Below are 72,089 nucleotides of genomic sequence, written 5' to 3'. Positions count from 1 at the left end.
TTGCTCTTGGAGAGATCTTTCCAACAAATCTAATATTATAGAATTCAGACGGTTAGATCTCATAATATTGACCAAATAGTGGCCAAAGGTCAATTAGATTCTAGTTTGATAGCCCACCAATGGCTAGATAGATGCTAGGTTTAGTTTTTCGTGTGAAGGGAGAGAAGCTGTTGTAGAAGAGAGAGGTTAGAAGTTGGAAGAGGTCGATCAAAGACTTGGGCGGTAAAAGAATTGAGGTGGGAGAGGGCGCCAATGGCTAGAGACAGGTAGAGAAGGAGATAAAGGCCAAAGCTAATTCCAATATCATCATTATTATTATTCTTCAATTAGGGTTTTCTCCATATATTTATAGAGGCTCGCCTTAGTGACTCATCAACTAAATTAAACAACTCTAACAAATCCTAATAAATCAATAACTAAGTTAAAACCCTAACAACCCAATTAAACTAGTCTTTCTTATCTTTTCAAATTAACCATTCGTTTCGTTATAGATAGATTCCGAATCTGGAGAACTCATGAATATCAAAGTTGTATATCTGAAGGTTAGAGACCTCATCCAACTAGTTTGACATTATTTAGATATGTGTAGAATATTCTACAAATATTTTCTCAAAACTGCGCAAAGCTGAATTTAGCTAATTAAATAAAATCCTAACCTGCTAAGACTCTACCTAAATCAAATAAGTGATCGTAGGGTTAGGAAGGTGAACGTTATAGTAATACAACTTGAAGGGGTGAAAGTATAAGTGAGCCCGACTTTGCACTTGATGGAGGAGTTGCCTCAACCCTCTTAAATAGGGGTGCACATTTGGAGGAGGATTCGACCACCAATAGCTCCACCCGAGATTATAATGGAGGCAACATCACGAGGGTAATATGAGAGAAGTGTGGAAAGGATTCCGCCACCAACAGCTCCACCTGAGATTATAATGGAGGTGACGTCACGAGGCTAATGTGAGCATGGAGGATGATTAGGCCACTGGCAGCTCCACTTGAGATTCGGACCAACTTGGAGTGTCTTCTGAGTTATCACCTTGAGAATAAAGTGAGGGAAGCGTGGTGGCCTATTCTGACCCAGCCAAGCTAGGAATTAAAGTCTCTGGTATAGACGTTCAAACGCCCAATCAAGCATTTGAATGCCCTAGCTAGAGATTAGAAATGGGGTTTAGGCGTTTGAATGCCCAACTAGTTTGTTTGAACACCCGACGAGTCTATTCGAACGCTCGACGATGAGGTTCTTTTATTTGCTTATAAGATGACTTTTGCCATTTATACTAGATGTTATTGTATTTGCTTCTAGTCCTTTGTTTATATATTAATTGTTGCTTAGGTGGATTAGTCAATTCGAGCCTGTTTGATTTAGCTAACCGAGTCACATTAGTATGTTGATGATATTCTTCTGTTTGTGCAAGCTGAGGAATGAGAAGTAAAAGTGTTAAACATTTTACTATATTGCTTCTATATTTGTAAGCAGAGAAATGAGAAGTAAAAGTGTTTAAACATTTTACTGTATTGCTTTAATGCAGTTTTGGGGTTAAAAGTAAACTTTGAGGAAAGCTCGTTGATTTACTTAGGTAGTAACAAGGAAAAAGGGAAGGTGCTGTTAAGCTGCTAAATAGTAAAGATGAAGAATTACCCATTAAGTATTTGGGGTTGTCTCTGCATTACAGTAAACTACAAAAGCAAGATTGGATGCTGGTAATTGAAAAAGTTAAGAAAACACTTGCGAGTTGGATAAGGAAGTAACTCTCCCTATTAGGGAGAATTATTGTCATTAATTCTGTTTTGTGTGTTGTGCCTTATATGATTTGTTATTTTTCAATATGCTAGTATGGGTAAGGAAAATGATTAATAAACTGTGAATAAATTTATTTTGGCATGGCACGTCGGAAGAGAAAAAAAAGGTTATGCTTTGGTCAATTGGGATAAAGTTTGCATGAGGAAGGAGTACCGAATTCTTAATCTAAAAAAATGAGGTATTCCTAGCAAAATGGTGGTGGCGGTTGATTAATTCTAACAGATTTGGTCCTCGATTATGATGTAGAAATATTATAAGAAAGTTAAAGTGGTCTCTATTCAAAACTAGTGTACACTGGAAAGTGAACAATGGCAAGAGGTTTAAATTCTAGACTGATATTTGGATTTGTTATTATTCATTAATAAAATATTTTTCTAGGCTTTTTGATATTGCTTGGGATGAGAAGGTGGCAATCCAACATGTGTGGGATGGATAAAGCCGATGTTTGAAGTATTGAAGAGGTTTAACTGAGCAATTAATGATAGATGTAAGAAATATGATTAATTTGATTAGTAACGATCAAGTGTTGATAAATAAGGAGGTGGATAAAGCAGTCTAGCATTTAGAGGAAATTTGTATCTTTACTATGAAGTCACTTTATAGATGTTTGAACTATGGAGGGATTATTTCAAAGGTGCTACATAAGATATAGCAAATAAAAATCTATTTAAAAGTTGGGGCTTTTTTATGGTTAACCAATAATAATTGGCTTTTGACTAGAGACAATTTGAGGAGTAAAGAATGGTTGGGTGTTGCGAGTTATGTTTTCTATTCTGAAGATGAATAAATCACATGTTTCAAAGGTGTGGATATGTATGAAAATAAATAGGCAAAATGAAAGAGATAGTGAAATAACATTAACAAAGAGCATGGAAAGCTAAAGTGGTAGTTGATTTAGTTGGTTGTCTTATTCTGATCTATTTGATTGGAAAGGAACAATAGGATATTCAAATTCTAAATCTCGTGATGGAGGAGACATTAACAAAGAGCTTATAGAAGAAGAAATTGGAGGACAAGTTTACCACCAAGGGTATTGGCTTTTACTTTACAAAGTAATAGCTATTTTTCTCTACTCGGCAAGAATCTAAGGGTTCAATGTTGTGAAGAGAGCTCGCCCGCTAGCGCAAGGGGATGTGGCGAATGATAGTCACTCTTGGATTGAAGTGACAAGGAGTTGGGTCTGGCTTTTGCAATTGCTGTTTCAAATACTTGGCTTGTAATATCTATATGATGTTGGTTGGATGTTTTGGAAATGGGTTAGTGGTTATTGGTTGATTTGTTTAATTCCAGTATGTGAAGCTTTTGTTTCTATGGTAGAGTTATGAGATTGTAATGGTAGTTGGTGTTTGTTTGGTGTTGTTCTAGTGATGTTGGTAGAATAAAAATTTTCTTTATACAATAATAAGTCATCATTTTATGCTAATTCTAAATTTGTTTTATCCAAAGACTCCAAAAGTAAAAAGTTTCATATTCAAAATGTGTCGAGTAGAAACCATATCAAAATTCCCTCTTCAAAAGATTAGTTATTTTGCGGTATCTAAAATGCCTTAGTTAATTTTAATTGGGATTTGATTCTTCTAAAAGAGGAGATTAGTAATTCTAAAGAGTACGATGACAGATATTCAGAATTCATTAAGATGAGCTTAAGGCCTCATTTGCTTTGGGAATGAAGCTCAATCTAGAATAGTTGTTCATATTTCTTACTTCTAAAGGGTTAAATTTATTCATGGATTTGTATAGGTTTTATAATTGCGAGATTTATGACTAAATAAAGTTAGTCAAGATGTATTTTGGCACTAAATAAATAAAGTTATGAGTTTTGGCACAATGCCCTATGAAATTTGGACGTTATATGGAACTGGTTGGAGTAAAATTTGGGGAAGCCAAGGTCATTTGAAGTCTTTCGAACAACATTCAAAGTTTATTCCAACAACTTCAAACAAAATTCATTCGAAAATACTTAAAATCCATGAGAAGAAGTGAACATTGAATGTTCAATGTTATTTCGAACATCCAAAGTTTGTTACTCCCAAGAATCCAAGAAAATTTAAGAGAAGAAGTGAAGTTTATTGTTTAAAATCATTCGAACACACTATGAACAAAATCCTCTTGAAAGCTCCAAATTAAATTGAAGATTGCACTAGAAGAACATGCGTTTGAACATGTTAGGAAAATGCCCTTTTTCCCTCTGATTTAGGGTTTGAGTAGTTTACCTTCTGGGAAGCTATAAATAAAAAATCTTGAGAGAAATATGATATCACTAAGAGAGACCAAAAATTTATTTGCAGATCCTTCAAAAGAGGAGCTGGGGAGAGTGGATTTGTGAGGGTTTAATACTTTATCTTATTATGGTTGCACTATATTAAAGATTTTATTAAACATTGTCTCAAAATTTATAGAGGCAATTCTACAATTTTAAGGGTCACAAAAGTTAGGTATCAATTATGCAAAGTGATCTATTGATTATACTGTATTTCTGTGACATTATAATTTTGTGACTCTTGAAATTAAATATAAATTTTTAGCACCTATAACTCCACAACATAATGACATTATGGAAGAAAAATACAGAGTTAGTGCAAAAAATGGCAAAAGTGATAGAGTGATATTATACGTGAAATATGTACCTCAAGGGCTTTGGGCTGAAGGGGTAAACACTACACTACAGCTCACGTGATCAATGGAATCAATTTTAGATACTAAACAGATTGTATATGTACTGTGGAAAGAAAGAAACCTAATGTCAAATATTTTTGGATGTTCAGTAATAAATGCATGTTTGGCGTGATAGAAAATATATGACTAAATTTGATTCTATGCGTAGTGATGGGATTTTTTAGGATATTCTAAGAATAGTAGAGTATATAGAGTTTATGGAATCTGCAAATACTGTGGTTGATAATAATATTTTTGAAAATTCTAAAGTCTCTTGTGTCTTTATTCATACAAGCATCTGATGAAGACAAGGAGAAAGAGAATACTAAAATTACAATGAGTTGAAACGATGACATCGTGTGCAAGAGGAGAAGAGTGACGATGAAACTTTTGAACATTCAGTTTGAGTAAAATTGAATCACCCATTGTCTCAAATGATCGAAAACATGACTGAGGTAACTTTTATGTGTTACACTTATACTTCTGAGCTAAAAAAAGTTAAAAGAAGAACTTATATATAATTCTCGGGTGAATGCAATGAATGAAGAATTAAAACAATTCACTGGGAATTGTGTATGATATTAGTTCATAGAGACTAGAACGTAAACATAATTGATACAAAATTAATTTACAATAATAAGAGTGATAAAATGGCACTATCATTAGGAATAAAACTATCATAATAGCGCAGAGATATACTCATATTGAAGGTATAGACTTTGATAAAACATTTGCCCATATTGCTAGACTAGAATCAATTCATATATTTCTTGCTATTGTTGGTTACTTGAAATTCAAAAAAATTTAAATGGATGTGAAAAATATTTTCTACATAGTGTTTTGAGCTTTAGATGTTTATGTTAAACAACCAAAAAAAATTGATCATCCTCAACTTCCTTCTCATGTGTATAAATTAAAAAAAGAAAAAACTATTTATAGGCAAAAATAAGCTTCACAAGCTTGGTATTAAAAGTTGACTATTTTTTAAATAAATTCGAGGTTCACTTAGAGAAAGTAGACAAGACATTATTTATTAAACAAAAAAGTAGAAGATTTGTTGTGACATAAATCTATATTAATGACATTGTCTCCGATGCAACTAGCATGTATTTAGGTAAGGAGTTTATTAGAATCATACATAAACATTTTGAGACCGACGTGACGAGTGAATTGGAGCTCTTTTTTAAATTCAAATTAATCAATTGAATAGATGGATATTTTTCACTCAATTCAAATATACTAGAAATCTAGTGGCCAAATTTGGTTTAGGAATTATAAAACATATTAGAACTTCTATGAACACAAATACAAAACTAGGAAAGGATGATTTGAGCAAAAATGTTGATCAAACACTTTACCTTACCCCTAGATACCCTAACATTAAAAGACAATAATGCCTTCAAACATAAAAGCCTGTCACCAAACTAGACAAAAAAATCTTATCGCCCAACCAGAGTGTTAGTAGGTGCGCTGTCTTCTACGAGTACACATGTTCAAAGGTGGTGTCTACACCAAAATACGTATCAACAAAATGTAATATACCTTAATTAATAATTAAGTAATTTAATCATCCTTAATTAAGGATATGATTGGAATCAGATGTTTGATTATATATTATTCAACTTGTAAATAAATACGGGTATTTATATTTTGGCATACACCCTTAAAATATAATAGAAAAAGATTAGGAATTACTGGCCGTACACTATGCCACAAAGTATACTAGTAAAAGGAAAAGGGACTACTTGCCGCACAGTATGGCGGCATTTCCACCAATTTCCATCATCCAATGGTGAGTCCAATTTATCCAAACTGAATGGCAACATCATTTTTGAAAAATACACGATTAAAAGTCCATCAACCAGAAGAATGGCAACATCATTTATTCACAATACTGTCATGTTTCAGTTGGAAATGTCGAGAATGATGCCAATTATTCCAAGCCCTTCAACCAGAAGATGAATCCTACTAATTTCTTGTATCCTTCAAAAGCTTTTGATAATCGTTCATCTACATATATATTTATATACAAAAACATGACATTTCTGTCGCGGGGCATATAATCTTTTTGAACTATGCTGAATATCTATCCTGCACAAACTAAACAATTAAGACCACCATTTAATAATCTGACATGCCAGAATTTAGTTTGCATATCAATAACATTTAGACTGCTCTAGAGCATCACAATATATCTAACTGTCCAGTGGTTCTTGAGCACCAGAACAGTGTTTAGCTTTTCCCCAGTCCATCAAACACTTGATTCTTCCTAAACTGACACTTACTCTATAGAATTTCCTAATAAAAGGAAAAATATATAAAGATAATAATGGTTAATAGATAGCAGGCTTAGCAGCATATCTCAATGTCTAATGTTTCCTGAGCAAAGAGAACCAAAAATTGGGAGTACTTCCAGTTTTAAAGGTAAAAATACGATTGTATGCACAAAAGCCATAATCTTTAAGCCAAATCTTCTTGTGGCAACATAGAGAATTAGAGAATACATTGATGTCTCGTCACTCCTTATCTCAGAATAAATCCTGAGAAGCAAGTAATAATAACGGTCTACCTTAAGAAGATAATTTAAGACACAAGACTAACGAACAAAACCAACAAAAACAGAAAAGAGGGACGTACATACTGGAGGCCGAGCAACCAAAGGCCAACTCAAGTTTAGATTGTTACTTAAGCAAGCTCAATATTTATGATTGAACTTCGATCATTTACTAAGAAAAAGCTCAAACCAAGTTGGAAAAGAGTCAAGCTAGAGCATCTCACGAGACAACTAGATTACTGGACACCCATGAAGCAAGCAAGGCATAAGAAACAGAGGACCTATTTGAAACATATATGGATACTCAATAGTACATACTACATTGCACAAAAAACAGGATCAGGAAGTTGCCGATAAATTGTATACCAAAATAATACTACACTGAAACATAAGAAAAGTTATATTATATATATATATATATATAGGGAGAGAGAGGGAGAGAGAGAGAGAATTAACATATAGATTATTGACAATAAATGTCTATATCGAGTAGATAAAAATCACCTTATGCATGGTCAATAAGTAATAATGACATAGAATATAAAAGCTGAGTGATTTTAATAATGGCATAGAGGTTACAGAGACATATTCTGGTCAACTTATGTATCTTAACCTGTAAGTCCATGGTGATATAAGAATCAGTATAGCAAGAAATGCGGGAAAATAAGATAAGAATTTTAGTCCTGCTGACATGATAAGAAAAGAACCACTGTTACTGCTTGAAGCTGTTCTGAAAAATACATTGATTTGATCATCGAAAGTTGTATATGATACAACAATAGCAATGCAGCTGAGCCAATAAAATACATACCCTTAAGGTTATAGTTATGGAACTACCAAAAGATAATATAGTAAATTTAAGCTACATAACTTAGATAAAGTGAAACAATAACACAGCTTAATTGTTTTATTATAATTCTGGATTACATTATGGCAAAATATGATTCACATAGTCAATACAACAAATTCTCGAAAGGAGGAATGTCTATACATATGTTCGACCCGTATCTGTCCACACATTAGCTCATACTGTGTAGTCATCAGAAGTCTATGTTAGTATAGGAGCACAACACAAACTACGGCAACATCCAAAATTAGGATGAACCATTTTAAATGCTCCATTAATTACAGAAAGCATCTAAACCATGAAATGTAAAGCAAAAAAAAAGATTACATCATTTATGTAACTTTATGCTTATTAATGAAATCTAACTGGGTCATGCCCATTTAGCTCCAGCAAATTAAAGAAAATCTGGATACTAGCAATCTTTATCTTTCAAAAATCAACAAGAAATTTTCAAAACGATGTGATATACATATCAAGAAACAAAAAGATTTAAAGGAACTTGCAGCATTTCCGAATCAGATTATGCTCTTAAGGATGTTAAAATACATCAAAGTAGAAGAACCTAAGAGTACAATGCAAGGTAGACAAATCAATCCAAACCATACTTGTCCTCTAAAGTTAACAAAGAAAGAAAGAAAGAAATCATACCGTTGACAGTGATAAACAATACATCCATAACAGTTTCTACAGAGACAGAAATCTGACTTCCCCGAGATCAAGAAGAACCCCAAACCCATCATGTACAAAGGGGCAAGATCGACCAACAAAATTGGTGAATTAGCTCCATGAATAGGAGAAGAGAGCTCAAGGGAGCTCAAGGGAAGAGATCGCCTCTCCAGCTTACGGAGCCGCCCTTCGCCTCGGTGGCGATGCGATTAAACCTACGAGCTTTAGTCGGGCCCGGTTCAGGCCGAAATTTAGGCCATATTCTTGGGCTGGACCTTCTCAATCTTGGGCCGCATAGGGCTCGAGCTCGGGCTCGGTCGGAGCTCAATGTGTGAAAGATGGCTTCACATTCTATGTCAGATAATTAGACTGCACATTTATTGGGTGGGCTCAATTTCGAGTCGGGCTCTACTCTATGTCTCAATTTCACTCTTGCCTCGGCTAAGCCCATCCTCTACTGTTATAGCTCAGCTCAGACCCAATAAAAAATTAGGTTGGGTTCCAAATAACACTCTCATTGGGACCCACAACGAGTACATAATCTAACTTTTTTTATCTTTCTTCCATTTTTGAATCTGATTAAAATCTCCCACTTTAGGTAGGGATGCCAATCGGGTTGGGTTAGCTAGGTTTGGGTAGGGTCAAAATAATACTAACACAAACACGATCTATTTAATAAGCAGGTTAATTTTTCTAAACACGAACATAATCTATTTATTAAGCGAGTAACACTACACGATCTGTTTAACCCATTTAATAAACGGATTATATTTTTTATACAACAAGTTTAACCTGACACGACATGTTTAACTCGTTTAATTAACATGTTATATATTTTATTCAGCCCATTTAACTTGACGACCTGTTTAACCAATCTATACAACCCATTTAACTCGTTTACATCCATTTAACCCGCTTAAACGACAACACCCATTTATAAAGACCAAAAATATCATACATTTATACAAATCCACTAGATTTACAATATTAGGAGAATATTTAGTAAAATTAAATTCAAATTGGCTCAGCTTCTAGTGGAGGAGGCATCATCGAAGTTGGCGAAGCGGCAACGGCGGAGGCAAGGCTTTAGGAGTTGGTTCCCATGGCAATGAGCTCCAAATCTACGAGGAAGGTGAGGCGAGAGAGGCAGTCAAAGCGGTCGGAGAAAAAAAAAGTCAGTTGGAGGAGAGTAAATATAGCAAAGAGATGAGGGGAGGGCAAGCGGAGACTAGGACAGAGGCACCTGATGAACCACCGGAGAGGATAGTGAGAGGTAGCAGATGTGATGGCAGGCGAAGACGGGGACAGAGGCACAATGGCAAGCAACAAACGGTCACGGTAGGTGAAGACGGGGACGGAGGAATAGTGGCAAGCGACAAACGATCACGGTAGGCGAAGACAGGGAGTGAGGATGGCAGCACCACAATAAGCAAAGGCTGTAGCACCGCGGCAAGCAAAGACGAGGAGCGAAGATGGGGAATGGAGATGGTAGGCAAAGAAGCTAGAGGCGGCAGGCGAAGATGAGGGAGGAGATAGGCGAAGACAGGGAGCAGAGACGCCAGCAAATGGTCACCACTGGAGAGAAAGAGAGAGACGGGCTAAAATTTTTTCTTCTTTTAAAATGTTGAGGCGGCTGGAGAAATGGAGAGTGAAGAGATTGAGATTTGAGAGAGAGGGTTAGGTTAGGGTTTTTAAGTTATATATATACGGGTTGGCAACTTGACCCGTCTTTACACGACTCGACCCGACTTGACCCGACCCAATCTAACCCGTATACTTAAATAGGTCAAAACATTCAGTTGTATAAATCCGAACATAACTCTTTTATTAAATGGGTTAGGTGGGTTGATCTGTTGACGACCCCAACTCAATTATATCAAACCCAAACCTGATTAAGAGTCGAGTTATCGTGTCGAGTTATTAGATCAAGTCAAAATTTGCCACCCCTAATGTCATGAACTCTTAAAAATCCTTTCCACTAGGTGGGAAGTCTCGAAGTGCGAATGGAGTGGAAGATGTCCACCTTTGGGATGGCCTTGACGGTGCTTCCTACCACCGTAGCTCACTAATAGTGGGACTGAGGGTCCCTTCCAGGGCTGCCGAGGGCTGGTGGACCTGCTAGCAACATGCCATGGCAGCTACTGCACCAGTTTGAGCTCGAACTTGAGTTTGGCCTTCCACTATCGCTCATCATTGATCCTCCACCATGTGGACCAGTTGGATGGCAACTACCATTTGCCGAGTCACAATTGAGGCTATAGCGGCCTAAGGCATTGCCTTTAGGTCAAAATTAAATTTTAGCCCTAAGGTTAGGGCTAGGGCACTTACATGGAGATGGTGAAGTATATGATTTTTAAGTTGCCTAGATTTTCACAAACTGGTTCGACCACCTCATGTGGCCCGAGCACGACATGCGAGGGACCCATGGGCCTATGACACGTGACCAGCCTCAACCACGAGGTCACTTGGCTCACAATGACAAGCCACATTTTGAGATACAAGCTCGGATTGTTAAGCTTGATTTCTCAAAATTCTCTAGAGGAGATCCGCTGGACTGGACCGATCTAGTGGAGCAGTTTTTCACATTCCATGGCACGCTCAACCACCAGAAGGTCCAACTAGTTTCATTCTATTTGGAGGGCATGTCGATTAGGTGGTACTAGTCTGTTAAGCAGACTTAACCATTCAAGTCTAAGTAGGACTTCGTGGATGCAATTCGTGCTCGATTTGATCCAACGTAGTATAAGGACTTTCAGCCATATTGACTAAGTTAACGCAGTCAACAATAATTAAAGTTTATCGATAGAAGTTTGAGCAGATATGCAATCGAGTCACTAACTGGTCTAACTCAGCCTTGAATAATATCTTCGTTAGTGGGCTTAGGCTTAACATTCACACTGAGGTCAAGGCTTTAAGACACTACTTTGAATGAGGTTTTCTCCCTTAGTTACTTTATTGGAGTCCAAGTTGGATTAGTTGAACCAAATCAGCAAGGATGAGAGAAGGCCCAAGCTCACAATTCACTAGAGATGATCTCACATCGCTTTGTACCTAATGACTTAGAGGAGCACAAAAAGAAAGACTTATGTTTTTACTACGATGATCAATTTACCCCCGGTCATAAATGCAAGCATCAGCCAACCCACATCATGTTCCTAGGCAGACTCGAAAAGGATAAACCTAAGTCCACTTATTAGCATGATAAGCTGTACGAGTACAAGGATGTGAGAGACTAGTTATTTTGAGGACAATGTATTGAAAGCGTAATAGGTTGTTATGATCTGACCACATGGGTTAAGACAGTTAAGTTAGTTAGTTAGCTTTATCTTATTATTTTAAATTTTAAATAAATCGAGTAATCTGCATGTAGGTCCGATTTGCTTAGACTATACTCATATAAATAAGTGATCATATATTGAAAATAATTGTGAAGAGAATTGAGTTTATTTATTTTTATTTATTTCATCTTTATCTTTTTATATAGTTGTTAGATCGTTTTTATCTTTCTATAAGTAGATCATAGCCGAAGAATCTCCAAAGCTTCCAAATCCTAGGCAACTTCCTCCACCACGAGCCACTCTACTTTACAGTCGTCCACCATTATCCTTTGTCGTCTGCCACCCTCCGACAATCTGTATTTGGAGGTTTTCATGCATTTGTTACTCATATAAATAAGAGTGACCATATGTTGATAATAATCATGAAGAGAATTGAGTTTATTTATTTTTATTTATTTCATCTTTATATTTTCATATAGCTGTTAGATCATCTTTATCTTTCTATGAGTAGATCATAACCGAAGAACCTTCAAAGCTTTCAAATGTAAGTCAACTTCCTCCACCACGAGCCACCCTACTTTACAGCCGTCCACCATCATCCTTCGCCATTCGCCACCCTCTGGCAATCCGTATTTGGAGAATTTCATATATTTGCTGATCGCCGCATCAAATATTTACCGTTTTACTCCGTTTCGATCTTCCTCCACTGTTTTATTTATATCTTTTCATCCTGACGTTAGATTCATATAAAATTAAAGTCATTAGAACCCTAACTCATAAGACTACTATCACATAAATTTTTATAATTTTTTTACATTTAGATCGGCTAGATCTAATTCATAACATAGACAGCATATGAAAAAAAAAGAGTAAAAAAATCATCTGGACTGTTGAAAAGGTACCCCAAAAATGGAAATTCATGCTAATGCTACATCGTATTAGTGTAAAGTTGATTCTTGCCAATCAGACGAATTGCTCCCTCTTTACCAGAGCTGAGCTGATTCTACATCTTTCAGTGTTTTACAGTTTGCTGACGTAGTTGCCGCTATTGGATCTTCCACAGACAAGTTCCATCTTCCTACCATTTCATAATCTTCTTCAGAATCTAGTTGAGATAAGAAAGGAAATGCATCTACTTTCTAAAATTACATAAATATGGTCTCTGAATTCTCATTGTCGTAAATGGAAACTCACAGTATAATGCAAGGTTCAAAGGTTGATCTTTCAATTGCTCAGCGTGCGATGTTGTATGGTTTTACAGATATAATGCGAGAAAAACTTATTGTCATCTTTCTAGAAAGTACTCTTGTTTAAGTACCTTAATCAGAATAAAGCACCTATGTTTCTTTTGTCTAAGTATGCCGCACCACTAAAACTTGGTCATGCGACAGAGGTTAGAAATAACTTAACTAGAAGTAACGAAATTGGCAGCACAATACTACTTGCCAGATAGCAGAAGAGTACATGATAATAGTGCAAATTGTAAGCTGTGATTTCTTTTCCTATAAGGTACTATTGTATTTTCTTATCAGCATAACTAGGATGTCTTTGTGCATGAAACGCATAAGATATACCACATAACTTTGCTATGACTTTATTGATCTGATAATGGATACACAGGCCGGAACATACATGAGAGCATCATGGACTACTTCCGTGAGTAACCTGCACACCGTAGTCCCTCTCATCCTCCTCTTCCAAGTGCCTATTCTTCCCTGTCTCACCATAAGCCCAACTACAAACAAGAAAGCAGATCAAATTAACAGAACTCAAAAGTGCAAGAAGGCCATAGTAGTAGTCATAATGGCCCTTATTCAGGTTGTTTGACAGCCAACTAGTTCTTCCATCTCTTCCACTTAATTCATTAACAAGCTTAATCATTAAAGTTCCGAATAAGTTTGCAACGCCTGCTCCAAGGTAGAAAAGAGACACTCCAAAGCTTGCCATGCACTTAGGAAGTTCAGAATAGAAGAATTCAACCTGTCCAATTACCACAAACGCCTCCGCTAAGCCGATCAGACAACCATGCGGAAGCAGCCACATTGCAGACATGTTAACAACACCTCCCATATGATCTTGCAGTCCTTGCTTAATCGCGGTTCTTCGTCGGGCTGCCTCCACTTTCATCGCATAGATTGTCGCGATAATTGATAGAAACAAACCAATGCCCATACGCTGTTTAAGGCTCAGACCGTCGGGTCTCCTAGTTATTTTTCTCAGCACTGGCACGAAGAACCGATCATAGCCTCCTGACCATACTGTCAGAGTGATGAGGGAAGACACACCAAAGGATCCTGCAGGGACTTCAAACTTCGAACCTATTTTCCGGTTCATTGTAGCCGCCTGAAGCACCCCGAAACTCTGGCCCAGTACCAGGGCAAACATGATCATGGTAGACCAAATGGGCATCACTCTGATTGCTGACTTGAATTCCTCAACTTGCTTGACAGTGCACAGCTTCCATGGATTTGAACTAGATCCATCAGGGTTTAACTCCCTCTCAGGATTCTTAACAATGCATGCTTTGTTAAAGAAGCTGCATAAGTCTCAAGAGAGCAGGTAAACGTAGGCAAAAATAAATAAACTCTTTAAATGAAGATAACTTAAAAGTTTAGTGAATACCAAGGATATTTTCAGTACCTGAACTTATCAGAAGGGACTATGAACACAGAGCCCTCCTTGTGATGATACCGCCACACATCGGTCATTGGTGGCAAGTCTAGATGGCGGTTCTTCACAGCTGCGACGATCACTTGGACAAAGTCAGTGATCATGCTCTTGTGTGGCTTCACCTTGATGTAGAGACTAGATCCAAGCAAGAACGACGCCGCAGATAATGCCATGAGAACAACAGGAACTGCGAAGCCTACTTTCCATCCTACCGTATCTTCTATGTAGACAACGATGGTCACTGCTATCATAACTGAGATTCCAATTGATGCATAATACCAGTTGAAGAAGTTCTGCAGTACCCTCTTCTTATCAGTGTCATTCCTCTGAGAGAACTGGTCTGCACCGAAGGCTATAGAACACGCCCTAATACCGCTAGCACCCGCTGACATGAAAATGAACCCACAGCATAAAAAAGCTATCTGCAATAGTGATGGAGGCTGGCAACCGTAATATCCAAGGACGCATGCTGGGGGCTTTGCACTGGGCAGCACAGTAGTTAGCCATAGAAGCGTAATACCCTACCAGAAGAAGATCAAATATATATGGTTGATGATTGATAAATGATAAATTTATCATGTTACACCATCAAGCACTAGAGTGAGTAATAGCATGCTAGTGAGAAGCAAAAACAAGAATTAGATGTTTACGGTCAAGCATGCTACTGATGCCACTGCAATTACACGGAATCGACCGAAGAAGGCATCTGATAGGACAGCACCAATAATTGGTGCGAAATTTGAAATTGCTCCCCAGATGAACAAAGTACTTGCACTGGTTGCAGCGCTCATGTGATATTCTCTAGTCAGGTAGATCATCATATTGGCTTGAAGCCCGCTGCTCGCCACCCGCTCGAAGATTTCATTTCCTAAATAGTGAAATTAGAACATAACGACGCATCGACTTTACCAAATAGATAGAAAGAATTTGTACACAAAAATTTAGATACATGAACGCCATCAAAGTGCTGCTCCTCAAAACTGCATGCATGTTTAGATTCATACAAGAAGCCACAAGAAAGATGAACATTACCCATGATAAAAGGAATTGTCTTGATACCACCCTTCTTCCCTAAGCTCCTAGAGGATTCCATCTTCTCCAACCAGTAATGCAAATGAGAGATCTTTAGACCAAAGAGGTGTCAATAAGAAGAGGCTACAACCAACATCAAATGTTGCACCATAGCTAGTCATTAATAGTAAGAATAATTAGCTGTCATATCTTGTATCCATTCTGATGTCATTAAGCACTAGGGTGCGTATTTCTTGTGTTACCACCAAGTGTCCAATGTCTGTTATCTTTCGTGTCATCCCAGTTGCTTGCTGGTTTAAGACTTTTCTTTGTCATTTCTATATAAATTTAGCAACAACTTTATTGCTCACAACTTTAATTATGTGCAGTAAAGTAAATTCTCAGTAAATTTCTATAATCCTATCCACGCCAAAGGTAAAGAATTATGAAGTACTGGGTGTTTGCTTGCATTATTGGATGTGTCGTCCAAATATAACATGTTAAACGTTGGATGGTTAGTATCGGAGTCAGAGAAGAGAAGCAACTTCTTGGCGTGAGCCTTGCCCGGTTGAAGAAGACAAACAGTGGCGACTTGGCGAACTTTTTCCTCTTTTGAAACGTATAATACTGTACTGGCAGTAGTGAGAATTTGTTCTGGACCGGTGAAACGCATGAGAGTAGTAACTGTTCCTATTTTTACGGCTAAGGGTAGTTGGAAAAGGTTATTTTAGAATAAGAAGGCTGGTAGTAATCCATTCTTTGAGATCTTTTTGTAAATTAACAGCAAACACTGTTCTGTAAGTTATTCATCTTATTATTAGTATACTGTAGTGAAGATATTGATCACTTTTCTTCTTCAACTGATTAGTGGTGAAACCATAATTTACATGACTTGTTGGTATTATCAACTGTATTTGAGGATATATACTTGAAACATTAAGCCAATTAGTTTCATGATTCTTGCCTTAATCATAACAACTAACTCTCTTGTTAAGGAAATGGATGACCTAAATGTCAAAGATAGTGATGTGGACGCTTGTGAATAATTCAGAAATAGGTGGAAGATTATTCCGCAAGCATCATCTATAATTTTCTTTCCTTTTCCGTAAAAGAATGACTCCAAATAAATGCATACTATTTTACAAACTAACTGCTGTGGACAAGCGATGGGTCGGTCATGAGGAAAAGATCGACTTTGATGTTGAGGTATCCTAGTCATTTTTTATCATGGGTATTTTATATAATCTACTGTCCTTTTGGGTTTTGCCAATATAAGGATTTATTATCATTTTATTATGACTTAATAAATATTTTGAGACTTTGAGATCATCTACTTTCTTTTTTGTTAGTAGATTTCATGGGTTTATTCTTTTGTTCTTCCTTGTCTATCATCGTTTTGCATTAATTTTGATATCAAAGCCAAAGATTCTAGTATATGGACGATCCACCTCCTAGGTTCTACGTCACTCCGCACTTCTTTATGGCTAAACCACTTGTGCCATGGATATTAGACTATCACAAACTTTGACGCACGTCAAGTACGACTAGTTCCAAGTCGCATGAGGAGATCACCATTGTCGAGGAACGAGAAGAACCTATCACCACCATAGAATTGAAAAATAGCCACGAAGATCACCAAAAGTGAAGTATTCATGCATCACCCAATAATCCATCGATAGAATCAATCTTTTTCTCCACCATAGGTACAAAAAAAATAGAGAATAGAGAATGTTTATTAAGAAAAAAATATATTAAATTTTGAATTCCTTATTCATTTTTCCATTATCTCATAAATTTAGAATTTCGAAATTCAAATTTAGGAGATTTGTTTTTAATGGTATCACAATAAAAGTGGCTTTTGTTCCTTTATGGTTCTACGAGGTAGCAATGACAACAATAAAGAAAAAGAGGCGGCAATGATGATAGTTGAGAGGAGGATGTTGACAGTAACAATATCTGATTCTAAAAGTCATAAGAAATTCAATCTAAAATAAGTAAATTAAATAAACTTACAGATTACAGAATGTAAAATTTTTGTATAGTCAAGTCTAACGTTGGACACTATCTCTTTAAGATTAATTTGCCCTCCACCAATTGCTTTTAGAATAATGGACATCGATCTCCCAAGATACAACAACTGTCTTACACTCGTAAAAAAGTAGTGAATGCTTTGTCTAACTTGAACTATGTTATACTATCTCTCAAATGCAAAATAAAAACTCAAACAAGACTTGAAAGGAATTAACCAAATTATGTGTCAAACAAATACAGACAAATAGCCTATTTATAGCAGTAAACAAGCATGGTGAAGGGATGCAAATAGATTCGAAACTAATTGATTAATCTGAAGAGGTTCAACCAACCGAACCAACTCGAACCATACCAGATTCAAACCTGTATCAAGCAAGAATTAAATTTACACTTGACCCGTGTGCAAACCAAACTGAGCAGAGTTGAGCACGTGTGTGTGAGTTAAGTTACATAGTATTTTTTACCCACAAAATAATGTTATGAATCAGATTTAGATCGATCTGGATGTAAGAAAATTATGAAAATTTATATGGAGGTACCCTCAGAAGTTAGGGTTCTAATGGATCTAGTTTCACGAGAATTTGACGCCTGGATGAAAAGATATTCATCGGAGAGTGATGGATAGCTGTAAGGTAGGGTGGTTGCTGGTGGAGGAAGATGACTAGAGTTTGAAAGATTAGAATGCTTCTATAGCTATGATCTACTCCTAAAAAGATAAAAACAGTCTAATGACTACTATAAAAGATAAAGACAAGATAATGAAATAACTTAATTTAATCTCCATTCCACGACTTCTCTAATCAACACATGTTCACTCCTATTTATAGGAGTAAAAATCCCTAGCTAATAGGATCTGCATGCAGATTATCCGAGATCTTCTTATTTATGTCATGCTCGTAAGCCCACATGTCTGCATATAGATATGACTCAATCTGATAGCGCGGGCCCACTAGTTCATTAGATCACAAAAATTTAGCGTGCCTCAAGATACATGCACTTCATCTCTCTTACTCAATACCCAAAACCTATACCCTAGGGCTAAAATTAGATTTCAACCTAGGGGCGCCGTTGTAAGCTGCATGAGCACCAATAGTGGCTGGGCAAGGTTGTGGCGGCTAATCGACCTCCAGGTAGTCTTTGCGATAGAAGAGCGACGGTGAGTGGTGATGGAAGCTAAATTTTGAGCTTAGGCTTGGGTGGCTATAGCGGCGGTCATGGCGCCTCGCCGGTGGGTCCCCCAACCCCGGCAACTATGGTTGGTGGCCATAGTCCCACTACTGTGGACCCCCGGCAATGGCGAGGCTTGCGGAAGCCACCCCGATGTGGCTTCACTTGGGCAATATCACCGCGAGTGTGACCGTCGAGTTCGATTATGCGGTGGTCGCCAATGGTTGTGGTGGTCACCATGGTCTTGCAGTCATCCAATGAGAGCCGACCATGGTCACGGGTAGTCAATGGAACACTAGACCCACAACCACCTATCGCAATTTTGCTACAACAAGAAGGGTCATCAATAGTGCTCATCCGATCTTCTATTATCACTGCCACCAGCCTAGATTAAGTGCAGGGATCCCATGGAAAGTAACGAATGTGGCGGCGAGGGTTGGGAGCGGCTAGATGGCTGCCCATGGGAAGCTAGGGTTTTCGGCCCTAACTTCCACCATGGCTGAGGAAGATGGCATTGGGGCCATCGCTGGGGGCTTTTTTGACATAGCGTTAGTGTTTAGGAGGGTCTATAGTGCCAGAGGGGTCTCCACCATGGCCGAAGGAAGGGCTAAGGCTACGGTTTTGGCTGGCTCGTCCCTTCTCTCATGACTTGGATTTTCTTGCCATGGGTTGCTAGATTCCATCACGGTCAGTGGCGTTGGCGGTGCGAGTTGGCCATGGTAGGCTAGGAGAATTGCCATTAAGGCTTGGATTGAGTTCTTAATGGCGGTTTGGATCTCCTTCGAGTTCACCTTTGACTCAGTCGAAAATTCTTTAAAAATTGCTTTTGCCCACACTGGCGGTCATCGATAGTTACTGGTGGTGGAGGGGGCGCTGGAGAAACTCCCACAGGAATGGAGATGAGATCATAGTCCTCCATGGTCGCTTCTTCTTTATTCTTTTTGGATCATGTGATAACCTTTGTTTGAGGAACATCGGCTCTAATATCAATATTGTGAACCAGATCTGGATCGATCTAAACATAAGAAAATTATAAAAAATTATATGGAGGTAGCCTCAAAAGTTAGGATTCTAATGGATCTAGTTTCATAAGAATTTGACTTCTGGATGAAAAGATATTAATAAAATAGTAGAGTAGGGTAAAATAGGGTAAAATGGTAAATATCTGACGTTACGACAGTTGTCGGAGAGTGGCAGATGGCCGAGAGTGGTGGTGGACGGCCATAAGGTAAGGTGGCTGCTAGTGGAGAAAGAAGGCTATGGTTTGAAAAATCGGAATGCTTATACGACTATAATCTACTCTTAGAAAGATGAAGACGATATAACGACTACGATAAAAGATAAAGAATAAATAATGAAATAACTTAACTTACTTTTCATTCCGCAACTCCCCTAATCAACACATGTCCACTCCTATTTATAGAAATAAAAATCCCTAGCAGATAGGATCCACATGCGGATTATCCGATTTCTTTGAAATTCAAAATAACAAGATAAAGTTAACTAACTAATTTGACTTGATCCAATTTGACTCCACTTAACCCATGTGATAGCATTGTTACAAATAGGTACTCCTTTTAGGGCCCAAAACCCATAAGAAGTTTAACACTTATATACCATACTAACATTTCTCAAATATTTAATATGATACTAAATTCACTTCTCTTTATTTATCATTCCCATGATACCCACTTTAAAGATAATTTTTATTTACTTCTCTTCATGGATTTGAATAAGTGGATATATGACAATAAAGTACTCTTTGAGCTAAATTAAATCCACCATTAATAATATGTGGTCCCCACTTAAAACTTAGCTCAAAGTTAATGAAAATTCATATCAAATACATAATATTTTCAATAGAGGCCTTATGCAAAACAATGGTTGACGCAATAGTGATCTATTGATCAAAGTGGAGGAAGCCAACATAGGGTGGTTGGCCTATTAGGGTAGATACAGTGTAGCTCTAGAGGTGGAGGAGGCTATCGGCTGAGTAGTGGTTGATAGAACATTGACTAGAGGACTATTGGAGGTCTTGATAGTGGTGATGAGGTGATGCCAGTAATGGAGAAGAAGGTGACCATGATAGCAGCAACAATGATGTAGTGCGGTGGAGAAGATGGCGATGGCAGCAGCAATGAACAATGATCGTAGCTATGAGAAAGATTGCATAGAAGAAGCTCAGTGAACAATGGTACATAGAGAGGATAGCAGAAGAGGATAGATGATACAAATGATGGTGGGAAGCTGAGGCAATCTTTGGTAGCCGAGAGACGCGATTGGAGACATTGACAGTAGAGGCGTTGGAGAAGCTTGTTGTGGGGACGAGGAATCAATGTCTATGGTAGCTAGGCTTACACCAATTTCAATTGCGGTGGAGAAAACAAGAGAAAAAGATAAAAGAGGAACAAGAAAATTAGGCAAGAAAATATTTTTCTCTGGTTTGGATTAAATTAAAAGAGTAAAAATAGCTACTTTTTTGCCTCTCTCCGATAGTCTCCAAGAGAGGAAGGAAGAGAATAAGATATAGATTCTTTTTATATATATTTTTTCAAATATACCTCTATTTATTATACTATTTGCCTAAACCTTTTTAAATCTATTAACAAATTTAAAGGAAAATGATTGAATATTAGATATTATAGCTTATGGATAATATAGCTTGTATATATTTTTATTTTTTTTATTATACTTTATTTATTTAAAAGAGTAATATTATGGATCTTGTGTTGATTTATCTAATAATTACATATTAGATGAAGGGTACCATGGTAAACATATCATTTTCTCTCATTTTCTCTTCTTCAACCAAACAAGAGTAAATTTATTTTTCTCTTCTCTTCTCTTCTATCAATTATATCAAAACAAAATAAGAGTAAGTTACATTCTCTTCTCTTATTTTCTCTTCATCCTAACAAGGTGTTAGAGATGGTTGGGAAAATGGGAAGATGGCGATGGTCACATGAGAGGAGGGTGGGGGTGATTTAGGACTAATGAGTTGGGTAAGTTTTGGTTTGGATTAGTTCTAGTGCAAGGTTAATAGGTAAAGATGAGATTTAACTTATTGATGACTTCACCAACACCATTAAATTCCTAAATTACATGATTTATTACAATACTATAATACTGGATGAAATGCATATGATCTATCATTTAAAAAAAAGATAGTTGATCAAACGCATGACAATACCTCAGTGGGTGCGAGGGTTGGGGCATGCTCGGAGGTTTAGGTATTGATTACTAGATATGATATACAATGCCCTATGTAAGGTTAGTAGTCTATATGCATAGTAAATATTTGGCAACATGCCATTTGCTAGGACATATGTGATAAATTATTCTTATATGATTTCTATTAGCTAGTTGGATATCTGGTCTAGATGGATATTGATACCCTTAGCAGATGGCTAGTATAATATTAATAAAATACCATTAGCTAATAGTAGGATATGCTTTATGCCTTCGAGCAGAATAATAAGACTAGGTACTAAGTGTGGACCATGCATGGTTATTTTTTATGATGGTGTCATTTAGAGTTGGCATTGATGATTGAGATCATGAGAAATGCATTGATTCTTTCATATATGGATATTCATGATTATCGAGTGGTCGCCATGTATCATATGTGATTTTATTTGGAATTGTTATTGCATAGTCATGGTCACACTACCTTGCCATCTCTTGTGAACGTCATCCACATAGCACTGAAATCAAAAGTTACCAACCCAAGCTCTGTAACCATTATGTGCCTAGACCAATGTCAACTCCTCGAAGGGCGAAAGGGTACAAATCGATGAAAAGATCATATCCTTGCACCCTTGTTCCCATTCGGCGGTAAAGACTTCTACCTTCAACTTCGTGTCATTATTGATCGCCACATCAAACATTGTTGTCGGCTCCTCTTCCAATCTAAGCCCCTTGACCAACAGTTGATCTAAGAAGTAATGTGTACTTCTCAAATTGATAAGGTTATGTACACATCACTTCTTGATCAATCTGTCCACATAAAGAGTTTTTGGCGTAGTACCTAAGTACACATCTCTGTCAGTATGTCTTCCTCCTCGCACTCTTTTTGGTTCAACTCCTGATTCACTATTGGGCATTCTTCCTCAGCAGCAACATCCTCTTTGAGGTCCTCTTGATTATCAATGAGCATTATGCTACTCGTAGCTCGTATATAGTGGTGTCCAAGTATGAAATGCTCATCACATCGAAAGTAAAGACCTTTAACCCTTTGCTTTTCTATTTGTGCAGATGTGAGAGTCCGAACAACAAGTTTAGTACTCTATTTTACATTGGTAGATGTTTGAAGTGATGCCCTTTGGCCTTGGGAGTTCCAAATAAAGCAGCTAGAGCTTGATGTTTCAAACATAGGTTGAATTATGCTATACGTCAGGGCTTGGAGGCCGCAGGCCTCATCCCTTATGCTGATACAGTAGAGAGAGCTATGGCACTTGAGGGGGTGATTCAGGAGAAGAGCGCTATGGAAGCTCGATGATTTGGGAGACAGTCTGGGCGAGGCGGGAGTTCTAGAGCTCCTTCTACTAGCCAGAGCCTACTGCCTTCACAATCACAGTGTCACCCTTCCTACCATCCTTATCGGGGAAGTTCTAGTGCTAGTTTATCTGCTAATAGATTTGAATCACGAGGATCTAGAGGACTTAGCCAAGCCGTGTCTCAGGTTAGTGTGGTTGGACCACCTTCGAGTGGTGGAGGGGTTGGATCTGCTGGAGGCCAGACTGCTTGTAGACATCACTGCTTTGGGTGTGGGAAGTTTGGTCGTCATCTTTGAGATTGCCCTAACTCACGTTTGTGCTTTGAGTGTGGACGGCCTAGTCATATCCGTCGTGACTGTCCGTGCGCCGCCACCGCTCCGATTTCTACTTGTAACAACCCAATCTATAAAAAAAAAAAAAAAATTCTGGGCACGACGCGACCGGCCACCTGAACTGTAACGCCCCCGCCCGGCACGGCACGTGCACGCCCACACGGCACGTGCGGCGCACGCGACAGGTCGGGCGGGGCCCGCCACGCACGGATACACTCCTGTGCACATACAATCATGACATCATCAAATAACACCTGCTAACATATCCATGATCACATAATCCATCACTAAATAAATCATACTCTTAACCAAATAAACCTGTTAGTATATGAATATCAAAGTCCACAATAATACACTAGACCGCCACATAATCTGGCAGGACCCACACAGGCCACAACAAACCATCAAGATACAACTAAAATAACTAATACAAGGGTACACTATGATTCGACCTGTATTATACAAATCATTGTCTAATACAAAAGAGTACAAATATCAAATATTGGTACAACTCGATTTCTATATAAACTATCATCTATACCATCTCGTATCTATAGCTCACCTCATCATCGCTCTAAAATATCTTCTCAAGTCGCTATCACGTACCACATATCTAAGGGGGTTAGAAAAGAAAAATAAAGAGAGTCATGAGCAAAAGGCTCAGTGAATAGACCTTACCCCGAATCAGTGATGCCAAACAGAGAGTAAATCATGTACTGGATAATATGAATCAGAAAGAGTATCATGTCATGAATGAGTATATGAATGTATCCTCAATAATATATAAATGAAAAATAGATAACATGTCATAACTGATAAAAGTATATAATCCTCGACCATGAGTGAACAAATCTCCATGTCATCTATCATCATAACTCTCTCTCAAATATGACACATAATGCATGCCGATCATGACTATGCTATGATATCAAATGCAACCATATATGATGCATATTGACCACTCGATAATCAGGTAACCGAATGATAATGAAATCATATGCATTTCTCAACATCACGATCATCACCGACATCTCGGTATAATATCATCATACTAGACCACTGTGCACAGTCAACACCCGGTACCCGGTCTCAACATCATGCCCGAAGGCTCAGAGCATACTCTGCCATCCGCAAGGAGTATCTCAAATATAACCATACCCTGCCATCCGCTAGGGTATCAACATCCATCCAGACCGGGCACCCTTCTAGCTGATAGAAATCTCGTGAGGATAACTCGCCACATATGCTCTGGCGAACGGCATGTGTCCGAATGTCTGCTGCGCACACAGACTAACGACCTCGGACGTAAGGCCAACAGGATCGCGACCATGTCGAGCGATCAATCATCCACCAAGCGCGTCCTAACCCTCGCGCCCACTCGGGTATCCTCACGCTTTCTATCAACTATCCTATCAATCACATTTTATGCTTTCCTTTTTAAATGACAAATCATATGCATATATCCAGTACGATAACAAGTCAATGTATAACAGGAATTTAGGTGGAATAGGAATCAAGAGCAAAATGATGTAATGCAACTCCAACCATGTATCTAACACATGCATACTCATGCTAATCTATCACATGCATACTCATGCTAATCTATCACATCCATACTCATGATAGAAATCATCCCGACATAAAACCATAATAGCATAATCATCTCCAATCATCTCTATATATCACCAATGTACTCATATCCCAGATCAGTCTAATCAAGTGCATGATAAAATATGCTCGACTGAAATCATCTTTATATAAAGTCATATAATCATGCTGGAGGCCAAAACATGCATGTACATAATATATAATATAACCTAATTTGAGAAAGGGATCTAGGGGATAAGACTACTCACACTGATCAGAATATACAAACCACGTATCCCTTACATCCGCCCATCAACCGTGTGACACTTCTCGCTAGCAAGGACAACGGGGTCTCAAATAAGGGGTTCGGGATCTGAAAATGTTTAAGTAACATAAAGTTAGTTGTTTATCCCATTATAATCCGTTCGAGTAAAATATGATGATTTATTAGATTTTAGAATTTCTACTTATTTTTATGATTGACTAGATTTTAATTATAAATAAAATATAAATATAGATAAAAACCTAATTATAATTAAATTATATCTTTGATTAATTAGGGACTATGTAGTCATTATCTTATTTGTTACAAAATAATAATGTATAATAAATTAATAGAATTACTTAAAATGTAGATCATAAGAATATTAGAATATAAATCTAATAATTATAATTTACAAATCTATCTATTAATCTAATAGATATGTAAATAAATAAATAAATATAAGTATTACCTATATTTATGCCTAATTAATCATTAATTATAAAAATTATCATTAATAAAAATACATTGAAGGATATATAATATTATTAAAATAGTTTATGTCTAAATAATCTATTTGCATTAATTAAGAAGCAAAATACTTAAATAAATAACATAAATAAACTAATTAATTAATAAATTAATTACAACTGCCATCAGTGCTGGGCTCGGCCCAGCACTGTCTGCTACAGTGCTGGACCGAGCCCAACATTGTGCAGAAAGAAAGAGAAGGAGCTGAGGAAGAAGGAGAAAAAGAAAGAAAGAAAGAAGGAAAGAAAGAAGAAGAAGAAGAAGAAGAGGAAGAAGAAGAAGAAGAAGAAGAACAGAAGAGAAAGAGAAGAAAGGAGGTGAGGGAGGTGTGGACTCGGGCCGGCGGGGAGGGCACCGGCAGCTGGTGGCCAGCCAGCTGCCGGCCTCTCGCCGGCGGCTCGGCTGCGACGGGCCCGAGCCCAAGGTAAGAAAAAGAGAGAGAGAGAGAGATAGAGAGAGAGAGAGAGAGAGAGAAGAGAGAAGAAGAGAGAGGAGGAGAAAGAGCTCACCGGCGCTCGTGGAGGTGGCGGCGGTGGCGATAGTCCGGCCTCGGCGAGAGAGAGAGAGAGAGAGGTTTAGAGAGAGACCAACTGGGAGAGAGAGAGATTTAAAGAGAGAGAGGGAAGGCGGTGAGGGGGGGGCGGTTTGCGGCGGCGCCGGGGCCCGCCGCGGCCAGCTGGTCGCAGCCCATTGGCTGCGGCAGCGGCAGCGGGCACGTGGCGCCCCCACCACGCAAGCTGCATGCGCAGCTTGCATGGGCACGAGGCCGGCCACAGTGTGGCCGGTCGCGTCGTGCCCAGAAATTTTTTTTTTATTTTTTTTTATTTTTTTTATTATAGATTGGGTTGTTACACTACTACTACAGCATCTTCTAGAACTTTACCTATTGGGGTTTCTGCTATAGTTGGCTGAGGTAGTGGAGTTGGCAGGGCAGGTTCCTCTCAGTTTGGGCGAAAGTCTAGAGGTGGCCGCATCTTCGGGATGACGGAGAATGATGCTTTGGCATCCAGTGATGTGGCCACAAGTAATCTGAATTTATTTTCTCATATAGCAAGAGTTTTATTTCAAGTTCTTTTGTTTGCCATGCTGATATACTAATAGAACCTCTAGAGGATATTCTTTAGATTGCCACACCAATAGGAGAGATAGTTGTTATTGATTCTGCTTATAAATCTTTCATAGTTAGTTGGGGACAGGGAGTTCAAAGTAAATTTTTTGCGACTAGGGTTGACAGATTTTGATGTTATTTTGGGGATGGATTGGTTAGTTGCATATCATACCAATATAGATTGCTATTGAAAGGAAATTGTGATGAACTTAACTGATGTGGCAGAATATAGAATTAAGGGCAATAAATCTAGCAGCCCTATAAAGATAATCTCTGCATTTGAAGCTTACAGATTATTAAAGAAAGGATGTACAAGTGTCTTAGCTAGCTTGTCAAGAGATACTGATAAAAAGATCAAATTAGAAGATGTCTGAGTTGTTAGAGAGTTTCCTAATATTTTCCAAGATGATCACCCCCGGATAGGGAAGTAAACTTTTCAATTGATTAGCTCCTGATACTTCAGCTATTTCTAAAGCCCATATAGAATGACACCAATAGAATTGAAAGAACTTAAGGTACAGTTGGAAGAACTACTACAGAAAGGCTTTATAAGACCTAGTGTCTCTCCTTGGGGAGCGCTTATTCTTTTTGTTAAAAAGAAGGATGAGACACTCAGGCTGTATATAGACTATAGACAGCTGAACCAAGTTACTATAAAGAATAAATATCCTCTACCTCGCATTGAAGATTTGTTTGACCAGTTAAGGGGAGCAAGAGTATTCTCTAAAATAGACTTGAGAACTGCTTACCATTAATTAAAAGTCCATGAGGACAATATTTCTAAAACTACTTTTCGTACTAGATATAGACATTATGAGTTTTTGGTCATGCCATTTGGATTGACCAATGCTCTAGCTGTTTTCATGGATCTGATGAATAGGGTTTTCCAACCTTATTTGGATTAGTTTGTAATAGTTTTCATTGATGATATACTAATTATTCAGCAAATGAGGAAGAACATGAGTATCACTTGAGGTTAATTCTTTAGATCTTGAGAGAGAAATTTTGGCTAGATCAGTGATCTTTCTAGGACATATGGTATCACAGAAAGGGATCAATTTGGATCAGTCCAAAATAGAGGCTGTATTGAAATGGAGTCAACCAACTAATATCACGGAAGTGTATAGTTTTCTTGGTTTGACTGGGTATTATAGAAGATTTGTATAAGGATATGCAAAGATAGCTATGCCTCTTACCATGTTGACTCGAAAGAATCAAAGATTTGAGTGAAATGAAGAGTGAAAATAATTTCCAAAAATTAAAAAGAAGATTGATTTGTACACCAATTCTTATTATTCCTTGTAGCGGAATATGATTTCAAATGTATTGTGATGCCTCACGCAAATGATTAGGTTGTGTTTTAATGTATAATGGTAAAGTAGTGGCACATGCATCTAGATAGTTAAAAGATTATAAACAAAATTATCCTTCTCATGATTTGGAGTTGGCTGTTGTAGTGTTTGCTTTAAAATTTTGGTGACACTATCTTTATGGGGACAAATGTGAAATTTTTACCGATCATAAAAGTCTTAAATATTATTTACTTAGAAAGAACATAATTTGAGACAAAGGAGATAGTTAGAATTAGTAAAGGATTATGATTGTACAATAAATTATCATCTAGGTAAAACAAATATTATTGTAGATGCCTTAAGTAGAGTCAGCTGGGAGTCTAGCATTTTTTATTACCCAACAAACTATATACTTAAGGATCTGCAAAGGCTAGAAGTTCCAATTGTGACCAAGGGTAGTGGAGTTGGTTTACTAGCACAATTTACTGTCAAACCTACATTAATAGATAAAATTAGTGCATCTCAAAAAATTGAGGTTGGAGAAAAGAAGGTTGAAAACTCTAGTGCAAGCTACAGTTGAGAAGATGAAGATCATTAGAGAATATATGAAGGTGGCACAAGCAGGCAGAAGAGTTATGCTGATATTAGAAGACGTGATTTGGAGTTTCAGGTTGGGGACAAAGTATTCTTAGGAGTTTCACCTTAGAAGAGTGTGTTTCATTTCAGAAAGAAAGGAAAGTTAAGTCCTAGGTATATAGGACCTTATGAGATTCTTGAATGGGTGAGACCTGTAGCATATAGAGTAGCTTTACCACCAGACTTAGCATAAATTCATAATGTGTTCCATGTGTCAGTATTAAGGAAATATATATATTAGATCCTTCGCATGTGATTCATTATGAACCCATACAGCTTCAGCAAAATCTATCATATGAAGAGCAGCTTATCAAGGTCCTTATTAGGAGGGATAAGATACTGCAAACCAAAGTTATACTATTAGTAAAAATTTTGTGGAAAAACCATATAGTAAAAGAGACATCTTGGGAGCGTGAAAATGAGATAAGATCCAAATATCCAGAATTGTTTAGATGTAAATTTTGAGGTCGATATTTTTATAAGGGGGGGAAAGGAAATGTAATAACCCACATAGTAAAAAAAATTTGCTAAACACGACATGACCGACCACGCTGTGGTCGGCCTCGTACCCAACATGCTGTGCAAAGTGGCACCTCCACCGAGCCACTTTTCTCCACATCGCGGCGACGCATGGCGGTGAGACTGAGCCCACCGGCCACTCCACCGCCGTTGCGTGACCATCTCTCTCTCTCTCTCATTTTTCTCGTTCTCTTATTCTCATTCTCTCTTCCTCTCTCTCTTGCTCTCTGCCACTCTCTCTCCCTCTAGTTCCCCAGCAGTCATCGACCATCGAGAAGAGCCACTATTGGCCCTTTTATCCACCGATGAGCCTTCCTCTCACTCCTTTCTCTCTTTTTGTCTCTCTCTCTCTTTGGTTCTCTCGATTTCTTCTCAGGACCGCCGGAGGTTTGAGCCACTAGCGAGAGGTCGGCCGTTGTGTGGCCACCAACGGCTGTACCCCTCCCTTACGGCCCAACCCCCTTCCCCTTTTCCTCTTCTTCTTCTTCTTCTTCTTCTTCTTCTTCTTCTTCTTCTTCCCTTCCTTTCTCCTCTCGGTAGCACCCTGCAACAAGGTATTAGGCTCGGCCTAGCACCTACTATGTTGAGGTGCTAGGCTGAGCCCAGCACTGTGTATAGTTTTTAAAAAAATATAAATATATACATACATATTATTGATTACTATTTAAATTATATCTGACTATGATATTAGTTATTTAATTAGTTTAGTTAATCTAATATATTTAATTTATATGAATTAAATCTAATTATATCATAGTTAGTAAATAAATCTAATTATATCATATTTAGCAAAATACCTGCAACATAAATTACTATATTAATCCTAGCTAGTATAGTAATTATTAGGATTATGTACGTATATTCTTGTGTAATTATTTGCAGTAACTTAATTTTTATTTTCTTAATTATCAAAGAGAATAATAGGTAGATAATTATGTTTTAAATACACTATTAGATAATATAATTATGGTTAATAAATAACAAAACAAATATAGGAATAAAGAGTACATGATTACAACGAGAAATTATCTTTTAGCCGAGTTAATTTTAATTAATAGAAAGACTGACATTATATATTATAAATAATTTCAGATTTCAACCTCTCTGTCCAAGACCCTATGGATCTAGCTGTCGAGGACTAATCATTGTTATAGTAACGTGTACGAGTGGTTGTTTGGTAATTATAATTGTTTGGTAATTATAGTTGTGGTAAGTTGTAATATCACCTAGACACCTTTATCAAATTATGTTATATTTTATATTATATGCATGCATGTTTTGGCTTCCATCATGATTATATGACATTAGAGATGATTACGAGCATATTTTTATCATGCATGTAATTAGGCTGATCTTGAATATGAGTATGATGGTGATAAATTAAGATGATTAAAGATGATTATATTATTTTACTTTTATGTCCAGTTGATCTATAGCATGGGTATGCATGTGTTGATTGTATGGTTGGAGACTACATTGCATTATTTTTCTCTTGATTCTCGTTCCACCTAAATTCTTATTATGCATTGATTTGTTATCGTATTAGATATATGCATATGATCTATCATTTAGAAGGAAAGTATAAAATATGATTGATAGGATAATTGATAGAAAGTGTGAGGATACCCGAGTGGGCGCAAGGGCTAGGACATACCTGGAGATGATTGATCGCTCGATATAGTCGCAATTTTGTTGGCCTTACGTCTGAAGTCGTTAGCCTGTGTGTGCAGCAGATATTCGAATACATACCATTCGCTAGGATATATGTGGCGAGTTATCTTCACGGGGTTTGTAGCAACTAGAAGGGTGCCCAATATCGATGGATGTTGATACCCTAGCGGGTGGTAGGGTATGGTTATATTTAAGATACTCTTTACGAGTGGCAGAGTATGCTCTGAGCCTTTGGGCATAATATTAAGACCGAGTATCGGGTATTAACTGTGCACAGTGGTCTAGTATGATGGTGTTAAACTGAGATGTCAATGATGATTGTGATACTAAGAATTTTATATGATTATTGAGTAATTATCATAATTTGTATATCATTGCATTTGACATTATGACATGATCGACATGCATCATATGTGTTATATTTGAGAATGATACGATGATAGTATGATATAAATGTTTATTTATACATTGTCAAAAGTTTGTGTTCTTGATTAGTTATAACGTAACATTTATTATAGATCTAGGCTTATCGAGGACTTGCTTATATGTTCATTCATAGCATGATGATTCTTTTTGATTCATATTATCCGATACTTGATCTACTCTCTGTCAGACCATGTAAATTTTCTGTGTGCAAATTATTTATTTCACCTCCATGTGTAAAAATTAAATTGTTGCAATTTCTGTGTGCAAGTCTATTTATTTCATCCGTACATGCGAAAATTTAATTGTTTTATTTTCTGTGTGCATTTAATTATTATATTCACTACTTCGATTTGTGAAAAGAAAAATGGAGTAAGGTCTATTTGAGATCATGATACTTTCTTAGAGGTCTTGCCAGCGGGTGAAGAGTAGAGTGTGGCTAGTGTTATACGCTAGATGTGTTATGGTATATGGTGTATTAGTGACATTTCATGATGCCTTTACCTCTGTTTTATATATTAGTAGATGACTTTATACATGTTAAATTATGTATATACTACTGTTGTGTATATATAATAGTGAAATTCTCTTGATGATATATTGTGGCCTATGTGAGACTCTATTAGGAATTATTTATATGCTGTTGGTAGTCTTGAGTTATTTTTGGTTTAGACGTTGTGGATAAAATTATGGTATTGATACATGCTTATTTGATTGTCAGCATTTAACCGAGTTGTCAAGTGCTTTGCACATGCCGTGTGGGCTCATGCCATGCACATGTTTAGGGTTTGGTTGTTACAAAACTTCTCCCAACTCTTCAACTTGTCGTTAGTAGAAGCCGACTTGTACAAATGAAGGGCAAGCCTTTCGAAATGAAAACTTGCTAGTAATACCTTGGCATTTTCCTCAATCCGTTGGAAAGAAAAAAAAAATACTCGGCATGGTATAGCCATTTGATAGGGTCTCCATCTTAAATATGGGAAAGTCAATGTTGGTCATTTAGGTGCAAATACCCTGATCCTCCATAGGTAGGCGCCGCTGTGTAGATCAGTAAGGAGGGCGCTCTTGACCTATTCGGTGGTAGCTTCTCATGTCTTCATGATGTGGTTCATCCTCTTCAGAGTCATGCCACTCTCCGTCTTCTACGAAGTCTTTTGGGTTCTCTCGATAAATCGGCACGCCCTGTTGTGGAGCAAGTAGTTCCCTTTCTACTTCTCTTTTCCGTTCTTGTGGCATGGACAACAATGGTTTAATCTTGTTCTACTTCTCTTTCTACTGGCCTGCTCTTGCAGCTTCCCGTTCTGCCCTCATTTCATCCAACATACGAAGGAGTAGCTTGGAAAATAATAAATAGAAGACAAATAACAAAATTAAAAAAAGAATAACCAATAACAACATAAGAACCAATAATAGTATAAGAAGAAAATATCGAAAAGAAGTACAAATTATTTGTCTTTATTCTTGTATTGTCCCATCTAAATCATTAAAAATGGGCGGTAAGTAGGCATTATAGAAAGGCAAATTTGAAAGAAGAAAAAAGAGAAAAAAAAATGCCCATATGCGCAAACGAAACTGAGAGTGAGTCAAACTTAAAAAAAGAAAAAAAGAGAAGAGAAAACGGGTTTTAGGTGCAAATAACTTTTCCTTTTCCCTTCGGACGGAACACGAATGGGCCAAAACCAGAAATTCTAACCTCATGGGATTCGCCACCCAGCTCCGCCATCTCCGCGGCCGCCGCTTCCTTCTTCCGCCAGCTTTCTCTACACTATCCCACCTCTCCTCCCCACTCCGAAACCCTAGTCCACCGCCCTCCTCCCTCCTACTACCCCTTCCACTTAGTCCTAATCCCCATCCATTCTCCAATGGAATTTCGTCTCGATCCTTCTCCTGGTACTCCTGGTCCAAAAAATCCGATAACGGCGAAGGCGCCTCGGCAGTCGGGGATAGCCCTACTGGTGATTTGGAATCTGAGTTAGAATTCAGTTCGTCTCTTGGTTCCGAGGCTGGAGTGGAGCTTTCGACTCTTGGAACAGATGAATTGGGGTTGGCTGAGGAAGCTGTAACTGAGAGCATGTGGGATTACCTTCCTCGTGCTGTCATATCACTTCTCGATGGGTACCATGACCTCACTGGTTTTCCATGGTAAGAACTCCGAAGTCAAACCTTTACAATTTAATTTTATTCTTCTCGATATGCGCCTATACCGCTTCTTGTTCACCAATTGTTGACATTTCCAATTATTCAAATGGAGGTAATAATTGTTCGGTTGAATGATTTGATAATCGTACCTTTGAATACATGTTGCTTACTGATTTGTTAGAATATGCAGCTGTTTTAGTAGAGTGGCTTTCTTTGCTATTGTATATTTTAGTTGTCTTAAAAACTCACTTATGTAATTTAGGGGTTCAGATATGTTACGATTGCCACTGAAAAAATGCCTTGCCTCAACTATTCAAAATTAGTTTTAGGGATAATTTTCTCTTATGACTTACTATCTAACTGTTGCTTATTTGCTTTCAATGTGATAGTAAATCATAGTTTCAAATTTTGGTCATTTTGATCTCCACTTTCAGTGATGGTCTAAACTGGTTTCAGTCATGACCATGGTTCGAAGGATCGGCAGATCCTTTTTCACCATTTTTCTCTCGTTCTCTCTCTCTCTCACACACTATTTCTCCTTCTCTTTCTTTTACTATTTCTCTATTTTTCTCTCTTTCACTATTTCTCTCTCTTTCTCTTTGTACTGCAGCCGTTGCTTCTCCGACGCAGAAATCTAGCTTGGGCAAACTCCATTGACGCAAATCCAACTTTGACGACCTCAGCTATGTGTTTTATTTTATTTTATTTTATTTATTTCTCTCTTTTTTTGTCTCTTTTCTTCACGGTAATACTTTTTCTTCTCTCTCCCCTTCACTATGGCAGATTTTTTTTTTGTTTCTTCTACTCTTTCTCTCTCCTTCCTTGCAATAGTTTTAACTTTTAAATTAGTACTATTTTTAATTTTTAGCAAGGTTTCCAGTTTCGGGATCGGGATCGGGATCAGTATTAGCTGTCTGGAAAAATAATACATATCGGTCATATTGGCAGTATCGGCCGTATTGGCTGCTCGTATCGGTCTGAACTATTTTTTAATTACATAAAATCTTAAATGTTATTTAAAAATGCAGCAAAATTTCTAAAAATTTAGCAAAAATGAGAGGAAAATAAGAAATAAAAATTACTCACATATAAAGCCTAAAAAATTAAAATATAAATTAACTTACTTAAAATTTAAAAGTTTGATGAATATCGAACTCTCTCTCTCTCCTCCCCTCTCTCAAAATTTAAAACTTACTCAAAAATTACTCACATAGATAAAGTTCTCATTTTTTCTTAACTTCTCTTCTCTCTTTCTCTTTCTTCCCTTCCCTCCTCTCTCTCAGGCTCTCAGTAACTGTGCTGCTGCTGCTTCACCGCAGCAGCAATAGTAGAGTTCATTGGATCTACTCAGTGTAAGAAGAGGAAAAGAGAAAAAGAGAGGGAGCGAGAGGGATTAAAACTGAAAAAAATAATTATAAAAAAACTCATCCGAGGTTGCCGGTGGAAGAAGTGAGAAAGAAGAGAAAAAGAGAAAAAGAAAAGAGAGAAAGAAAGAAAAGAGAGAAAGAGAGGCAGGTGGGGGGTCTGGGGTCGGATCCCAGCCGTTTCCGCCGGGATCAGTTGATATGACTGATCCCTTATAATTTTATGTAATTAAAAAATAGCTCGATTCGATCCGAGCGGCTGATCTGGTCGATACAATCGATACGTATCGTTTTTTCGGGAGATTGATCCCTTCCCAATCCTGATCCTAATCTTCTAAACCTTGGTCATGACTAGGGGTGTACAAGCTCAGGTCATGCATTTTATGCAGCAACATGGGTGATCAAGAAAGAGTGCATAAGTTTACGGTGGTTTACTATATATCTTTACTTTTCTTTTTTCTATTTTTTTCAACATATTTTTTCTCTTAAAACCTGAAGATTATAGCCTTTCTTTATCCTCAATAGATAGTGCCTTGGCAGCAATGGAATGCCAGGTCATAGTTGCCATAAAAATTGCAATATGTTTTTTGCTGATACTGCAGACATTGTTACAGGTGGGTCATTATCTCCACATCAACATTGGCCCTCAGGGTGTCACTACTTCCTGTTCTTATCTTGCAGCTTAAGAAGGCAGGGAGAATTGCAGAACTACTTCCTAAATGTAAGCAGCAAATTGTGTCATTTCAGATTTTACTGTTAGCTGTCCTCTCTTCTTGCAAAGTACAAGAAAATTTTCATTTACTAGACAAATTGGTTCACGCTGAATTTTTGAGATTGCTACAAGCTTTTGTACATATGTATGTATAACAACAAGTCATTGTATCTACGTTTAATATAATTCATATGTTTACCTAAGATATAGTATAGCAACATCAAACAATATGATCTTTGATGAGATTGAGTAGATGATAAACTTAATACTTTGGTAAAAAAAGTTAGTAGAAGAATAAATAAATTATTCCTAGGAAGTTTATTTGTTTGTTTTTATAGATGTGAATAATTAAGTGTGAGATGACTGTGTGTCTTCAAGAACTTGACCATTATCACTCTCTTAGGGCCTGTTTGGATAAATTGGGAAAATTCCATATAGGAATTTTAGCATGTAGGAATGAAACAGTGCAAATTTTTCTTTTTTCCTTTGCATGAATTTAAATTTTCTTGTTTGGACATTTTAGAAATCTAAAATTTGGAGGAAAAAAAAATAGAAAGAAGGGAGTAGGAGAAGGACAAAGAGAGGAGAGGACGAAAAGGAGATGGGAAGGTGGGATGATTGGTGATAGGGGAGGGGGAGAGAGAGATGGGGAAGGGAGGGAGTTCAGGAAAAGGAAATGAAGTCTCGCTTCATTTTTTTCCCTTAGGATAAGGGCCTTCCTGTGAAGAATTTTCTCTAGAAAATGTCATCCAAACAGACCCTTAGAATGACTCCATTTGGTGGGGTTGAAATATATATATTACATATATTATGTTCTAAAATTGTAAAGATAGCACAACCAAGGCATAAAATGATCATAGCCTACAATCTTTTAAATTTTCAGACTTTTAGTTCATTATTCCATTAAGATGAATTCAGAGAGTTGAGAGCATCTATTGTTCTTAAGACAAAGTACATACCAATTTCTGCTTCATAATGCATCTTCTTAAGAAAATATTGTTAATTAACATACTCTTAGTGCGGACTTACCATGCACATCATTAACCATATGATTTAGGTTTTCATACCAAGAATTGCCGTATCGTGAAATTGATTCATGAGAGAAGGATATTCTAATTGATTTTAGTATCTTAGACTAGAAGTTATTGATATGCAGAACAATGTGCAATGGAAAATTAGTTCAAGGTTTTGAGCTTTATAGAGAGAGGTTGGGGCCAACATTTAAAGGTTTGGCTTAACCTGAATTGTTGCAAGGCCAAGCATGAAGTTTAGTGTTACCCTCCAATTTGGGTATATGATGGCTACAAATTTCTAGGATAAAACTTGAAGAAAACACAAAAGCTTAAATAATAATCAAATTCTAAAATAGATTGACAGTGCGAAAATGATACTCAACTTTCAAAGTCTTTAATAAACGGCTTCTTAAATTTCTATAAAATAATAACTCTTTATGAGCTAGATGCCCAGCAAGCAACCCACTCTACTAAGAATATATCTAATGACAAATATTAACATGTGATACAATACATATAATGGCCGAAAAATAATCATAATAATATATATAAGCCGTTTTGAAAAATAAATAATTTTCTTATCTCTTGTACTAAATTTTAAAATAAAATATATGCTAAATTAAAATCATAAATTATTTATATTATCTCATATTGAATAAATCGGTCAATATAATAAGAAGTGATATCTACTAAAATTTTACTATCATGGAAATCGAATTATAAATCATTTATAATATCTCAATTTGAATAAATTAATATAAAATAAATCAATCTATGCCAAAGGTGTATTTATCATGGAAATCGAATTATAAACATTTATAATATCTCAATTTGAATAAATCAATATAAAAAAAATCGATCTCTACTAAAAGTGTACTATCATGGAAACTCGCCGAAAGTAATAAAATGCTATATTATCTTTTTAATGGGTACTCTGACCTGTGACCACATCACACTACTTAGTCACCATCAGGATGGTGCCCGAAATTTTTCTAGATAACCGATTCGTCTAGGGTCACAGTAGGTACTCTGTAGTACTTTATCGACTTTTTCACTAGCTGTTAAGTAAGACTAAAGTTACCGAGACGAAAATCCAAGAATCATTTTCCTAATCCGGCTAGAGTCACTTGATAGCACGTCGCAATATTACATTGCAATAGTTTTTTATATAAACTTATCTTCTTAAAAATAAATTGGGTTTTAGATCTCACTTTTATTAATATCCAATTATACTGATTTATTCTGAATCTCATATTTCATATTCCTTAATTATCAAGATTCTCGATTCTTCTAAACAAAATACATGAATAATTCATAAATCCAAATACTATTATTTTCTCTAATATATATATATATATATATATATAAATCATTTTTAATAAGTTAGAAAACATATAAATAATAATCTAACATTTGATCTTATAAAATTTCACATCTCAAAAATAATATTTTATTTGTGATCATCTTCTCAAAAATATCTATTTTTAATAAAGATCTCATATATTTTATTTACAAAAAATAAAATATATTAGCATAAAGATTTCCTATGTTATTTTCTGAAAGAAAAATATAATATAAAATATTTTCAGAAATCTGAAATTCATTTAAATTGAAATATCTCTAATTTATGTCTTATTTTCTGAAAATAAAATATAATATTAAATATTTTTAGAAATCTGAAATTCCTTTAAATTGAAATATTTTCAATATATTATCTTATTTTCTGGACTAAAAAAATATGAATTATTTTCAGAAATCCGAAATTTATTTAAATTGAAAATTTATATCTTATTTTCTGCAATAAAGATAAATATTAAATATTTTCAGAAATCTGAAATATAAACAACAAAATCTTTTTTTTCAAAAATAATAAATCTGAATTTCTATAAGATACAAATAATCTTAACATTTCTAATTTTTCAATGAAAAATCTTAAAACAACAAATTTCTTAATTTTCCATTACATGTAGCATTATTGATATCATCATATCATAATTTCTTATCTCATAAGATTAAGCAAAATAAGAATAAATAAAAAGAGATATTTTTCAATTCATAAATTCTATTTTAGAATAATAAAAATTTAAGAAAATATGAGTGAGAATTTGCCTTGATCGCTTAATTAAAAAGTAATCTGATTTTCACATCATACTCATAATCTTTATGAATTCCAATGTGCTCCATGTTTTCTCTTTCATTGATTTTTCTTTAGTATGATAAGTTTTTTTCCATATATTCTCTATTCTCCTTTCTTTTTTCTCTTTCTACTTTGTTCTTTTTCCTCTCTTTTTTTATACGCTGTTTCATTTCTTTTTCTTTCTCTCATCTCTCTTCTCTCTACTCTCTTCTCTCTACTCTCTAATCTCTCTCAAGAATGATCTTTTTTTTTTCCTAATCTCGGCACTGTAGCAGTATTACAGTGCCACCCCTATCTTCTCTTTTAAAATCTTATCTAGGGTTTTCTTCTAGGCTCCATTTTATAGTTAAAAAAATATAATAAGAGTCTTTAGAATAGGAATTCTAATATCTAAAAGATATACCTAAAAATTTAATTTATTTAATAAAAATCCTAAAATATGAAAGAGAAAACAAAATTCTTCATTATCTAAATGTTTTTTTCTATTTTATTTATTTATTTACGTTTTAAAATTCTGGGTTGTTACTTTGTTCCTATGAACATGAGGTTATATGAGATTTTAATAGCTCATTAAAACAATTGATGTTAGTTAAAATTCAATACGTGAGATAGCTTTCGAAGGGTCTACATTCTTCTTTTCCTTTTTTGACTATGCCAACTAGATGAAAAAGACATACTAGTTCAATTGCAACATGCCTTGTAGATAATGAGCCTGACACCAATGTCTGAAATTTTGAACTATTACATATCAGCATAAATAATTAATTCTCACTGTTCCATATGTTTCAAATTACCCTCATCTTCCTTCCCAAAGTTTTATTAAAACATTTATACTCTCTTTCTTTTAATTTTTTTTGATCTTTTTCCTGTGTTGGTTGGTTAATTGGTCACATTTTATTCATGAAATGGGTTGGATTGGTATTATTCTTGATATGGCAAAATCATTCTATTCGATCTAATAAGTACCTTATCTTCTCCCAACATTTTCCTCTCCTAATACCTATTACTCTCCTTCTCAAACTCTTTCAAACTCTCAACCTCTCTTAACTTCTCTTCTTCCTATCTTATACTCCTCTCTTCCAGTCCTAATCCCAATCCCAAGTTCTATGGTGATATTGCATCCAAGTTCGAATTTTTCTTCTTCCTCTCAATACCTCCAAGTTCCTCCCACTCTCTATCAAACTTTCTACCATTTCATATATCCAAAATGTGCAGAGGGGCAGAGGGCAATTTGTAAAATCAACTTTTCTATTTACGATGGTAACCCTTTATAGAAATTATAATAATTCAGGGGGTCTTAGTGTCATAGTTTTTTTCTTCAGGGGTTATAAATGATATTAGGTCATAGTTTAAGGGGTGTAGGTGTAATTTAGACTAAAATTCACTCCATAGTGTATATTCAAGCATAATTGGGAACGGCAACTTTCTTCAAGAACTTGTCAATTCATAATGTCAATCTTGTTTCATTTAATAATATCGCTCATGTAGCATTTAGAAATGGTTATAAACAAGGTTCGTAGTATCGGGATCGGGATCGGGATCGGTATCGACCGTATCGCCCGTTCGTATTAGATCGGACTATTTTTTAATTATATAAAATTTTAAATATTATTTAAAAATATAGAAAAATGCAGAAAAATTTAGAAAAAATGACAAAAAAATAAGAAAATAAAAATTACTCACATATAAAGTCTAAAAACTTAAAAAATGTATTAACTTACTCAAAATTTAAAACTTTGATGAATACTGAGCTGGTTCTCGTAAATTTCTATAGTCTTCATCATCATAATCATCATAAGTTTGTAAATATTGATATTTAGGACCTGATGCTCCAAAAAGTGATTCCATCATACTAGTCATATTGTATGGATCTTGTTGTGTGACTTGCGTCTGAGGAGGATAATAATCAGCATTTAGATCTTGTGCCTGAGAATACTCAGGATACTGAGAATAATAATTAGCATATGGATCTTGTGATGGCTCCGAACAATAAATACTCGATGTACTATAATCATAGGAACCAAAATGCATCTTATGATAACGTCGCTGATATGTATATATATCCTCAGTTTCTCTGTCTTCAATCTTTATGCCTCCTTAATTTTTCTCAACAAACGTAGATGGAACGATCTCATCACCATATGTATCATCAGGACTATGACTAGTACTAGTAAGTATATTATCTCTCGCTGCTGAACGACTCGTACCAGCCTCTGTTCTCGTCGTGGTCTCTCTCAATATCTCATCTAACTATGGGTTATCTTTGTCATTTAATAACCTGTCCTCTATTTCTCTAATCCATAGAATCAAGGGGTCTTCTTAATAAAAAATATGATTTAAATCAATCAATTGTTCATTTTCTGCCTTTCTTCTTAAATTTCTCTTCCTCAATCTCATATTATAATGACAAAAAACTAACTTCTTCAATCTTTCCATTGTCAATCGGTTGCGTGTTTTTGTGTAGATTAAGGAGAAAGTAGTTCAATTTCTTTCACACTGTGATGAAGACATAGTTTGACTTAAAATATTCTTTGCTATTGGCGTCAAATTTGGTGCCTCTTTCCATCCATAGATAGACTACCATTCAGTTGGAGTGTTATGAGATATAGTTGCAGTAACTTTAGCAGTACTTAATTGCCCAGCTCTCAATCTATCTCTTTCCATCTAAAATCAGAAATATATTATTAGCTTATTACATACTGATTATATTAAAAGCTAAAACTTGAAAAAAATAATAATAAAATTATTTAATTGAATCATAACTCACTTTTTTATCGCAAAAGATTTGTTTATAAATATCGGGCTCAAGCTTACTGATTACCTTCCTAACCTTTAACAAGACTTCACTATTATTATTGACATTTTTAGAGAATTAAAATCTTAGATTAAGAAAATACCTTGTAGAAATTTAAAATTTGTAAGCATTCAAATTTTTAAATATTCATAAATAAAAGTAAATTAGTAAATTAAAACTTAAAACTTAAAACTTAAAACTTAAAACATGCCTACTAACAGCGTGTATATTTCTATGTAGTTGTTTGTTCCATCTGAAAACAATCATCTTCAACCACTTTATATAACTTTGGCCCACATTTCTTTTATTGATTCTTTTGCTATGTCCATTACCTCATATAAAAAATCCATCTCAGATTTGTTATCACTGTTTATAAGTCTTAATAATTTGACAAGAGGCTTAAATACTGCGGTGGTAATTGTAATTTTATTCCAAAATGCATTTCCAAGAGTCATATTTTTTAACGTTTCACCTAAAGATTTATCTTTAGATTTCATATTCTTAATTTTTATAGACCACTCCTGTGATGTAAATATCCGCATAATATCATCCTTGTAGCGCATGATACTCTCCAAGGCTAAAATGTCAGTGGCAAATCTAGTGACCTTGGGTCTGATGATCTCCCTATCACTAGTCATTTGCCTAAGTAAATTAAGAACCCAACTATGGTTATATATAAAATTTGTTAACCTCTGACTTTCACGTATGATCATATCAATTTTAGGCTCTTTTGCAATATCCTCTAACATTAGATCAATACAATGTGCAGCACATGGCATCCAATATAAATTAGGTCTTTTTATCATTAGTAAATTTCCAGCAGCTTTATAATTTGCCCTATTATTAGTAACCACTTGGACTACTCTTTTTTTACCGATTTCTTATACCACCTTATCCATCAACTGACAAATATAATCTGTATTTTTGAAATGAGCAATAGCATCCACAAACTTCAAAAATATTGTCCCCATGCCAGAGTACACTAAAAAATTAATTATATTTCTTCTTTTTTATATACCCCACCCATCACATATCAGTGTATAGTCAAATTCATCCTAATACCATTTAAATGTCTCAATGTAAGTATGAAGTTCATCTATCTCTGAGTTAAGATATTTAGTAATATCATTTGAACTAGGAGGCGGAACACCAGGCTCTGCTAATTGTTTAGCATCCACCAGAGTGTGATAGTAAGGACTATTAGCTATATTAAAAGGAATATGGTTGTAAAAGAAAAATTTAGAGATAGCCCTACCAATGTGTTTTTTTGCATTTTTAATTCCTTTGAAAGCTGTCTTGATGCAAGTCTGTGTACAACCCTTTTTTTTCTGAAGATATATATCCATTGGTACAATATTTTTAGACTCTGCTGTAACACCAGGAGTCTTATGGGTAAAACTACTGTCCCCATATTCTCTTCTCATATATTAATTGATTTAGATCTCTAAAAGTTACCACCAATGCTTCTTCTCATCTCTTCCTCTTCTCTATGCATATTTCTGCCCTCTTTCATTGCCCTCCTCATCTGTCTCTTCTCCTCATCCTCCTCACTTTGCTCACTACTATCATCATCAATGTGTACATGATTATGCATCAATTCTTCACGAATCATCGACTATCTTTGTTGTGCAGATTGTTTATTCTTTTTTTTGCCAATTAAATGAGCCGACATCTGCTTTTTAACTTTCAAGGACACTTAAGTGCAAGCTGTTACATTTCCTTGTCTTCCAGCTAAATATTCTTTCAAACGGCTGACACCATCACTCATTTCTTTTCCACACCAGTTGCATTTAATACGTCTTTTATCTTGCCAAATAGTGCTATAATATTGCCACCCAATGTTGGTATTATATGACTTCTCTTTTGGAGTCATTGATATTTTAACTCTACAACTAAAAAATATAAACAAAAATAAAAATAAAATATAAAATAATTTAAAATTTATGAGGCATAACTGCATAAGTAGCATCAGCTGCAGCAGCACCTGCTGCAGGTGCAACTACTGCACAATGAAAAAAAAAAATAAAAACTGAAAAAAAACCTATCTAAGGTCGCTGGAGATCGAGGTCGTCGAATCTTCGTCAGAAAACATCACCGGAGGTCGAGGTCATCGAAGATCTACTCAGTCGCTGGTGAGAAAGAGATCCGTGTGAAAGAGAGAAAGAAAGAAAAGAGAGAGAGAAAGAAAAGAGAGAAAGAAAGAAAGAAAAGAGAGAGAGAGAAAAGGGAGAGAGGCAGGTGGGGGGTTGGGACATCAATTATTGATGTCCCCCGGGTTGGTCGGATCCGATCCGTACCCACCCGTTTCGGTCGAAATCCCAGTCGAAACCAGCAAGGGACTGGGATTGGCCGAAACTGGAAACCATGGATATAAACCATGATTTGGAGTTTTGCCTGAAACCGAGATGTTTTCTCGAAAGGATTGAAATGTTTCGCATTTCCAACATATCCTATTTGAAATTTCCCCTGCAACTAGCATCCAACTAAAAACAACCATAATGACATTTTTCCTTAAAACTACATTTTAGATTCTGTGTTGGATTTGACTTGAATCCAACTTGTACCTAACCTAATATCAACCTCATTATTACATGCTATTAGATCCTGAGTAATCCATTAAAAAATAAGATGAAGAAGATTATTTATGAAAAAAAGTCCAAAGTCAAACCAATATGATTAGAATAGAAACAGATCGAAATATGTTGTTTTTAAATGGAGCTGAAATTGAAATTGAAACTTTCGACCTTGATATAAACATACCCTTTTTGTCTTTACTTTCCTTTTTAATTTTTTTGCAAATAAATTGATAGTTTACATGATGTTTGAAACCCACTATGATATATCAAGAATCAGATGTTTGTGTTATTCAAATTTTACAATTTTTTTGTGTCGAATATTGGATATGACAATAGCATGGATGTTTGTAAAAATGAGATCCATTAGTTTGACAAAGATCGAGATTGTAACTGATTCTTCATATGTCGATTTTGACTCGAAACCAGTTTGGTGATTGGTTTCAGTTTTGGTATTGGCTAGTTTTGACTTTACCGGTTGTACCGGCCAAAATTGATTTTTTTTAAAGATTCAGATGGATCTAAAGGACGTCAGTAATTGATGTTTCTAAGTGCCTTTTTTTTTCAAGTTTTTAGCTTTTACTCTCTATCTCCCACAAATTTTTTGTTCCACCTCCCACACTTTACTAAGCTTATCCGATGGCCGATACGGCGAACTTCAGCTATTCTACACTCTAGTGAACCTAGATAAGTGTTTTTTTTCTTTTCTTATCTCTCTCTCTTCTGTTTTGTAACTCCCCCTTTCTTACTGCTACATAACAACAATAAAAAGAAAGAGAGATCATCTCACTTCTGCTGTAGTAATATATGAGCTTTGAAATTTACTATATCTGGCTCAGAATTTATAATAGTTTTGAGTAATTTTCTAGTTTTTATGCTTCATATGTAAATAATTTTTATTTTCTTATTTTTATCGAGTCTTTTGCATTAAAAAGTCACTTAGGTTTTGTTTTTGTAAGTCAGGCCTGTTTTCGGTTTCCTTTGCGGATGATATTTTTTTTATTTTTTCCAAGTTTGCGCTTCTGTCATTTAGTACTTATTAAATGTTGATGAGACAATGTAAGAGAGAAATTATTCATATCCTCTTCTTGTTTTTGTTCTTATTCTTCTTATGTTGCTACTAGTTCTTTTTTTTCATCTTTATCTTTTTTATTGTTGTTTCTTTTTTTTTTCTTTTGCTACTATTTTTCTTCTATCTCTTAATCTTTTTTTAATATAAGTCTTTTTAATTGCTCTTTAATAAATACAATAATAGATTAATTAGAGATAGCTTAAGCAAATAAAAACTCTTTAATTAACGTTTTAAGAAAAGAATTTATTTATGTTGCAAATAAATTATAGTATCTATTTAAAAAATTGTGAATTACTGGCATAATTTTATACTTAAACTATGAATTTTGTACTCAAAGTATGAAATCTTTGTTTCATTATAGATAGATTTTGAATTGAAGAAATTTTGAATACAAAAGTTCTAGATCACGATATCATAGATTTTATCCAATTGATTTTACAAATTTTGGATGCCAGTTGATTATCTTTTGAATATTTCTTCGAAACTATGCAGAACTGATATTTCATAGTTTAAGTACGAAATTTGTACTTAAATTATAAATTGTATACTTAAACTATGGAATTCTAATTGTGCGTAGTTTTAGAAAAATATTCTAAAGATTTTTATTTGATGTCCAAATAATATGAAACTAATTGGATAAGATTAGTGATGTCATAAGCTAAAACTTTTGTATTAAGAGTTTTTTCAAATTCGAATTTATTCTGTGGCAGAATGAAGAATTTTTAATTTAAATACGAAATTCATAGTTTAAGTATGAAATTTTTACTGTAATTCACAGTAGCAGAAGGAGATTCTGAATTTGAAGAAAAAGAAATAGTAATAGTAGAAAAAAATATATTAACATCTTTCGCAAATTAATAATTTTTGTCATTTTTCCTATACACTACAGAATTTACATACTTTACTATTACAATTTACATAGAAAAAATAATAATTATGCTTTTAGAAATTCTCTTTATTTTTAATAATATTTAGAATTTTAGATTATTAAAAATAGTGTGATCTAATATGGGCTGTCGATATGATTGATATATATCGTTTTTTCGGATGGTCGAACTCAATCTCTATCTCGAGTTTCAGAACCTTGCTTAAAATTCTTTCATTTTCTCTATTTGAAGGTATCGTGAGAGGTGCCTTTATTTTACTATGAATGATGGAACTTTTATATGGTACAGGAGATTAATTTCAGTATCAATTTGGTTGGTTTTAGCAAGTAGGTATCACATGGCATAATTTGATGTGGATATAATTAAATGTTCTAACAATCAGAAGTAATTGTTATAGTGTTTCGAAAAATGAACTTTTAATTGTCACCTATTGCTAAATAGGTCTCGGACAATCAAGAACAATGTAATTCCTTAGGGTATAATTCATTAGAAGATATCCTTTACCAAATTCAGACGATCTTGGTAAAGAATGTTTATTCCTAAACAATGTTTATCATTTATTTGTGCAAAGGACAGAAAAGAAAAATTAGATCTCTGTATATAAGACTGTTACCATTGTGATTTCATAAATATATAGTATATACCATGAATTTCAGGGGAGCCAATGTTGTGACTTGGTACACTCAAATAAGTCAGTATCATTATGCTCTAAAAGAAATAATATCTTGTAATGCAAGTATGATGCTAATAACTTTTTAGTTCTTCTTGTATTTCAAAAATATGAATCTTTTCAAATGATCAGCTAGTTGTATTGATTTTTCTGAAGCATCATCTCTGTTACACACTTGTTATTTTGATCAAGCTTTTATATTTGTGTCATTATAATTATCCTTTCTTTTTGTTATTCTTGCTTCATTTATGCAATGCAGCTAAAATTGGATACTAGCTGTGTGGTTGTCTGATTATGTATTTCTGTTAAAAGTGCCCCCTCCATTGCCACCATTTCTATCTGGAAGCAGTTTTCAGAGACATTATTTGTTCTTCCGAGAGAAAAGACGAGAACTTGGCTGCCCCTCATTTTTGTGGAACTTTGCATTCCTTACAGTCCAGGTAAATCTCAAAGCTCAGATAGTCTCTTCAATGTAGAAGACCCTAATTGTTTTCCCAACAAACAAAGATGGAAGTTATATTGCAAGCATTTGATTAGTATTAGAATGTTGGAAGTTATATTGCAAGCATTTGATTAGTATTAGGATGTTGCTAGATTAATATTATTGTAGAGCAATAAGAAGTATTTTTGTCCATAAGGATGTTTGCATATGCATCACTTTCTTTGCTAGGCAATCCTGCTATCAAGATTAGAGGGCTAACCTTGATCTAGCTCGCCACTATACTTATCAATGAAAGACTACATGCTAAGTAGGATTATTTCAGACTCTGCATGATCATGTGTTTCAGTCTATTGTGCAGGCTTAGACATCTTTGGAAAGTGAAAACACAATCTCAATTAATTCTGAAAGTTGATGATACCTTTAAGTAGTCTTGGTTGAAAGGCTTTTGGACTCCTACCTCTTTGATCCACTAGGAATTAATAACAAGTAATACTTTTAAATTTGGATTTCGAAGTTAGCTGCTTTCCTGGTTCACTTTTATGGCCATTATAAATTTCATGTGGATCGAATTGGAAAATGGAAAGATTTGTACAAGTTATACATTTTGTCACCACTTTGTGGAAAATTGTTAGGTATGAATATGTTAGATACCTGTGACTCGATTGGGGAAATAGTCTCTCTCCAAAAAAATATAGAAAGCATCTTCTATTCTTCTTTCCTAATTTGTTGTATGTTCTTTTGCACAATTGATCTTTTATTCATGCAATTCTAATTTTATGCCCAACTATCTTACTTGAAAATTTTGTCAAACCAAATTTCTATTGCAGATTATTTGTTAGAACTTATTAAATGAAGTTTCTCTTACCTGTTGTTACTGTTAAAGTAGTAGATAAACTTTTTTGCTTCTAATCTGTTTGCAGGTCCCTTTCTTTTTGTTGTGGATGACTAGCATTAGGAGGATGTGCTTGGACAATCATTCTGGGTTTGATACTGTAAGGACAAAAATCTTGCTACTTCAGATGCATTTAGATTTTCACATTATGGTTCTTCTACTTCTCTGGCTGTTTTCCAGAGTAAAATGCTTTTTTTATTTCAAGAACCGCATGGTATGAATGTACCTAAATTCTGTTTCATTTCGAACCCTGTCTTATTTGTTTATTAATGCTGCTTTTCACTAGGATGCTTTTTGGTGATATGGTAAAGTATTTAGGGGTCACTCCTAGAGGTGATCATCAGGTGGGTCGTGTCGGGTCCGAGATTAAATAATTGTTCATGGTTTGACCCACCAATCACTCGGATTGGGCCGAGCTAGAATACTTTAACCCGTTACAGTCAACTAGCTCATTAGATATTGAGTTTAGGTCGAACATAATGGGTCTAATATAACGGGTTGCATTTAAAAAGTATTATATCTTATTGGGTGAAACATAATGAGCCTTTATGAATGATATTTTAGTTATCTTTCATAGGAACATACTTATATATTGATATTTAATTTATTAAATATTCGATATAAGACTAAAAAACTATGTAATATACATGTAGTATAGTTTGGGCCATGAATAGGCGTAGCAGGTTGGGCTTTCCGGCTGGGCTAGGCGGGCAAATGCTTAGGCTTAGCCCGGTTAAAATTGAGCTGGTTCGGGCCGGGTTGAGCGGGTCAGGCCTAATAGTCACCTCTAGTCACTCCAGGTGTCTTTTGATGATTTAATTAAATGCATTGATGAATTAGAAACGGTGACTTTCTATGATTTAATATTATTTTAATAAAATATATTAATTTAATGGCTGATTGAAAGTATTAACATATTTAAATTTCTCTCTCTCCATGTAGAAGAGTGTATAACTGTCATGCTAGGTAAGGTGAGCTGGGCCAACCTAAGGATGTTGAAAGTTTCAGTGTCTATATAAAAACGCTAAAAGTTTTAGCATGTCTTTGTAAGCCTTATTTTTAGTTTTTACACCTCTTTTACACCTCCCTGGGCAACATATCCTAGAATGACTTTAAGGCCTTATTTACTTTACAAATAAGGTCAATTTTAGAAAGAATATTCTTCTTTTTTATTTCTAAAATAAGATCTTTATTCTAGAAGTAACTATTCTTGTGTTCACTTATATTCTGAAATAAGAGTATAATAATTATTTTTGATATGATATAAAGTAAAAGAAAAAAATAAAAAAAAGTATTTTGTTTTTATAAAATTACGCTGAATACCTTTTGATTTAATATAAAATAGGTTAATGGGATAAATATCAATGATAAATTAGTAATTGAGTTAGTATATGATATAAGATATAATTTTGATAAATATTATTTGTATAATAGAATTAGGTTATTACGGTGTTTAGTTGTAATTATAGAAGCAGGAGTTGTATTCAGGAATAAAAAAAAAGTTATTCCTAAAATAAATGGGGGCTAAAGATGTTGATAACTAGGTCGTTTTTGAAAGCATTGATAACTACAATGTCTTTAAAGATGCTGTAAACTAGTCTTTAAAGATGCTGTAAATGGTGTCTTTGTCAGTCTGCTACAGTGTCAACTATCTCTTTCAAATCAGTCTGACTCCACCCAGCCCTAATACTGCTTAACCATCTTCTTCCCCCATACACTCTCTCTTGTTGCTCTTTTTTCCCACCCTTCTTAGCAAATCCCATTCTCCCACAAGCCTTTTTAGGAACTCCCACATTCCCACAAGTTCTTCCTTACTCCAAAATCAAGCTCTTCATGAGCATTTGTTTAAAAAGCCTTAGAGAAGAAGCTCTCCACAAGCTCTTCTCCATTCCTTGCTATAAGGTACATTATGAAGATCTCGCCCCCTCTTTCTCTCCCTACTCTATTTAGTTTTGCCTCCCATCTCTTTCTCTTTATCATTTTAGAATAAATTATGGTTACATGAGTAAAATAGGTTATGCTCGTCTCTCTTTTATCATTTTAGAATAAATTCTGATAAATTGTGGTAGATTTTGGTTATATGAGTAGGGTAGGTTATGCCTTTCGTAGATTTTGTTTTTATGATAAATTGTGAAGATTAGGTTTCTTTTTTCCATTAAACCAAATTATCTTTTACATGAGTAGAGTAGGTTATTGCACAAGATCTATGATCTTTATATGATTGTTTAGACTTTTATGTTGATTTTTACAATCCAATTTTGCACTTAAATAGGTAGAAAATTTCAATTTAGATTTAGTGCTTTATTTATTTTTTCTTTGCCTGTCCATATTCATACATGTGAAAATCTTATCATGATTCATGAATTAATTAAGTGCCTAATTACCATTTTTTAATTGATATAACAAATAATTCATTGAATGATTAAGTTATTACCCAACAAATCAAAATTTTCATTATAAAGGATGAAATCAATTTGGAAGCTATTTTTTCTTTTCTTAATCTAGCAGACAGAATTCTATCTAGATATATGTTTATAGCATTTATCTAAATCTATGCTTATTTTACATTCCAATTTGTGTACTATAGATAGCTTATCAAATTTTGATTTTAGATTTCTTATATTTTGTATTTATCATTTTGAACATTTTAGTTTGTACTTATCATTTTAAACATTTTAGGCTTTAAAGCAATAGCAATAGTGGCAGTGTGTTGCCACTTGCGTGGTGTTCTTATTGATGGTGGTTCACAAGAGTTGAAATTGATAAGAATAAATGATAATTATACCAATGAACAATTGATTTTGAAGTTATACACTGTTACCAAACTAAAGAAGAGTACGCTTTGGAGATTAAGAGTAAGATACTTATTGATCATGCAATTTTGCCATGCTGATAGATGATGATAAGGTGGTCGAGGCAATGCTCTTCCAAGGCAAAGGCAAGGTACAAAGATTGAAATATAAAGAGATAACACAAAAACATTAGTTTGGACCCAATAAATTCATCTTCGCATTAACTTACTCTAAATGTCAATATGTCACAACATCAATGTGCAGTAGGATCTAGTGGATGTTGAGAATATGGATGATGATTATCAGTAGCGGGGTCCAAGTAAACTAGTATGATTGAAATTGCCAGAGTAGTAGAAGCTGAAGAAAATGAGTTTGTTATAAATGAAACAATAGGGAATGATGACTTTATTTATGAGTCAGAGGAGTTAGATAGGGATAATATTGATGCCTACCTTGAGGTTGAAGATAATGATGATGATAGTATTCAATTAGAGGTGATCCTTTCATCTGCTTTAGAATGGGAAATGGAAGACTGTGAATCTACAATAGTTATGAATAATAAAATTACTAGTTTGCCAATTGATTCAAGATTTACTAGGGGGAATTGCGTAAAGATATAATGTTTAAAAATAAACAAAATTTGCAGTATTACGTGAAAATGAATGCACTTTTATCTCACCGTCCTTACACTGTGATAGACTAACTTTAACTTCTATTATGTGAAGTGCCAACAAATTGATGTATGCCTGTGGATACTTCGAGTGCGATATTGCTAGAAACATGGAATATAGGAGATTGTTGCATTCATTAGACCACACACGTCTAAATGCATCACTCAACATCATAACGAATGAAATTGAGGTGGCCTTTTTATCCTTGTAACAACCTGTTGGCTTAAGCCAGCTTTCTTTAACTGTGAGGCTCGGTCATATGTAGGATATAACAAAAACTAAACTAGATTTCTTGTTTTTGTCTCACTTAACAATGGTCGTGCCATTGTCGGCACGTCCCTGCGTGCCATTGGTACGTATTTATAATATTTTTAATAAAATTTTAAAGATATTTAGAGATGTTTTTGGATTTTCGAATTTCAATTTTTGGTTTATGGTATGTATTTAAACCTACATTATAGTGGTTTATCTTTATATTATTTTTGTAAATGACCTATTATATTAAAAGCAAAATAATAATTAAATATAACTTTCAATACATAATATGATTGAATACATTCATTAAAACTAATATTAATGATTGAACACTTTATAATATGATTGAATACTCTATAGTATAATTGAACATATAACAATATACAACACATAATATTAATTGATAATAGTTGATGCGAATTGGGTCAGATCGGATCGCATTATGAGGATATTGGGCTCGATGGATCGAGCCTATTTATTTTTTAATTGATTCATGCTTATGTAAATCTTTAAGGAAAGTCTAGTTAAATTATATAAACTACTAAGGTAAGTTCAATTAAGTCATGTAAATTTTTAAGGCAAGTTCTAGTTCGAGTCGTATAAACCTTTATGGCTAAGTCTGAGTAGGACTCATTGTACCCGACTTTTATATAGAGAGACTGGGCTTCTTTGTTTATTCATCCAAGCATCCAAGCATTGAGAATTCTTTGTATCCGATCTCTACATATTCGACGATTGCCACAATATTGGATATTTATTGTTTTGCCCTATTTCGACCTCCATGCATTATTTTATTTATATCTTTTCATCTAGACATCTAATTTAGGTAAAACCAGAGTCATTAGAATCCTAACTCACGATGCTACCATCATCTAAATTTTTATAATTTTCTTATGCTAAAATCAGTCTAGATCTGGTTCGTAGTAATAGTTCAATAATTAACACTAATATCTAGTTGAATGTAGTACGACTAGGAGGATCAAAGATAGGGATGGCAATCGGGTCGGGTTAAGTAAGTTTGTGTCGGGTCAACTTCGTTCCTGACACAAACACAACCATATTAATAAACGGGTTATATTTGATAGACACGAACACGACCCGATTATTAAATAGGTAACACGACACGACCCGCCTAACCTGTTTAATAAACATGTTGGGTTAATACGACACGTTAACACGACCCATCAAACCCGTTTACTAAATGAGTCGTATTAACTAGACACGTTAACACGACCCGTCTAACCCGTTTAATAAATCCTATATAAAATTTAATATTTATTAATTTCTCATACAAACAAAATAACCTATTCCTAAATCAACTCATACATCATCAAAATTACAATTCTAATAATTCATCATAACAAAGCTCATACAACCAAGTTTAGAATCTAAAACAAAGTTTTAACTCTTAATCACAAATCTATACAACAACTTTTATGGAATAAAATATATAGAATAGATTTATACAACAAGTTATACAACAAAGTTTAGAGTTTAGAACAAAGTTTTAACTCTTAAGCCTAAATCCATACAACAAATTGTATGTAATAAAATTTAGAACAAAGTTTAGAATAAATTGTTGAAAGAGAGAGGAGAGAAGTTTTAGGTCAATCTTATATCTGTGAAACAATACATTACATGTATATATACAAGTTTGAATGAATGAAAAAAGGAAACGAATAATTTACATCAATTCCTAGTTTATTTTATTTCTGCATGACATCAGGAATAATATCCCTAAAATTTCGGGATTTCCATACTCCCCCTCAAGTTGGATCATAGATATTGATCATATCCAACTTGCCAATGAAATTATCGAAATTTTGTTGAGGAAGTCCTTTGGTGAATACATCAGTTGTTTGTTCTTTTGTAAGAATGTAAGTCATGTAAACAATTCCTTCTTTTACCTTCTCTTTGATGAGTGTCTATCCACTTCAACATGTTTGGTCTGATCATGTTGAACTGGATTGAGAGAAATGTTAATAGCAGCCCTGTTATCACAAAAGAATTTAATAGGAAGATCAACACCCATCTGCAATTCTTCTAGAAGTTTTCTTCAACCACAGACCCTCACAAATTCCATGGGCAATTGCTCGAAACTCTGCTTCAGCACTATTTCGAGCTACCACATTTTGTTTTTCACTTCTCCATGTTACTAAATTTCCCCATACAAATGTGCAGTATCCTGTTGTTGACCTCCGATCCTCTATTGATCCAGCCCAAATTGCATCAGTAAATACTTCTATCTCATGTCTTCCATCTTTTTTGAAGAATAATCCTTTCCCAGGAGAACCCTTGAGATATCTAAGGATCCTGTAAGCTGCTTCAAGATGGACTTCTTTTAGTGAATGCATATGCTGTCTCACCATGCTTACTGCAAAGGCAATGTCAGACCTTGTGTGAGAAAGATAGATTAATTTCCCAGCAAGTCTCTGATAACTTTCTTTATCAACTGTTCTTCCAGCATCCTCCATTTTCTTTCCGGCTTCGATTGGAGTATCACTTGGTTTGCGTCCGAGCATCCTAGTTTCTGTTAGAAGATTAAGGACATATTTCTGTTGAGAAACACTGATGCCTTTCTTGGACCTAGCAACTTCCATTCCCAGAAAATAACGCATCTGCCCTAGATTTTTTACTTCAAATTCTGTGGCCAGACTTTTCTTTAATCTCTCAATCTCGGGCAGATTATCCCCGATTAGAATAATATCGTCGACGTATACGATCAATATTGTCTTCAGCCTGTTATCAGCCTGTTGGAAGATTAGAGTATGATCTGATTGTCCTTGTTGATATCCTTGACCTTTTACCACATTTGCAAATCTGTCGAACCATGCTCTTGGTGATTGTTCGAGACCATAAAGTGATTTCTTGAGTTTGCAGACCTTGTTCTCTTCTCCCGTTTTACTAAACCCTGGTGGAATCTTCATAAAGACTTCTTCTAACAAGCCATCGAGAAAAACACTTTTTATATCAAGCTGTTGTAGCCTTGTAGGGGCCAATCTAGATTCACTGTAAGTGACAAAAGGACCTTGACTGTATTAAGTTTTGCCATTGGTGCAAAAGTCTCAGTATAGTCAATGCTGTAGGTCTGTGCAAAACCTTTAACCACAAGTCTAGATTTATAGCGTTCAATCAACCCATCTTCTTTATACTTTATTGTGAACACCCATTTACACCCGACAGCCTTCTTTCGTCTCGGTAAATCCGTCACATCCCATGTTCCATTATTTTTCCAATGCTTGCATTTCCTCCATTACAGCCTCTCTCCACTTACTACCCTTCAATGCCTCTTGGATATCTTTTGGAATATTTGTTCTATCCAGATTAGAGGTGAAAGCATGAAATTTGGGTGACAGAGTTTTATAGGAAACAAATTTGGAGATAGGATGAAGGGTACATGACTGGAGATAGGTGACTGAGAATTACCTGTGCTGGATGGGGACTCATGGCTACTTGGAGCTATCATCGGGTTCAACTCCTTTGGTACTTCGGATGTGAAATTGTTCTTGTACTTTGATTTCGGTCTCTGTGAGTACACAAGTATCTCCTTCTCTCTTTGTGTTTCATTATCTCCCCTTAAGTTCAAGTTCCCATATATAAATGGCATACTAGAATGGGATGGTATGGTTGTTGATTCAAGGTTCAAGGTAGTGTCTGGATTGGTCTCAAAGAGGAAAACGTCACAATTAATAAACCGATCTTCATTTTCTTTCTCTCCCTGAAGGGAGGTCTGGGTAAAGTAAGGTTGATTCTCAAAGAATGTGACATCAAGGCTAACAAAGGTTTTTTCTTTTGTGGAGGGATCATAACACTTGTAACCTTTCTGAGTAGGAGAATACCCAATGAAGACACATTTGACTGCCCGGGGATCAAGTTTTCCACGAGTATTTGAGTGAATATGAACAAAGGCACTACATCCAAAGACCTTGAGGGGGAGATCAGAGGAGAAGTGAGAGGCAGGAAAAGCTTGTTTGAGTTTTTGCGAGAGGTGTGGAAAAAAAGAGAGCACGACTGGGCATACGGTTTATAAGATTGACCGATGTTAATATGGCATCACCCCAGAATGTTTTTGGCATTTTTGTGGTAAACATGAGAGCTCAGCAACCTCAAGAAGATGTCTATTTTTTTGTTCTGCTACTCCATTTTGTTGGGGGGTATGAGCACATGAGCTTTGATGAATGATTGCATGATGTTGGAGATAGTCTCCAAGGGTAGTATTAAAATATTCTGTGCCATTATCAGTTCTCAAAATTTGGACTTGAGTTTAAAATTGGGTTTGAATCATGGAATGGAAATTGATAAATATATTATGAACATCAGATTTTTCTTTTAACAAGTACACCCAGCAAAGTTGAGTATGGTCATCAATAAAAGTCAGAAACCATTTTGTAAGAGTATGATTAGGAATACATGAGGGTCCCCATAGGTCACTATGAATAATAGTAAATGGTTTAGATGGTTTATATTGATTTTTCGGAAAGGAAGTACAATGATGTTTCGCAAGTTCATAGATTTCACATTACAAATTAGACAACTCTTTGTTCAAGAAAATGGACGGAATCAAATGTTTCAAATAGGGAAAGTTTGGATTTCCCATTCTAAAATGCCATAACAGAATTTCACTATCTCTATCAGCAGAAGCTGCACTACAATTCACAACTTGATATTGTGTACTCACATCGACTTCCTCAAAGTAGTAGAGTCCCTCACATTCCTTACCACTGCCAATCGTCTTCCCCGATGATAGGTCCTAAAAGACACAAGAAGATGGCGAGAAATTAGCAGAAAATCTGGATTGTTTTGTTAATTGATTGACAGACAACAAGTTACAAGATAATTTGGGAACATGAAGGACAGTCTCAAGAGTGATAGAATTAGATAGTCTTATAATCCCGATTCCTGCAATTGGTGAAAGAGTTCCATATGCAACTTTGACTTTGGGATTTCCAGCACAAGGTGAGTATAAAGAAAAAAAGGTGAATGAAGCACTCATATGATCAGAACCACCAGAATCTATTATCCATGGAGTCCTAGTTTTAGATGTAGTGGTACTCAAGGCCTTCAAAAATTTACCTCTATGGGCTAGAGAACCAGATGGAACATACGATGATTTACCTGATGTTTGAAAACTTGCGAACATCTTATATAGTTGTTTCATTTGTTCAGTATTGAATGCTCCACTTGAATTAGATGTTCTGTCTTGAGGTTTTTCAGTTGAAGCTTGACACCCACGATTCTTTTGTTTCGACTTCCAATCTGCAGGTTTCCCATGAATTTCCCAACAAGTATCCTTTCTGTGCCCATTTTTCCGATAGTGATCACACCAAGGACACCCTTTTTTTTATTGTTATTGAAAGGCCCACGAGTAAAATAACCAATTGCTTCAGATCCATTGTCTCAATTTGATCCAGCAGTCCCATTAGGACCACTCGGCCCACTCGGACCATTTAGCCCATAAGTGAGAAGAGCTGAGGACTCCTCTTGGTGAACAAGGCCCAGGTTGCAATCTTCCTTCAGCATCATGTGCCACCGCTGCTCTTCACGTCGGACTTCGGCGAACACTTCTCTAGTGGATGGAAGTGGTCGCCGCCTTAAGATTCTCCCTCGCACGTCATCAAGATCACGATTTAGCCTTGCCAAGAACCCAAAAATACGTTCAATTTCAACCTTTATTCAAAACCTGGTGCAATCGGTGGTTGACTCCCAGGTCTCCTCCATGCTTAGGTTGAGCTCTTGCTAGATCGCCGATATCTCCATGAAGAACTTTGTCACTTCCTTCTCTCCCTGCTTCATCCGCCATAGCTGTGTCTTGAGATCAAAATTCTGAGAGTAATTTCTGGTGTCGGAATAAGTATCTCTCTTGGCGTCCCAAACATCTTTTGCGGTCAGCAGGAAGAAATAGGTCTTCCCTATTTGTGATTTCATGGAGTTCATGAGCCAAGCTATCACTAAGGAGTTCTCGAACCGCCACCTTTGCTACGCTGCCTAGTTTGTTGCTTCAGGTTCTTTAATCTCGCCGGTCAGGAAACCCATTTTTCCCTTTCCGTGATTACAAGCTTGATTGATTGAGCCCATTCTCAATAATTCTTTTCGTTGAGTTTCTCAATGGTTAGCTGGAAGGATGCATTATCGGTAAATCCTCCGGAAGTCATTGCTAGGATCTCCTCTGTCTTGTTAATAGAGGTGATTGCCCCTTGGCTGTCTTCTGTCATTGATGAACAAGGATAGATTAACCTTGCTCTGATACCATGTAGAAAGAGAGAGGAGAGAAGTTTTAGGTCAATCTTATAACTGTGAAACAATACATTACATGTATATATACAAGTTTGGATGAATGGAAAAAGGAAACAAATAATTTACATCAATCCCTGGTTTATTTTATTTCTGCATGACATCAGTAATAGTATCCCTAAAATTTTGAGATTTCCATATAAATCTATACAAGTTTTAGTTTTAATTCTCAAATGTAACAATCCCATAACAATTAAAACAAAGTTTGAAGTTTACAGTCCATTATAAATTGCAAATAGTTTATAGGAAGTAAACAAATAGTTTATAATAAAAAAAATAACATTAATAAGCCCTTCATTTTATTGTCCAAAGATTATGACCCTGTCAAGAAAAAATAAAAGAGAACGTTAATAACTAAGATATAAGATATAAGTAATTCATCAATAAAGTAATTCATCTAGCAAAGTAATCTGCAATAAAGTAATCTACAGGATAATCTAGCAAGAAACTTTCTACAGCATAATCTACTCATTACTTTGGAATACATTTGCTCTAATTTTTCTCCCTCAAGATTTCTAATCTTTAATGACCAAGATAACCATATGCAAATCAATGAAGATATCTATCAGACTATAAAGATAATAAGTAGAAATAGATATACATATTGCAAAAAAAGAGAGATATCAAGGGGAGCAGAATTTAATGCCATTGGAAAGTACTATGCCAAGAAAGAAGTATGAAAATTTACATAAGATGAATCTATAATCTTCAATTAGCCAGATACAAGGTTAGGGGAGACAAGCTATTCTAACAGCAAGCAACACAAAAGACTTCCTTACATCCAGCTCCTTTTTAAAGCAAAATCAGAAGTACTGTAACAGCCCGGTATAAGAAAGAACCGTAACAGCTATACAAGGCACCAAGAAAATGTGGAAGTACACTGTCCTGGTACAGGTCAATATTTCATTATGCAAATCAGCTAGCATTGACAACTTTCTGAGTTGCAATCTATGATAGTGTCCAGTATGTCAAATGTCTCGAGGAAAAAGCTGATAGCCTGATACAACTACAATATACTAGGAGAGAACTTAGAATCAGAATATCTGTATTTACTTGCATTATTATGAGACAAACTTATTAAGCATGTTAAAATGAAGGCCTCACTTTTTGGCAGTTGCTAGTCATATGTTGACAAATCCCCATGCAAGTGTTACACACATAATCTACTGCAAATTGCAGACAGTCAAACTAATAAAGATGATTTTCTGTTAAAGGAGGTGTGTTATAAGATTCATATAGCCTGCCTGCAATATCTGTATAAACATTCTAGGGTATAATTTATCTTCTAACAAGACTATCCATTCTACCCAGAGTGACTTCTTTTATGGTCTTACAGCAGCACAACATGCTGAGAAAATAATCGGTATTATAAGTCTTTAATGTTAATCATTATCTGGCTAGTATGTGATGGTTGGCAACGTATTCCTTACATGGGAATATGGCATCTACAATGAAGGTCATGGTAACCAATATTCCCATCTACAATGAAGGTCATGGTAACCAATTTCTACCATTAGATTTTAAACTGATAGAAGAAATGATCACAAGTGGAAGTCAGAGAAATCTCAACTCATGTTCCAATTTCTTATAGCCAAAGGAATATGGTGGAAAAGGGCTGCAAGGCTGATGATGGCGAGGAGGGTATCAAAGGAGAGAATATGTACTCAGCAATCCTATATACAGAAAACCTTTTAACTACAGCACCTAACAATTCTAGCATAAATAATCACATTGCTTACCCAACAATTATACAGCCTTCTAAGTGGACAAGATATGACAATGTCCTGTAACTCTGCTTTCCAGTTATGCCCTATTCTTCCCATTTCCAAGACTGATTACCTCAGGAAAATAGTTTGTAATACTGGTGTTGAGTGGTACATATTATAAGTACTTTACACAAAGATTACTAATGTAAAAGAAAATTAAACAAATTTCACTTATACAATCCTACCTTGCATAGAATTGTTAATGAGTTCCCTGACTTCAGGCACCAACTCTAAAAAATTACAGAAGTTAATGTTGTTGATGACCTTCTTCTGTTAACAAAGAAAGAGATAACAAAATTTTGCATGAGAAATTGGCATCCATTAACACACAAGAAAAATTGCAAATGATGAGAAGAAGAAGAAGAAGAAGAAGAAGAAAAGCAAGATGAACCTTCAGGTCAGTGCGGTCAAAAGAAGCAAGTGCACAAAGTCCACCATATGTAGCAACATCTTGTGGTGCTATTTGTTCTGAATAGGCAGCAGATGGCGGCCAGAGAGATTGGAGAAAGAGGAGGCGCGGCGAAATTTTTTTGCCCTTTAGGTGAGATGAGGCGGCTACGGCTGTGTTGGAGAGGGAAGAGAATGAGTGGGTAAACAATTTAGGTTTTAGACTTTAGTTATCTTATATATATGGGTTCACGGGTTGACCTGACCCGACCCGACCCTACCCGTATACTTAAACGGGTCAAATGGGTCAAAACGGGTTAGCTATATAAACTCAAAAACGATCTGATTATTAAACGGGTTAGGTGGGTTGACCTATTTACAACCCGAACCCTATTATACTAAACTCAAACTTGATTAAGAGCTGAGTTATCGTATCAGATTATCGGATCCGGTTAAGATTTGGCACCCCTAATCAAAGATTTTATTTGTCGTCACAAGAATAATACGAGAATGTTGTACTAAATACTATTGATAATCTTTAAAACTCATTCACTAATAGTAATGTTGCTTGTAACATCTCACATAATTTTCATACAAATAAGAATTTTGTAATTCTCCTATGATATGACATGAATATTGAACATACATGGGAATTAAAATTAATTTGATGATGATTTATGAAAATAGAAAAAATTAAATAAAAAGGGCTACACATATCGTGTCGGTCATTACAACTTGGCACATGGGTGTGCCACTATCTGCACGGCAAATGCCAGTTGGCACAGCCATCCTTGGTCTCACTGATGCTTTTGCTCTACTCCCATTTGAAGGTTTTTTAGTCAGAGCTAGCCCATAAATGTGGACACTAGAATCAGCCCCGCTAATATACCTTGTTGCCCCTGTGGCAAACAAGATATGATAGAAAGTTTTGATGGGGTGTGCATATGGCTCATAAAGATTTAAGTGGAATATATTTGCCTTTTGAAGAATTAGATTAGAGTGTTTGTATAGAATAATAGATCTTGATACAAGTTACAAGATTTTCAGTTTTGACATCAATAACCCTTCTCCTAGTCATATTGGTAGGTTATATCGGACTTGACTTTCAGGATGTTCTAAACAAGATACAATATTTTGTGGACCAATAGCTGATATCAACAGTTCAGAAAGGTGCCATGATTAATGCAAAAACAAGCAAGAGAGGAGAGACTTATTATGAAACTAAAACGCTAGTTAGCAACTGTATCTATTGATGTTAATGTTAGCTATGGTTTCAGAATTTATAAGTTTTGGCTCATGCTAGTAAGATTCCTAATGAACTCTAGATATTTAAAGCTTGTATAGTCATATAGTGCTAATGGTGTGTTTTGAGTTCAATATTGTTTCCTTTTCTGTTTTCTTATTTTATTCTTGGTATATCATATTCATGGTAATAAGTAATTACAAGGTTGGCTGCAATATCCCTTCTCATGTTTTCATAACTTTTTGCTGCACTATTTTTTTTCCTTTCCTTTGATTGTTCATGCTAAATGTGGTGCCCAATCTTTCCCGCATCCCTAAGAAACAACATTTGTTTGCTAAATGATAGACATGCATGTTGTGATTACTGAAAAGGTGTAATACTTTTCTGGTTTGGTGTTATTAGTTATTACTTTGTTTATCTTTGTGAAAGGAAACTATTCGATATAAATATCATTTATTTGTATTGATAAACTGTTTCAATGTCTTATGTTAGAGTAGTGTCTTTTTTCTTGATTTTATCTTATAGAGGTTCTGATGAATGAACATGCAGGGTGGCACACTATGGTTTGAAAATTTGACTGACTTTCCAAACGGCATTTTGGGTTCCTTTTTCCCTATATTAATTGCTGGTCTGCATTATGTCAATGTTCAGGTACTTCTCTATGCATCAATTGTGTACTATCCCTTAGTTTTGTTCATTTGGTTGTTATGCAGTTCATCTATACTATAGTACACAATGTTGTTGGAATAGTTAGTATACAATATGATAGACTTTTGCATGAGCATGTTCCAAGCATGAACACGTGCTGCACCACTTGCCATCCGTGCTGCAAAACTATAGGCTCCATCATCGGCCAGAGAGAAGAGAGAGAGAGCTTTCACTATCGATGATCGGCTCGCCATCCATCGCTGTTGTCTCCCTCTCTCTTGGTGCCCTAATGAAGGTTGAAAGCAAGGGTTTTAGAAAGCTGTGACGCGTTTAGACAAAATGATTTGCATTAGGAGGGAAATGATAGATGATAAGGTGAGAGGAGGGCGATGACTTCGTAGCAACACTCTCCACCGTTACTCGCCTCCTCTAGCTGTTTTGCTCGATGCTAAAAGGTGAGAGGAGGGGTGTTATGTGACACTATTTATGCCATGTGTCGGTATTCACCAACACAGTTATCATTAACATGTACATTGTAGACTGATAGAATTTTTTTTTAAGGTCATCATTACAGGAGGTTATCAAAATCCAAATGGTAAATTCAAGTTGAAAGCACAAAGAAATTCATTTTCATGGAGAGAGGAAGAGATGGCCATTAGAGAAGAGAAAAGGCTAATGTAGCTAAGGGAGCCTAGCCTTTTAATTTTATTATTCACAACCATTAGTCTATTTGAGTCAATTGGGTGTGTTTTGGCATTTTGAGTTCAATTTGTTCTAAATAAAGACTTAACTGATACTTGATGTATTTGAGTAATTTTAATGTTGGTTAGGGTTAGTTTAGGTGTCTGGATTCTAATTGAATCCATTTGACTCAATTGGCTTGAATGTGTTTAATTTGTATAATTGATTCAATTTGGTTTGACTTTAATTTAGGGAAATTTGCATTTTATGCCTTTTTTTACACCTCGCATTTCTAATATTTGCAAATCACACCCTATGTTTTACCAAACATTTGTAAAACACACTCGCGGTTCAGTTAACATTGACGCCGTTTAGGCAGATGACGTAAAAAGAGAATATTCCATCTAGTTTAAACCATTTATCTACTAAAATGCGTAAAATGCGCTTATTTTCTTTTTCTTCTAGGGAAAATTAGGGGAGTGCATGCTTTCAACTCTCTCTTCTCCATTGTTAATTGGGAAGATACATCCCATTTGAGATTCTTGAGAAGTTTACTTTTTTATTGGATAAAACTCATGTGTCAATTCTTAGTTTCTGTTTGTTTGACATTTTATTGATTAATAATTATTGCAGTTTAGGTTATAGAGGAGAGGATTCTTGATGTGAAGATTTTAGGTGGGTAGGAGTATTTTGGTAATTTATTTGGAGTAGTTAATTTAATCTAGGAGTTTGGTTAAGTTTAGTTAATGCCATGGTTACCGATCATGATCCCAATCTCTCTCTCTTTCTTTCTTCTCACTCTTTCTCTCTTTCTCTCTTTTACTCATTCTTTCTCTTTCTCTTTCTCTTTATCTCTTTACCATATAACCATTGTTTAGTTAATTTAATTTAAACTATTTCTTAGTTAATTTTTTCTCTCTCTTTCTTTTTCTTTCTCTTTTCTCTCTTTAGAGTAGTTAATTTAATCTAGGAGTTTGGTTAAATTTAGTTAATGCCATGGTTATCGACCCCAATCCCAATCCGAACTCTCTCTTTCTCTCTTTTGCTCTTTTTTCTCACTCTCCCTTTTACTCTTTCTCTCTTTCGCTCTTTCTTCTCTCTCTCTCACTCTTTCACTCTTTCTTCTCGGTCTCTCTTTCTCTCTTTCTTTTTCTTTTTCTCCTCTTACCATATAACCATTGTTTCGCTTACGAAGAGATCTAGCATCTGCGAACTTAATGCAGATCTAACTCCGACAAACTCCAATTTTTTATTTTATTTCTAACCATTGTTTCTTTATTTCTCTTTCAGTTTTTTTTTTTAAAATTTCTAACGATTGTTTCTCTTTATTTCTCTTTCAATTTTTTTTTATTTCTTCCACTCTCCCTTTTTCTTTTCTTTTCTTCTTATTTTTCTTAACTACACCATGGTTTTTCTTTCTTTTGTTTGGTTTTCTTCCACCCATTCTCTTTCTAATCTCTCTTTTTTTTTTCAGTTCTCATTGCACTATAGTTTCTTTCTTTATTTTCTTACTTTTGGTAAAAAAAAAATTCTAAATTTTTAAAAGTTTTTCTGCATTTTTAAATAATATTTAGAATTTTACGTAACTAAAAAGTTTGATCTGATCTAGGTGACTGATACGGCTGATCCGGCCGATACATATCATTTTTTCGGAAGACCAATTCCAATCCTAATCCTGATCTTTTGAACCTTGGTTAATGCATCTAAAGACAAAATGTGTTCAACAAATATTTGGTAAAATGCAATGTGTGATTTACAAATATTAAAAATGTAGGGTTTAACCTGCAATATGTTAAAGGATAGGGTCTTAAATGCAAAATTTTCTGTTAATTTAATTGGTCAATGGTGCTAGCCAATTATTAATTTAGGTTCCAAGCTTTGGTGTTCCTTCAAAACCTCTCTTTCTTAGGGTTCCATCCACTTCGTTCCTTTTTTGTGGCTCCTTTTTTGTACCTTGTTTTCAAGCACTTCATAGCGAATCCAAGTTGGTTCACTCTTGAGTTTTGAAATTTTATGACTTGCATATTACTTCTTAACTAGAAATGGTTTCTTGATATCATGCACCTTCTTTCCTATTTATTCTAAATTTACTGTATATGAATTGCAGTCTAGTAGATCAAACCTACTCTTCTATTGGAAATTTAGGATGTAGAATTTCCTTGGAAGCATGTTTAGTATCATTAGTTGATAAGGGAGCGAAGAAACATTTATTCAATAGTGGTGTTCCATGTATACTAACTAATGTTTTAGTTGGTTGTTGGACATGCTTACTCTGTTATTCACAAACCAAAAGAACATAGTTTTTATCGATTATAGTTGCTAAATGAAGTTTTAGCCTTGTAGGTCAGCTTTCTAATACCAAGAAGTGGTGAGTGAACAAGAGAAAAGTACTGGACAATGGTTTCCAGCTAGTAGGGTTAAAATTCTTTACCCAGTAAAAGGTGGTTTAAACGTGACAGTTTTTTGTATACCGTATACATTCTGATATGTTGTTACTTTCCATTTAAGTTTTACCACGAAAAAGTCTTAATAATCACTTCTGGTGGATGATTTACATGCCTTTACTAAAAGTGTTAAATGAAATGGCATTTCTATTTCATCAGCCAGAATTATTAAGAGATCTTTAGTCATTATATACTGTCCTCCTTTTTCTCTGAAAATTGCCTACTCATCTAACTCTTTCTGTCCTCCTTTTGGCTTCATATGTATGACAGATACATTAGTTTCCTTTGCAAATTGTATAGTTGATGTTTGATCTCGGTTCTAGTCAACTACTCATAGGAATATTAATTTGGAGTTCCAGACTTCTCTGGATCACGCTAGATGTGCATGTTTCTGTTACCTGACTGTTTGCAGTGCAACCCTGCTTTATTTGACAATAAGTTGGCTATGCTTTATATTAGATTCTAGTTTCACATGATCATACTTACACAACATATTTTAGGTTTTCGCTTTATTGCTGTATTTCCGGTGTTTTATCAAATGTTAAATGACTGATCATGATTACTTCTTCTTGCAGGTTTCTTTCCAGACCGTTCAACTTGAGAATTTGCGAGGAATTTTAGGATTTCTAACAAAAGTGAGTTGGCATAAAACTTCAGATTTTATATCTGTACTGAGAAATATAAAAACCTTTTCTGCAATGCAGATAGTAGCTAATGACTAATCTGCTATAAAGGATATTGATTTCATAGTTTATTGACAAGGATGTTCAGGTGCACAAAGCTTCCCCTAATTCAGTGTCTAGGGAGTGCAAGATCTAAATTGTCTTCTGCTCTTGAGCTTCTGAAGTTCATGAGAAACTTCAAGTGCTATAATTTACTATATCTAGTAATCATTGAATATTCATGCTAAAAATTAATTGGTTCTTATTCTTAATGCAGTATTACAAGTTATATCTTGACATCCTGGCCATCCCTTTACTTCTTATTGGATTTCATATACCTCAGGTCAGTATATATTCATTTTTCTCCTTTTCTTGGTAAGAGACATTTTCTGCGTACCAGGTTATCTTATTTTGGTTGGATACTGTTGGAGCAGTTCAAGCATAACAGCTAAGCTGTTAATTGTTAATTTCCTTGATAAACTAGTATGACTGGTTTACCTGAATGTCTGTAATCTGATGTTAGCTTTCTTGCTGCAAAAATCAAAAAAGAAAAAAAGAAGAAAGAATGAATGAAAGAAAGGAAGAAAGAAGAAAGAGCGTACTATGATAAATATTTGTTAGTTGATAGTGAACTTTTATATCTCTTCTTATTATTGTAATAAATGTTTGTCGTACATTTTCTGTGGGATCAGTGTGAGGAACACTGTAAATTAACTGACACTTTAAGCTGATGATGGATGATCGTCTATGTTTAAGTTTAATTACGTCGTAGGGTTTGATACTATAAAAATCAGAACTTTGTAAAGTTTATTCGCTATTTCATAGTTGTTTCATAACTGAACTCCAAATTACGAACATGTATTCTGAAAAAAATAAATTAAATATATTTTACTACTCTGTACTTACGCCCAAAATCACTTTACTCCTGTATTTTAAAAAGTTTCAAATCAGTCACCGTATTTATAACTAAAATAGGACCGTTAAATTTTCTGTCAAATTTAACTACGCAATGCTAAAATGAACCAAATATCTTCTCATGTTTGTTAGGACACAGGTTTTTGAGATAATATCGCCAAATAACCAAAATAGCCATAACGCTCAGTTAAATTTGATAGAAAAATTAATGGTCCCATTTTAGTTATAAGTATAGTGACTGATTTCAGATTTTTTGAAATATATAGGTAAAGTAATTTTGAGTATAAGTACAAGAACTGATTTAAGACTTTTTGAAATATATGAAAATAAATTAATTTTAAGCATAAATATATAGAGGTAAAATGCATTTAAACAAAAAAGAAAATTCTATTCACTTTACTTTGAGTGAGCCTTTCTTATACGTACAAAATTTGAGGTCTAATCTTCAAATTATGTAAAGGTTATTTAAAGCAGAAGTTATATTTCCTGTTATATCTAAAATGAACAAATATGGTTGTCTTTCCTAGTAAAGATACATTAGTATAATTCCAGATATACATGGTCTATATGTGAGAGATTATTCTTTATACACTTTCTTCATTTTGCAGGGTTCTTTGGTCTACTGGGTCACTAACAGCTCATTTACTTTATTTCAGGTTTGACGAATAAATCTCTCTCAATCATTCGTAAATTCCTTGTTGTACTAAAATGTTACAAGTTACTGTAATGGCTATGCCAAATCAGATTCCAAAGGGGAATTTTCCTGATTTAGTTACACTAGTTCCATTTAATTAGACTTTTATAACTGTGGATTAAGAAGATTCACTCAATCACCTGAATCTTGAACAATTTGGCAGGTTGCTCAGTTCAGGCAAAGAAAGCATTCTTCATGGTCTTTCAGAACTAGAACTGGTCAAATCTCAATAATCATGTTAGATGTTGTAGTGACAAAATATTTAGCAGAATCAAGTAAAAGATGAGATAAGGCAACAGAAGAGCAGGTAGCACTGGATATTCATATAACCTGGTCAGATCTAGCTGAGGCGACCAGGATTTAGGTCACCTCACGAAGACATTTCTTGATGAATGAAACTAGGTCATTGAACTTCTCCTTCAAAGACATTTTATATTTCTGTAAAGAGAGAGGATAGTCTTCTAGTTAAGGTGCTGATAAATTATTCTCTCCTGAACATTTGGATGGTCCATTTCTTTGTTTGTATTAGACTCTATGCTGTGAATCCAATAGTTTTATCTTTTTATTTTGTATTATGGAAGTCATCATACAGATTTATCTCAGCAGATAATCATTTTATGAAGCATTAAATGATGCAGCAATTAGCCCTCAGGAATGCACATGTTCGTGCGAAGTTGGAACTTCCAGATATGAAAGTCCGAGGGAAGAAAATGATTTCTCAAGAGGACATTCTTCCTCGGAGTCATAATACTGTGGAGAATGAAATCTCTGCAGAAACTCTTTCTGCAGAGAACCTCCTTGATGTGAGTACATATTAGATACCTGCATCTCTTTTGTGTTGTGAGGCATCTGCAACTGTTAGTGGCATCTAAAAAATCTATATTGGATATTTACAGCTTGCTATAGAAGACATGAAGACAGGAGAGGAAGTTAGAGCACTTTCGTTGCTGGGGTAGTTAGTTTTATTTTATAATATTTTGTAGTCCTGTCAATTGATTTGATATTATCCTTGCTCTTATCAGTAAATCTAACACGAACTTTCTCAGATTAGCAATTGAGAAAGATCCTGATCTGGTAAGGGCATTGGTTGCTATGGGGCAGATCCTGTGCTCAAAACAGAACTATGTTGAAGCAGCTGAATATTTTGAACGTGCAATATTGCAGGTCTGCTTGCTTTACTGTTGATGCAGCTCTTATGCCAGAATTGTTTCTATGCTATTCTTAACTAGAAATTCTAATTGTGGTTACGATGCCTGATTCTTGTTTAGAATGACTTATGCGTTTTTGTTGGTTAGCAGTTTCAAGAGGATGATCCTCTTCTTGTGTTTGCATGTTTTGGCGCAGGTGTATCACATGTTTTGCAGGTAATCTAATGCAAGAATTGCATTTTGACTTTGAGTTTTGGATCACTGAAATCAAACTGTAAAGGATACTAAAATGTTGTAGAAAATGCAGGGAGATGTTCAGGAGGGAGTCAAGCACCTGAAGAGAATAGCTGAGATGAAGGAACCCGAGAGTCCTATGAACAAGGCTTGCTACTATCAGGGATTGGTTTTGTTAGGAAGGTATAGCAGCCCAGTAGAATTATTTCTAATCTGTCAAACTCTATTTCTTTTCTATGTTCTTTTGATTATTCTACTAGTTTCATCTGATTGATCCTGTGAATACAGCACTTTGTTTCAACAAGGTGAGAAATCTGAAGCTGTTAAGTACCTGCGGATAGCTGCAACTTATGATCCTGGTGTTAATGCATATATAAGGGAATGTGAAGAGGAACTAAAAAATTAGCAGAATTGATGAATCATTTGTAATGGTTGCATGGATCCTATACGGTTAACATCTTTTACCTTCATTGGCTGAGTGCGCCAGAGAGAGAATGATCCTGCATCCTTGCTATACCTTACAGTGTCTAACTGCTCCACAGCTTAACAGCTCTCACATTTGAGCATCGCCAATGTAAGAGAGGGAAAGACAAGGCAAGAGAAAAGAACATGGAAAATCAGAACCAGTCGATCTACATTTGGTGGCTATTTCTTGGAGCTTCATTTGTTTGCTCTTACATGCGGCTCATGATGCATATAACAAGTGCTGAAGCATTGTAAGAAATTTTGTCTATTCTTTTGGAGATGCAATTTGCATAAACTGTATCATGTACAATAAAGGACTAACAATGGTCTTATCGAATAATACTAAAATTTTATCAATCATAATACATGGTCATCAGTTGGTCATATTTACCTGCACAGTTTGTCATCCATAGAATATATTTGAAATTTGTAGTAGTAGAAAATGCTAGCAGTCACAGGTCCAATAAGCGATAATGGGTCAGTTTCAACCAATTGATCAACATTATCATGTCGAACCATCCTGACTCAATTGTCAGCAACATTGTTTGTTGGCCAGTAAACAAATGTATTGTTGGAAGGCATCGCCGTACTAGTTTATACTAGTATAAGGTATTATAGTGTTTAGTTGTAAACTAATATAGTTTGTAATAATAGTGTCTAATATTGATCAATATTTTTTTTCTCTTTAAAGAAATAATTATACTTGATGTGACATGAATTTCAAGTTAAACGAAGATTCTTGTGAATTTTCCAAAAGAAATTCGCTGGTCTTAATTACAAAGATTCACAAGAATAACACACATCCTTGCAAAATTTCTACAAAGAATTTGTTACCAGTAAAATCTTTCAGCAAATTAGTTTGTTACAACTAATTATTCCCAACATTTAAAAGTGTCACAAATGTCTCTTTATAACAAGTTTGACAACATTAAAAACATCATAAAACTATATAAATTGGCATATAAGCTATCTTAAGGTAATCAATAAGAATACAAATGAGCAACTGAAAGTAATCACAGAAATAGCTCATGGGTCGAGGAAAAGTGCTTGGGTGCCTACAACCAATTCATCGCTTTGAAAAAGGTGGCTGTTTAATCCTTGTGCACAGAGAACTTATGTGGCAGGATTTGAGAGGAGAGAGCTTGGTGGGAGAGGCTACTCATGTCATGGCAATTGCTTTTGAGAGAGAGAGAGAGAGAGAGGAGAGTACAAGAGTCAAAAGATAGCTGTTTTGAATGTTGCCCTCACAAGGGCAAATATGTAAGTTTTTCTTATCAATTTGAAATAGTTTGTTGGTATAAAATGAAAGGAGAGAGAAGTATGTATTTGTAAACTAGTATTAATAATCTTTTATACTATACTAGATTTCTAGTCCAGTTATAGTTAGAGAGAGAGAGAGAGAGAGAGAGAGAGAGAGAGAGAGAGAGAGAGAGAGAATTGGCATGGCCTAGCTAGGAATTAAGAAGTAAGAGTGTACAAAATTTAAGATGATAGAAAGAGGAGGAAGAAAGAAAATTTTACAAGAAGGTTAAAAAGACTCCCTTATCAGTTCTAAGAGGAAGCCAGACGAAGTAAGAAGTAAAAGATCAACCGAGGAAAAGCACTGGCCTTCTTACCTCACCACTAATCTAAATAGGAGTATGGACCTGAGGTGGTCCCAAACTTGGACTAGAAATTGTTGAGGATCTTCATGGAATAAGAGCAATTTAAGAGTTTTTGCTCACAATTTCAACTTCCATGCCGTAGATAGCACATGATATAGGCTTGACATAACCCTTTATAATTAGGTTTGCTTTTTTTTTTTTTTTTGACTGAAAGTCCGTAGACGTTGTATTAATTGAAAGCCATTACATCAGATTTGCAAGCGATTACAAAGCCTTGGCCATTCCTTGCTGCTAGCCCAGCCAGTGAGTGTGCTTTGCCATTGTTTGTCCTACTAGTAAATAGGACTTTAACTGCTGTGTTGGCCATTAAAAGGCTTTTGCATTCTTGAAGAATTCCAATAACAGACCGGTCTTTAGGATCCTCCCGCCCATTGATAGCTTTGACCATTCTAAGGCAGTCGCTAAATACCCATCTGTAGGAGTTGCATGAGTATGAGATGACTTTTTTTAACCCCAACAGAATAGCGTGTGCTTCTCCGACGAGTGCATTTTCGTAGTGCTTCAAGTAGATAGCCTTGTCTAAGCCCTCATCGTTGGAATATTTGATTAAGTGAATACCCACTCCACCATCGTGTGAGCCTCACCACGACGCATCCACTCAACAGATCAGATCTCTCGGTAGGAAGTTGCACCTCTCTTGAATGATTGGGTGTGAAGCCAAGTTGCCTCCATCTTGAGCTCTCTGAATATTTGAGGGGAGTGTATTACTATTATCCATCAACTTGGCTGCTTCTTCAATGACTTCACCTGGATTTAGCTGTTTCTGGTTAAAGATTTGCTTGTTTCGTTCTTTCCATAACACCCTGGCTATATTGAAAGCATAAGCGAGATCGTCCGCTAAGAGTTTTGCATGCAGAGCTACTATCCATTAATCAACCTGGGAAGGGAGCAGCTCCACCC

General features: G+C 35.3%; 2 protein-coding genes and 1 long non-coding RNA gene across 4 annotated transcripts; 1 reads left to right on the top strand and 2 right to left on the bottom strand.

The window, feature by feature from the left end:
• Window positions 1–7,888: 7,888 nt before the first annotated feature.
• LOC140758122 (uncharacterized) lies at window positions 7,889–8,827 on the bottom strand. Its single transcript, XR_012104076.1, has 2 exons — window positions 8,503–8,827; window positions 7,889–8,036 (listed from the first exon to the last, which is right to left on the bottom strand). It is a non-coding gene; the product is annotated as an uncharacterized lncRNA (long non-coding RNA).
• Window positions 8,828–13,439: 4,612 nt separating this feature from the next.
• Window positions 13,440–15,561, bottom strand: LOC140758210 (protein NRT1/ PTR FAMILY 1.2-like). The gene is made up of 4 exons (XM_073094297.1): window positions 15,501–15,561; window positions 15,119–15,336; window positions 14,439–14,989; window positions 13,440–14,334 (listed from the first exon to the last, which is right to left on the bottom strand). The coding sequence occupies exons 1-4, from the start codon at window positions 15,559–15,561 to the stop codon at window positions 13,440–13,442; spliced, it is 1,725 nt and encodes a 574-aa protein (XP_072950398.1).
• A 17,601-nt stretch (window positions 15,562–33,162) lies between these two features.
• On the top strand, window positions 33,163–69,919 carry LOC140779758 (ALBINO3-like protein 2, chloroplastic). 2 transcript variants are annotated; one of them, XM_073125004.1, is made up of 14 exons: window positions 33,163–33,676; window positions 35,652–35,758; window positions 47,208–47,335; window positions 48,258–48,329; window positions 62,184–62,285; window positions 65,983–66,042; window positions 66,347–66,412; window positions 67,593–67,640; window positions 68,317–68,481; window positions 68,575–68,630; window positions 68,725–68,842; window positions 68,974–69,042; window positions 69,134–69,243; window positions 69,349–69,919. In XM_073125004.1, the coding sequence occupies exons 1-14, from the start codon at window positions 33,231–33,233 to the stop codon at window positions 69,464–69,466; spliced, it is 1,665 nt and encodes a 554-aa protein (XP_072981105.1). In that variant the 5' UTR covers window positions 33,163–33,230; the 3' UTR covers window positions 69,467–69,919. The 2 variants fall into 2 exon arrangements, with proteins under 2 accessions (XP_072981105.1, XP_072981115.1); XM_073125014.1 differs by having other exon boundaries at window positions 33,166–33,676; window positions 68,977–69,042.
• Window positions 69,920–72,089: the final 2,170 nt, after the last annotated feature.

The sequence above is a fragment of the Typha angustifolia genome, chromosome 3 (assembly GCF_048772165.1).
Source record: "Typha angustifolia cultivar Huaian chromosome 3, ASM4877216v1, whole genome shotgun sequence".
Taxonomy (NCBI): Eukaryota; Viridiplantae; Streptophyta; class Magnoliopsida; order Poales; family Typhaceae; genus Typha; species Typha angustifolia.
Note: the sequence above shows the minus strand (reverse complement) of the source record. Positions and strands in the feature narration are given on the sequence as shown.

Coding starts and splice junctions, on each gene's coding strand:
- LOC140758210 (XM_073094297.1), bottom strand. CDS start 15,561: ATGGAATCCTCTAGGAGCTTAGGGAAGAAGGGTGGTATCAAGACAATT. Junction 15,337..15,500: donor GACAATTCCTTTTATCATGG/GTAATGTTCATC, acceptor TTCACTATTTAG/GAAATGAAATCTTCGAGCGG. Junction 14,335..14,438: donor GTCCCTTCTGATAAGTTCAG/GTACTGAAAATA, acceptor AGACTTATGCAG/CTTCTTTAACAAAGCATGCA.
- LOC140779758 (XM_073125004.1), top strand. CDS start 33,231: ATGGGATTCGCCACCCAGCTCCGCCATCTCCGCGGCCGCCGCTTCCTT. Junction 66,413..67,592: donor TTGGATTTCATATACCTCAG/GTCAGTATATAT, acceptor TTCATTTTGCAG/GGTTCTTTGGTCTACTGGGT. Junction 69,043..69,133: donor GTGTATCACATGTTTTGCAG/GTAATCTAATGC, acceptor TAGAAAATGCAG/GGAGATGTTCAGGAGGGAGT.